This window comes from Ranitomeya imitator, chromosome 2, assembly GCF_032444005.1.
Source record: "Ranitomeya imitator isolate aRanImi1 chromosome 2, aRanImi1.pri, whole genome shotgun sequence".
NCBI classification, from domain to species: domain Eukaryota; kingdom Metazoa; phylum Chordata; class Amphibia; order Anura; family Dendrobatidae; genus Ranitomeya; species Ranitomeya imitator.
In genome coordinates, this window is record NC_091283.1 from 341,163,987 (window position 1) to 341,236,075 (window position 72,089).

At 45.0% G+C, this 72,089-nt stretch overlaps 2 protein-coding genes across 3 annotated transcripts in view; one reads left to right on the forward strand and one right to left on the reverse strand.

The window, feature by feature from the left end:
• The first annotated feature begins 19,158 nt into the window (after positions 1-19,158).
• Positions 19,159-53,267, forward strand: LOC138663670 (zinc finger protein 271-like). 2 transcript variants are annotated; one of them, XM_069749957.1, is made up of 8 exons: positions 19,159-19,226; positions 20,709-20,867; positions 40,064-40,213; positions 40,343-40,522; positions 40,606-40,729; positions 40,813-40,910; positions 41,309-41,399; positions 49,570-53,267. In XM_069749957.1, exons 3-8 carry the CDS (start codon positions 40,136-40,138, stop codon positions 51,177-51,179), a joined length of 2,181 nt encoding a protein of 726 aa, XP_069606058.1. In that variant the 5' UTR covers positions 19,159-19,226; positions 20,709-20,867; positions 40,064-40,135; the 3' UTR covers positions 51,180-53,267. The 2 variants fall into 2 exon arrangements, with proteins under 2 accessions (XP_069606058.1, XP_069606059.1); XM_069749958.1 differs by lacking the exon at positions 20,709-20,867 and having other exon boundaries at positions 19,164-19,226; positions 49,570-51,482.
• Positions 53,268-65,093: 11,826 nt separating this feature from the next.
• LOC138663679 (oocyte zinc finger protein XlCOF22-like) overlaps positions 65,094-72,089 on the reverse strand; it is a 9,396-nt gene continuing 2,400 nt past the window's right edge. Inside the window, exon 6 of the mRNA XM_069749973.1 lies at positions 65,094-66,820. Coding sequence (XP_069606074.1) covers positions 65,805-66,820 — 1,016 coding nt within the window. The 3' untranslated portion in view covers positions 65,094-65,804. The remainder of the gene's footprint in view (positions 66,821-72,089) is intronic.

Consider the following 72,089-nt stretch of genomic DNA (forward strand, 5'->3'; position numbering starts at 1 on the left):
TTAATATACTAGTAGTAGGGATGGACCTATTAGGTTCATCTCTATATACAATCCTGAATGGGAACATATGCACCAAACATTGGGCGATACTTGGGGCTGAACCCTCCTTGGGCACCGCTTTGGGACACTTTCCCTTAATGACCTCTAGAAGGTCTAAGAATTTAAAAGATTTGTTAGTCCCGCGCCACTACACCCTGGCTCCTTTAAATCCGTTTGGGTCCAGAGGCCCTGTCCCTGGATCTATACCTTGTGGTCACTGCGCTGTCTGCGCAAATGTCCTGCGCTGCCCTACTTTCAAATCTTCCGATGGAGTAAAACAATTTAACATTCAACATCAGATCTCTTGTGGCAGCACTAACATTATATATTATGCCACATATGGATTTTCCAAAGTATACATTGGTCTCACCTCTAGAGAATTGAGGGTATGAGTACGTGAACATGCGCAGGACATTTGCGCAGCCAAGGCAGTGACTGATCCCTCAGACCTCAAGACTATTCCTCGCCATTTTTGGCAATATCATAATTGTGATGTTAAGACCTTTGCGGTCAGAAGGATTGATTTACTACATATGGGTATCAGGGATGGGGAATAATAAGAAAACCCTGGCCCAAATGGAGACAAAATGGATAGTGACTTTGGACACCATGACCCTTAGGGGGCCTTAATAAGACTCTGACATTTTCCCCCTTTTTTATGAGAGGGATTACATTTTGATTGCTTGTTCTGTGATTTCTTCTGCTTCTCCATTGCATCTTAATCCGGGTGTATTGTTATATGTTTTTGGTTTTAACCTTATGTTTTTCATTATGTTTTGTTTTTAATTAGTGTGACCATCTGACTTACTATGTTCATTGGACCCTATTACCTTACATTCCCTGTAATGGCATCATCTCCATATGTATATCTGGATGGATTCTTGAATTATGGATACTCCATCTCTCTGCTGCAATTGGTGCCCCCTTTACCTCAAGAGAGATCTTCTAACAATCTGTGATTATTATTTATTTAACTTGTTGTATCGCTTTAACCCCTTTACCCCCAAGGGTGGTTTGCACGTTATGGACCGGGCCAATTTTTACAATTCTGACCACTGTCCCTTTATGAGGTTATAACTCTGGAACGCTTCAACGGATCCTGGTGATTCTGACATTGTTTTCTAGTGACATATTGTACTTCATGATAGTGGTAAAATTTCTTTGATATTAACTGCGTTTATTTGTGAAAAAAACGGAAATATGGCGAAAATTTTGAAAATTTCGCAATTTTCCAACTTTGAATTTTTATGCAATTAAATCACATGTCACACAAAGTACTTAATAAGTAACATTTCCCACATGTCTACTTTACATCAGCACAATTTTGGAACCAAAATTTTTTTTTGTTAGGGAGTTATAAGGGTTAAAAGTTGACCAGCAATTTCTCATTTTTACACCATTTTATTTTAGGGACCACATCTCATTTGAAGTCATTTTGAGGGGTCTATATGATAGAAAATACCCAAGTGTGACACCATTCTAAAAACTGCACCCCTCAAGGTTCTCAAAACCACATTCAAGAAGTTTATTAACCCTTCAGGTGTTTCACAGGAATTTTTGGAATGTTTAAATAAAAATTAACATTTAACTTTTTTTCACAAAAAATTTACTTCAGCTCCAATTTGTTTTATTTTACCAAGGGTTACAGGAGAAAATGGACCCCAAACCTTGTTGTACAATTTGTCCTGAGTACGCCGATACCCCATAAGTGGAGGTAAACCACTGTTTGGGTGCATGACAGAGCTTGGAAGCGAAGGAGCGCCATTTGACTTTTCAATGCAAAATTGACTGGAATTGAGATGGGACGCCATGTTGCGTTTGGAGAGCCACTGATGTGCCTAAACATTGAAACCCCCCCACAAGTGACACCATTTTGGAAAGTAGACCCCCTAAGGAACTTATCTAGAGGTGTGGTGAGCACTTTGACCCACCAAGTGCTTCACAGAAGTTTATAATGCAAAACCGTAAAAATAAAAAATCATTTTTTTTTCACAAAAATTATCTTTTCGCCCCCAATTTTTTATTTTCCCAATGGTAAGAGAAGAAATTGGAACCAAAAAGTTGTTGCACAATTTGTCCTGAGTACTCTGATACCCCATATGTGGGGGGGAACCACTGTTTGGGCTCATGGGAGAGCTCGGAAGGGAAGGAGCGCCGTTTGACCTTTCAATGCAAAATTGACAGGAATTGAGATGAGACGCCATGTTGCGTTTGAAGAGCCACTGATGTGCCTAAACATTGAAACCCCCCACAAGTGACACCATTTTGGAAAGTAGACCCCCTAAGGAACTTATCTAGAGTTGTGGTGAGCACTTTGACCCACCAAGTGCTTCACAGAAGTTTATAATGCAGAGCCGTAAAAATAAAACAAAATTTTTTTCCCACAAAAATTATATTTTAGCCCCCAGTTTTGTATTTTCCCAAGGGAAACAGGAGAAATTGGACCCCAAAAGTTGTTGTGCAATTTGTCCTGAGTGCGCTGATACCCCATATGTGGGGGGGAACCACCGTTTGGGCGCATGGGAGGGCTCGGAAGGGAAGGAGCGCCATTTGGAATGCAGACTTAGATGGAATGGTCTGCAGGCGTCACATTGCGTTTGCAGAGCCCCTAATGTACCTAAACAGTAGAAACCCCCCACAAGTGACCCCATATTGGAAACTAGACCCCCCAAGGAACTTATCTAGATGTGTTGTGAGAACTTTGAGCCCCCAAGTGTTTCACTACAGTTTATAACGCAGAGCCGTGAAAATAAAAAATCTTTTTTTTCCCCACAAAAATTATTTTTTTGCCCCCAGTTTTGTATTTTCCCAAGGGTAACAGGAGAAATTGGACCCCAAAAGTTGTTGTCCAATTTGTCCTGAGTACGCTGATACCCCATATGTTGGGGTAAACTCTTGTTTGGGCACACAGGAGAGCTCGGAAGGGAAGGAGCACTGTTTTACTTTTTCAACGCAGAATTGGCTGGAATTGAGATCGGACGTCATGTCGCGTTTGGAGAGCCCCTGATGTGTCTAAACAGTGGAAACCCCCCAATTATAACTGAAACCCTAATCCAAACACACCCCTAACACTAATTCCAACGGTAACCCTAACCACACCTCTAACCCAGACACACCCCTAACCCTAATCCCAACCCTATTCCCAACCGCAAATGTAATCCAAACCCTAACCCTAACTTTAGCCCCAACCCTAACTGTAGCCTTAACCCTAACTGTAGCCTTAACCCTAGCCCTAACCATAACCCTAGCCCTAACCCTAGCCCTAATGGGAAAATGGAAATAAATACATTTTTTTATTTTTTTTATTTTTCCCTAACTAAGGGGGTGATGAAGGGGGGGTTTGATTTACTTTTATAGCGGGTTTTTTAGCGGATTTTTATGATTGGCAGCCGTCACACAGTGAAAGACGCTTTTTATTGCAAAAAATATTTTTTTGCGTTACCACATTTTGAGAGATATAATTTTTCCATATTTGGGTCCACAGAGTCATGTGAGGTCTTGTTTTTTGCGGGACGAGTTGACGTTTTTATTGGTAACATTTTCAGGCACGTGACATTTTTTGATCGCTTTTTATTCCGATTTTTTTGAGGCAGAATTACCAAAAACCAGCTATTCATGAATTTCTTTTGGGGGAGGCGTTTATACCGTTCCGCGTTTGGTAAAATTGATAACGCAGTTTTATTCTTCGGGTCAGTACGATTACAGCGACACCTCATTTATATCATTTTTTTTTATGTTTTGGCGCTTTTATACGATAAAAACTATTTTATAGAAAAAATAATTATTTTTGCATGGCTTTATTCTGAGGACTATAACTTTTTATATCCGTCTTTTTGATCGCGTGTTATTCCACTTTTTGTTCGGCAGTATGATAATAAAGCGTTGTTTTTTGTCTCGTTTTTTTTTTTTCTTACGGTGTTTACTGAAGGGGTTAACTAGTGGGACAGTTTTATAGGTCGGGTCGTTACGGACGCGGCAATACTAAATATGTGCACTTTTATTGTTTTTTTTTTTTTATTTAGATAAAGAAATGTATTTATGGGAATGATATATATATATATATATATATATATATATATATATATTTTTTTTTTTTTTTTTTTTTTTACACACTTGTAAATTTTTTTTTAACTTTTTTACTTTGTCCCAGGGGGGGACAATACAGATCGGTGATCTGCCAGTTTGCACAGCACTCTGACAGATCACCGATCTGTCAAAGAGCGCTGCAGCGTTACCAAGTGCCTGCTCTGAGCAGGCACTTGGTAAGGCACCTCCCTCCCTGCAGGACCCAGATCCGCGGCCATCTTGGATCCGGGACTTGCTGCAGGGAGGAAGGTAGGAGACCCCCAGAGCAACGCGATCACATCGCGTTGCTGCGGGGGTCTCAGGGAAGCCCACAGGGAGCCCCCTCCCTGCGCGATGCTTCCCTGCATGTTTGATCGCGGTGTGCCGGGGGTTAATGTGCCGGGGGCGGTCCGTGACCGCTCCTGGCACATAGTGCCGGATGTCAGGTGCGATAAGCAGCTGACACCTGGCTGCGATCGGCCGCGCTCCCCCCGTGAGCGCGGCCGATCGCCTATGACGTACTATTCCGTCCTTGGGAAGTAGGGCCCACCCCACATGGACGGAATAGTACGTCTAATGGCAGAAAGGGGTTAAATATTGATGTTATGTGGCCCTTTTGTGGCATGTGCGCTGTTGCCCCCAGCGACCGACATGCGGACGGGCATCCTTCTGCCTCCTGCGCTCCATCGGGGACATCCCCACGCGTGCGCAGTGATGCTGGATGCCTGTGTTGTAGCTGCCGGGACCTGGTGGGCACACTGCGCATGCACCGAAGACGCCATCATGATTGGTCGTTTTTGACCATGTCACCTTCCATCCGGGGCTTAAGAAAGTCCTGTTTGTTCTATGTCGTGCATCCCCTTGAGAAAGCAGTGCAGTACACATGCGAAATGCGCGTCGGGGTATTTCACCCAGACTGGGGCCTTACTCATTTCTCCTTGGTAAGAATCTGCCCAATATGGGCTTTATAACTACTTCCCCTTGTTGGGTACTATTTAATTTTGGTGGCTGTCTTGCCTTGTATTAATAATTAGCACAGCAGCACTTTTTTTGCATCATTGATATGGTTGCGCGGGGCTTGTGCAATTATGTTACATTTATGAGTTTTAACCCTGGTGCCTTTGTCTACTTCTCAAAGTCATTATGTCACAGTTATATTTCACATTTTATATTGTATTTTAATAAAAATACAAGTGGCAGGTGGCACTATAGAGTTAAGTCCTCTTTTTCTCTGAATTAGCATATTATATTTCCCAGAGGAGCATTGCACGGCGAATAAGCCTCCTTACCTTGACAAGCCAGAGCTGGTATGTCACTCTCCATAAGGAGAAATGTTACCCCTTAGACCCCAGTGCAGAGCCTCTCACCTAGCCAAATTAGTTCTCATGCTTCGCACTGACGAGGGTCGACAGCCCGAAACACTCTGTCTGCGAATTGAGATACTGATCTGGCTTTTATCCTAAGTCATATTGCACGACTCGTTAAAGGGTTGATTGTGACTTGTAGGATCGCTACTCCCTATAGGTGGCGCTATAGAGTTTAAGGGTATGTGCACACGTAGAAGTGGTCCACTGTGGATTTTTCTGCAGCGGATTTGATAAATCTGCAGTGCAAAAACCCTGCGTTTTTTTTATTTTTTTTATTCAAATAAATTTTTATTAAGAATAACAAGATAAATGACGTTACATTCTTATATTCAATACAAAGCTTTCCCCCCCCCTTCAAACATTCCCCTTCAATCCCACCACCCCCCAACCCCACCCAACAAAGCAGCTCACCTTGCTTAGCACTTCCATCATTAGACCAATATACTATCTAATCCCTCGGCCAATAATATAAGCCACATTTAACATTACCATTAATTAGGAACCTTAATTAACTCTCCCTCTATAATACCCCTATACCATAGCAATCCACGGAGACCACATTTTATTGAACATTTCGATTTTCCCTCTTTTTTTTATAAAACCCCTTTTCCAGTATTGGCCCTGCTTCACATACTGGAGGAACTCTCCTCGTGACGGCGGTTCTTCCCTAATCCAATTTCGAGCTATTACCTTCCTAGCCATGTATAACAATCTGGCAATAGCTATCTTTAGGTTGTTATCCACTCCAATCTCATCCACACATCCCAACAAGCACACTATAGGATCCCTTGGCACCTTACAGCCATACGCACCTTCCATACGACTCAAAACTACCACCCAAAAAGCAGCCAGTCTCAAACACGTCCACATCATATGGAGTATATCAGTATCTGCAGTTTTACACCTCGGGCATGCATTCAGAATCATCACGCAAACCAGCCTTATATAGCACCATCGGTGACTTATAAACCCTGTGTATCACATAGAGCTGTGACAGTCTATACGGTTCGCTCAGTGACAATCGTGGGACCCATTCTAGCACCGACTCCCAAGTCTCATTCTCCATTGGACCCAGATCCCTCTCCCACTTAGCTCTCGCCATTATTGGAAACCCCAATAGGAAAGTGTGCAACAGATCTTTATACAAAGTAGATATGACTCCCCCAGTAGTCCCTTCATTACACACATACTCCAGTACTATATCCCTCTGAATCCTAATACCTCTGTTTCTACTCTGAGCTCCAAAAGCATGCCTCATCCGCAAATACTGAAATTCCCCCACAGTCCCAAGACCAAATTCCGCCTGTAATTGGGAAAATGATTTCAATTCACCTCGCTCAATTATTTGATACACGTATTGAATCCCTTTGACTTGCCATTCTGTCAGTACCCCCAGTGCCTCAAACTCCTGTAAGTTGCTGTTATGCCATAGTGGTGAGAATCTAGTCAAATCCGTGACCCCCCGTATATGTCTCAGCCTACCCCACAGCCTGCATATCAACAACACAGTCGGGTATAATTTCCCCAGAGCCCCCAGGGATCCATCCTCCAAACATTGTACCACTGGCCTTCTTTTTGTCACTACTTCCATCAGCCGCTGTACCGCCCCAGATGACCCTTCATGCGCCCAGCCTTTTAAATGCTGAATCTGGGCTGCAAGAAAATATATTTCAGGGTTAGGCAATGCCAATCCCCCATCTTCCTTGGGTCGCTGAAGTGTCTCCAGTTTGATACGCGGATGCTGTCTCCCCCATATCAAATTCCTGAACAGAGAGTTAATCTGTCTAAATCTCCCACGTGGTATCCAAACTGGCGCATTATGAAGAATATACAGTATTTTTGGCATCAAAATCATTTTAATAAGATTCACCCTACCTACCACAGATAAATGCAGTTTAAGCCAAGCATCCGCTTTCGCTTTAAGAACACCTAAGATTGGAGTCAGATTTCAATGTATATAGTCAGTAACAGGCATAGATACCCATATTCCAAGGTACTTAAATTGGCTAGTCACCTCCAGTCGCCCATCCTCCAGTGGCTCCCCACCATCATCATCCACCTTAAACAAGACAGACTTACTCCAGTTTATCCTAAGTCCCGACACCGATCCGAAACGCTTAATAATCCCAATGGCTCCCTCCAAGGACGTACCCGGGTCAGCCAGAAATAGCAGAATGTCATCCGCATACAACGCCACCCTTTCTTCAATCATCCCATATTTAAACCCAGTCACCTCATCAGACCGTCGAAGCTTAGCAGCCAGTGGTTCCACAGCCAGAGCAAACAAAAGAGGAGAGAGCGGACATCCCTGTCTCGTCCCTCTAGCCAGTTGTATGGTCCGTGATAACTCCCCATTTACCCTAACCCTAGCCATCGAGTACATCAGTCGAATCCAGGATATGAACTGCGGTCCAAACCCCATACTCCGGAGCACCTGCCAGAGATATCCCCACTCCACACTATCGAACGCCTTATGAGCGTCTAAAGATGCAATAACTCTCTGGCCACAGTTGTCGGATCTGAGTTGCAAATTCATATACAGCTTTCGTAAGTTGATCGCAGTGGACCGATCAGGCATAAAGCCGGACTGGTCTGAGTGCACCAGGCTGGAAATAACACTTGTCAACCTCATTGCCAACACCTTAGCCAGAAGTTTAACGTCTGTAGTAAGCAAGGAGATTGGCCGATATGAGTCCGGCTGTGTCGGGTCCTTCCCCTCCTTAGGAATCACCACTATTATGGCCTCCCGCATAGATGCCGGTAGACGACCGCCACTCCTAGCCTCCTCCAGAAGTACCCTTAATTTAGGGATCAGCACTTCCCCAAAGTTTTTATAAATTTTAGCAGGAAATCCATCTACGCCAGGTGCCTTCCCATTAGCCATAGACTGCAGTGCCCGACCCAACTCCTCCTCCGTGATGGGAGCTTCCAAATCTTCTCTATCTATGTCACTCAGCCTTGGGAGCTCCAATTCCTCAAGGAACGCTACCGTGTCCTCCACCGACCCATCTACCTGAGAGGAATATAGGTCTGCATAAAAATCCGCAAAAATGTCCAAAATCTCTGAAGTCTCAGAGACAGCCACACCGCTCCCCGATACCAAAGAATGAACAAAGGAAGTGTTTCTCTGGGCAGAAGCCACCATCGATAGCAAATGACCAACAGATTCGCCCTCCTGGTAAAAAGCCATATTCATGAATTCCCTCTTCCTTTCAGCCTTACCGAGCAATACCTCCTCCAACTGACTCTGAGCTGCCTTTAGCCTCCTCCCAGCTTCCGGAGTACCCACTATTACCATCTCATCCTCGGCTATCCTCAGCCCTTCAACCGCCAACCTCTCTGTCTCTCTCGATTTCCTCTTACACCTGCTAATATCCCTGAACAGCAGTCCCCTCAAGTACGCTTTCATGGCTTCCCACACAGTAAGAACATCTACACTTCCCTCGTTGATCTCAAAAAATTCCACCAACTCCTTCTTTATCTTTTCCAAGTCCATACTGTATAGCCAATTAGGGTGAATCTTCCACTCCTTCCTGCTCCCGATCCGTGTCCCCACCGGCCGAAATTCCACCTCAACTGGACTATGGTCTGAAAGAGCCCTAGGCAAATATCTCACCTCCCCTACCATCGTGTCCAGTAAACAGTTACCCAGCGCCAAGTCAATCCTAGACAAAGTACCATGAGCTGGCGAGTAGCATGAGTACGTCCTTTCCCCAATATGTCTAACTCTCCATAAATCAATCATACCTACTTCCCGGACATAGGTCCCAAACGTAGTGATATGTCCCCCTGTTCTATTCTGGGGATTTTTGTTTTTGTCCCAAAAGTCATCACAGATATTATTAAGATCGCCAATAATTAGAGATGGTAACGGTCCCCAACGCTCTACCCTCTCCAGCACCTCTCTTATCTTCTTACTTGAGTATGGGGGCGGAATATACATTGCCGCTATACACATCAACACTCCATTTATTTTACATTTCACCACCACATACTGACCATCCACATCCTCTTTTACCTTTACCTCCTCATACTGCACCCCCGCAGGTATTAACACAGACACACCCCTAGAGTACGTCGAGAAAGTAGAATGATACGCCCTCTGTATCCAGCGCCTATTCAATACATCCACCCTCTCCCGCACTAAATGTGTCTCCAGCAGACATATCATTGAGACCTTCTGTTCTCGGACATACTGCAGACTTGCCGCCCGCCGTGTTTTATCCGCCAGACCTCTCACATTCCAACTCAATATTTTAATACAATCTCCCATCATGTGGCTCATCATTTCTTAAAGTATCCAATTTCCCAAGTATGAGCTGCCCCAACCCTCCCACCCCCCCTGCCCCCTCCCAACTTGCCCCCCTAACCCCCCCAATATAACGCATTCTTCCTCTCATCAAGAGTGGGGCTCCACTGCCCACTGCGAACACTCTCCCTTACTTAACCCTCTCCATTCGCGTCCCGCTGCCATAGCAATCACAATTTCCCCCCCAACTTTCACTTTATTGTATCTTAACATTTCAACTTATATTAACATATAGAAAAAGTACCAAACCAGTTCACAGTACCCAGCATAACCCTCCTCCCCCGTACTTAGTAGTTGGTACTGTCCCCTCCGGCCATTCCTTCAATATGGCCCAGCAAAACCCCCAACAGTTGCTCAACTCTTTAACCATTGCTAACGAGCACAGAACTCTCCTCTATCGACAGAGAAAACAAATCCCAACTGGATCTCGCCGAAATGTCAGTCGCCCATTCCCTTAAGTTTTTTCTCATGAGTATCAAGCCACTGGGTAGCGTCCTCCGGTGTCAAGAAAAAGTGGGTCTTATTAAAAGCCACCAGTCTCAACTTGGCAGGAAACATCACTGAGTACTGCACTCCCAGCTCCCTCAGTCGTCGCTTGACTCCAGTAAACTTCATCCGCTGTTTCTGAACCGCAGCGGAATAATCCGGATAAATGGCGATTTTTTGACCTCCAGCTGTCAGATCCTCCATCTTTCTAGCCTTTCTGAGGATAATGTCTCTGTCCCTGTAGTTCAGTATTTTAGCAAGCATGGTACGGGGATTTGCTCCTGGGGCAGGGGGCTGCGGCGGGACCCTATGAGCACATTCAACAGCAAAAACGTTTGTCAACACTGTGCTCCCAATCTTCTCCAGCAGCCAGTTCTCAACAAATTCTGTGGGATTTCTCCCCTCAGTCTTTTCAGGCAGCCCCACTATATGTATATTATTTCTTCTGGATCTATTTTACAGATCCTCATTTTTAGCAGCGAGCTCGGCTATTGCTTGGGCGAACTTCTTTTCAGCTTTTTGTAGCTTAACTATGTGATCTTCTGCCGTGCTCACCCTCTCCTCCACCACTCCTATACGTTTGTCCATTTTCTGCAGAGCCGCATTAATCTGTGCCGTGTCCCCTTTAACTTCCTGCATCTGCTGGGCCAAGGAGTTCAGGGATTGCTGACATGAAGAGATCAGTGTGATAACATCTCTAAGAGTCGGCTCCTCTCCCTGTGATATGGCTTCAGGTCCCCCACTAGCCCCAGCCATGCTGCCTCTCTCCTTCCCCCTCTGTACCTCATGCTGCTCAGCCTTGCTTGCTTCCTCCTCCTCCTGGTCAGCTCCAGCTCCTGGTTCTGCCTCCTCAGCAGCCTCCACTCTGGCATACTGCTGCAGCTTTGCGGCCACCTCCATGCGCCGCTGACATGCGGCGTTCTCCTTCTCGGCGTCCTCCCTAGCATCGGCACCATCTTGGCCGGCTCCTGCATCGCTGGTGCCAGCGTCTTTCTGCCGCCTCCTGGTCATCGCTGCCGACTCTGCACCCGTTGCTCCGCACCACTGCACTCTCCGGACCTTCAGCCAGCCGGATTTAGGTGAATTTACCCGAAAATCGGGGTTAAAGCAGGATTTTTGTCCTTCTGGCAGCAGGAGCACTCTTCCCTGCTTCCACTCACATGGCCAGCTAGGACACGCCCCAACCCTGCGTTTTTACGGCTCATTTTGTGCGGTTTCCACTGCGGTTTTACACCTGCGATTTTCTATTATGGAGCAGGTGTAAAACCACTGCAGATTCTGCACTAAAAATTGACATGCTGCGGAATGTAAACCGCTGCGTTTCCGCGCGTTTTTTTCCGCAGCATGTGCACTGTGGATTGTGTTTCTCATAGGTTTATATTGTAATGTAAACTTATGGGAAACTGTTGCGGACCCGCAGCTGCGGAAACGCTGCGGATCCACAGCAAAATCCGCAGCGTGTGCACATAGCCTAAGTCTTCTTTTTCTCTGAAGAGTCAATTTGCATAATAAAAATGTAATATTTTATTCACCGGTGTACTCCTTATTCTCCTAAGGGTATGTGCACATGTTCAGGTTACGTCAGGATTTCTTGCAGAAATTTCCTGACAAATACCGGACATTTCTGCCAGAAATCCGCATGCGTTTTTTTCGCATTTTTATGCATTTTCGATGCATTTTTGATGCATTTTTTTTTTGCGTTTTCCCAATGCATAGAATAGCGGGAAAAACGCAAAAAAAAAGAGCAAAATTAATGAACATTCTGCTTTTTTTATCGCAATGTTTTTTTGCGGAAAAAAACGCATCACGTGCACAAAAATTGCAGAATGCATTCTAAATGATAGGATGCATATGTCTGCATTTTTAATGCGTTTTTATAGCATTTTTATCGTGAAAAAAACGCGAAAAAACCTGAACGTGTGCACATACCCTTAAGGCTGTGTGCACACGTTGCAGATTTTTTGCGTTTTTTTCATGTTTTTTCGCTATCAAAACGCGAAAAAAAATGCATACATTATGCATCCCATCATTTAGAATGCATTCCGCAATTTTTGTGCACATGATGCATTTTTTTTCACGAAAAAGACGCTTCGCGGTAAAATACGCAGCATGTTCATTAATTTTGAAGACACAAAAGAGCACAGTGAGGTCAAAAATACTCTGTTGTAAAAAAAAATCTCAGTAATAAGCAAGTGCTAGTCAAAAGATGGAAAAAACTGGGTATTTAGTTGATACTTTTTTTTGCAAAAAAATGTATACTAAGCTGCTCCACCAATCGTCAAGGTATACCCATATAGAGTAGTCCTAACTAATGTATATAATCCCTAGCTGATGTATTTAAAAACCTGATCATCTGTATAGTACCTGTATAAGCAGAGTTCAGAGAGGGAATTTTCATGTGGACATGCTAGATGGAACAGCTTTGATGCAAATGACCCATAAGGAGTGGTGGACTCCCTAGTCTTGTAGAAACAAGAGAACAATGACAGAACCAGAAACACATGGGCTACTTGCACAATGAACAAGTCTGTAGGAACCTGTTCACACACCACCAAGAAACTTGAAGACACAAAAGAGCACAGTGAGGTTTGTGCTCATTAATTTTGGGGATGTTTTGTGGATTTCCCACTATATTATTGCATTGTGAATTTCTGGAAAAATCCGCAAAATAACGCACAAAAAATGCATCAAAAACGCGGTAAAAACGCGGTAACAACGCGTAAAAACGCATGCGGATTTCTTGCAGAAAATGTCCTGTTTTGCTCAGGAAATTTATGCAAGAAATCCTGAACATGTGCACATAGCTAAATCTTCTGTTAACAAGGAATATCAGCCGATAAAATGAACCCAGGAATGAAATTTCCTGAATGGGAAAAAAAAAAAATCTGAATTCTAGTAAACAATTCTCCCCCAATCTTTGTAATACTACACGGACATGTTCCTGGTGAGAATCCAAATCAGGAGAGAAAATTACAGATCATCAAGGGAAATCTCCCAATGTAATCAGAGAAATATCATTCAGAAAGTTGTGAGAATCTGTTGGTGCATTGGAGACTCCGAATGGCCGGACGAGATTTCCGAATAATCCTCAGATTGCAAAAATTATGTTTTCCACTGATCACACACAGCTCCGCTTTGTACATTTCGTACACACTCGGCTCCTCTCCGCATGCCCCGTATACATGCAGCTCTGCTCCGTACACCCTGTACACATACAGCTCCGCTCCGTACACCTCGTACACACACAGCTCCGCTCCGTACACCTCGTACACACACGGCTCTGCTCTGTACACCTCATACACACACGGCTCTGCTCTGTACACCTCGTACACACATGGCTCTGCTCCATACACCTCATACACACACGGCTCCGCTCCGTACACCTCGTACACACACGGCTCCACTCCGTACACTCTGTTCACAAACGGCTCCGCTCCGTACACCCTGTGCACACATGGCTCCGCTCCGTACACCTTGTACACACACAGCTCTGCTCTGTACACCTCATACACACATGGCTCTGCTCTGTACACCTCATACATACACACACGGCTCTGCTCCGTACACCTCGTACAGACACGGCTCTGTTCCATACACTTTGTACACACACAGATTCACTCCGTACACCTTGTACAGACACAGCTCTGCTCCATACACCTCGTACAGACACGGCTCTGCTCCGTACACCTTGTACACACACGGCTCCACTCCGCACGCCTCGTACACACCCAGCTCCGCTCTGTACATCTCATACACACACAGCTCCGCTCCGCACACCTTGTACACACCCGGCTCCGCTCTGTACACCTCGCACACACACACGGCTACGATCCACACGCCTCGTCAGGGCCGGACTGGCCATCGGGCAGTTCTGGCAAATGCCAAAAGGGCCGGTGCCAGTAGTGGGCCGCTGCACGCCGACTCACCCTTCCCTCCCCCAGCGCCGCTGCCGCCGCATTCAACTATACCGGCGTCTATGATGCCGGTACAGTTGAATGCAATGATGGAGGAGAGAGCGTCACCTGACGCTCCATCTCCCATCATTCCCCGCTCTGCCTCTGACACTGCATGTGCACGCGCACTCACTGTGTCCCAGGCAGTGCAGCGGCAGCCGCCGACACAGGAGCAGGAGGCAGCGCGGGCACAAGGAAAGTTGAGGAGCTTGTCTTTTGTTTTTTACTGGACTGTGGGGCCATTCTAAGGGGGAGGAGAGATGTGGGCTCTGCTGTATACTACTGTGTGGGCTCTGCTGTATACTACTATGTGGGCTCTGCTTTATACTACTATGTGGGCTCTGCTGTATACTACTATGTGGGCAGTGCTGTATATTACTATGTGGGCTCTGCTGTATACTACTATGTGGGCTCTGCTGTATACTACTATGTAGGCAGTGCTGTATACTACTATGTGGGCTCTGCTGTATACTACTATGTGGGCAGTGCTGTATACTATTATGTGGGCTCTGCTGTATACTACTATGTGGGCAGTGCTGTATACTACTATGGGCTCTGCTGTATACTACTATGTGGGCTGTGCTGTATACTACTATGTGAGTTCTGCTGTATACTATATGTGGGAAGTGCTGTATACAACTATGTGGGCTCTGCTGTATACTACTATGTGGGCTCTGCTGTATACTACTATGTGGGCTCTGCTGTATACTACTATGTGGGCTGTGCTGTATACTACTATGTGGCCTGTGATATATACTACTGTGTGGGCTGTGCTATATACTACTGTGTGGGCTCTGCTGTATACTACTATGTGGGCTCTGCTGTATACTACTGTGTGGGCTCTGCTGTATACTACTATGCAGGCAGTGCCGTATACTACTGTGTGGGCTGTGCTGTATACTACTGTGTGGGTTGTGCTATATACTACTGTGTGGGCAGTGCTGTATACTACTGTGTGGGCTGTGCTATATACTACTGTGCGGAAAGTGCTGTATAATACTGTGTGGGCTGTGCTGTATACTACTGTGTGAGCTGTGCTGTATACTACTATGTGGGCTGTGCTGTATAGTACTGTGTGGGCAGTGCTGTATACTACTGTGTGGGCTGTGCTGTATACTGCTAAGTGGACTGTGCTGTATACTGCTACGTGGGCTGTTATCTGCTATGCGGGTTGTGCTATATACAGGGCCGGTTTTAAGCAAAGTGGGGCCCTAGGCAAAGTTTAAAATGGGGCCCCAAATGCTAACATATTGCACATCACACAGAAGCATTTCGGTTGTACTTACATGCACTGATCTCAGGCCGCTAAACGAGTGTGATCGACAATACTGAAGTCGTTGGACGCTTGTTTCCCGGCCTCTTTCCACCGTCTGAGAAAGAATGATGGGGAAAGAACCATCACTAATAGATCACTAACAGATCACCATACAGTATCATGTTATCAGCAGTACATCTACTGTTTACACCGGCGATGTGCTGCTGAGAACAAGGATTTTTATTCCGGCATAAACAATCCAATCACCCAATGAATATGCTGCATTTTGCTTGTTTGGAAAAATACACCCCATACTCCTCCATATATTATAATGTGCACCACAGTCCTCCATATTGTAAAATGTATAATACACTCCTCATAATCCTCCATATAGTACTATACACTTCCCATAGTCCTCCATATAGTATAATACACTCCTCATAGTCCTCCATATAGTATAATACACTCCCCATAGTCCTCCATATAGTATAATACACTCCTCATAGTCCTCCATATATTAAAATATACTCCTCAGTCCTCCATATAGCATAATACACTCCTCACAGTGCTCCATAAAGTATAATGCACCGCCATAGTCATCCATGTAGTACAATTCACTTCCCATAGTATAATGCACCCCATAGTTCTTCATATAGTATAACGTATTCCCCATAGTCCTCGATACAGTATAATGCAGCCCACATATAGTATAATGCAGCCACCACCCCACAGAGTATAATGCAGCCACCCCACAGAGTATAATGCAGCCCCCCCAACAGAGTATAATGTAACCTCCCTATAGACTATAATGCAGCCCATCCATATAGTATAATGTAGCCCCCTCATAGAGTATGATGCAATCACCCCTTATAGAATATAAATATAATACAGCCCCCCATAGAATATAATGTAGCCCCGAACAGGATATAATACAGCCCACCTCCCTATAGAATATAATGTAGCCCCATCAAAGGGTATGATGCAATCATCCCTCATAAAATCTAATAAAGCCCCACACAGAATATAATGCAGCCCCTCCATAGAATATAATGTACCCCCCAAATATATAACACAGCCACATAGTATATAACACAGCCTCCCCCATAGACTATAATATACCCCCATAGTATATAGCACAGTCCACATAGTAGTATATAGCACAGCCCACACAGTAGTATATAGCACAGCCCACAGTAGTATACAGCACTGCCCACAGTAGTATACAGCACTGCCCACAGTAGTATACAGCACTGCCGACAGTAATATACAGCACTGCCCACAGTAGTATACAGCAGAGCCCACAGTAGTATACAGCACTGCCCACAGTAGTATATAACACAGCCCACAGTAGTATACAGTAGAGCCCACAGTAGTATACAGCACTGCCCACAGTAGTATACAGCAGAGCCCACAGTAGTATACAGCATAGCCCACAGTAGTATACAGCAGAGCCCACAGTAGTATACAGCACTGCCCACAGTAGTATACAGCACTGCCCACAGTAGTATACAGCAGAGCCCACAGTAGTATACAGCAGAGCCCACAGTAGTATACAGCAGAGCCCAGTAGTATACAGCAGAGCCCACAGTAGTATACAGCACTGCCCACAGTAGTATATAGCACAGTCCACAGTAGTATACAGCAGAGCCCACAGTAGTATACAGCAGAGCACACAGTATACAGCATAGCTCACATCCCCCCTTCCCTCCCCGCCTCTCTTCTCCCGAGAAAGGCCGCACAGTCCAGTAAAAAAAAACAAAAAAAAACCACAAGCTCCTTACCTCTCCCCGAGCCCGCGATGCTCCCTGCTCCTGTGTCGGCGGCTGCCGCTGTACTGCCTGGGTCACAGTGAGTGCGCGCGCACCCGCTGTGTCAGAGGCAGAGCGGCGGGGAATGATGGGAGAGGGAGCGTCAGGTGATGCTCTCTCCTCCATCATTGCTTTGAACTGTACCGGCAGACGCCGGTATAGTTCAATGCGGCGGGGGAATTGGCGCTGCCTCACAGGGGCCCCATAGCGGCTGCGTGACTTGCCGCTAGCTGGGGGCCCCTGGGGGAGTGGGGGCCCCAGGCAACTGCCTGGTCTGCCTGCCCCTAACGCCGGCCCTGGCTATATACTATGGGGGTATATTATATTCTATGGGGGAGGCCGTGTTATATACTATGTGGCTGTAGTATACTATTGTGGGGGTATATTATATTCTATGGGGGCTGCATTATATATTATGGGGAGGTGGGCTGTATTATATTCTATGGGGTGGCTGCATTATACTCGGGTGGCTGCATTATACTATGGGGTGGATGCATTATATTCTGTAAGGTGATGGCTGCATTGTACTATATGTGGGCTGCATTATACTGTATCGAAGACTATGGGGAATGCATTATACTATATGAAGAACTATGAGGTGCATTATACTATGTGAATTATACTACATGGATGACTACGGCGGTGCATTATACTATGTGGAGCACTATGAGGAGTGTATTATGCTATATGGAGAACTGAGCAGTGTATTTTAATATATTGAGAACTATAGTGAGTGTATTATACTATGTTGAGGACTTTTTTTTGTTTTTTGCTGGAATATTCATTGTTCTCAGCAGCACATCGCCGGTGTAAACAGTAGATGTGCTGCAGATAACATGATCCTGTATGGTGATCTATTAGTGATCATTCTATCCCATCATTATGCCTCAGCTGGTGGAAAGAGGCCGGGAAACAAGCGTTGAGCAACTTCAATATTGTCGACCAAACTCATTTAGCGGCCTGAACTCAATGCTAGTAAATACAACCGAAATGCTTCTGTGTGATGTGCAATATGTTAGCATTTGGGGCCCCATTTTAAACTTTGCCTAAAACTGGCCCTGCCTACAAGTGTACAAAGATATTATACAGTCACCATGTGACAAGTGGGCCTGTGTAACTTCAAATGCCAGGGATGAATTTTAGTCCCAGTCCGGCCCTGCGCCTCGTACACACACAGCACCGCTCCGTACACCTCGTACCCACACGGCTCCGCTCCGTACACCTCGTACCCACACGGCTCCGCTCCGTACACCTCGTACCCACACGGCTCCGCTCCGTACACCTCGTACCCACACGGCACCGCTCCGTACACCTCGTACCCACACGGCTCCGCTCCGTACACCTCGTACCCACACGGCACCGCTCCGTACACCTCGTACCCACACAGCACCGCTCCGTACACCTCGTACACACACGGCTCCGCTCCATACATCTCGTACCCATACGGCTCCGCTCCGTACACCTCGTACACACACGGCTCCGCTCCATACATCTCGTACCCACACGGTTCCGCTCCGTACACCTCGTACACACACGGCTCTGCTCCGTACACCTCGTACACACACGGCTCTGCTCCGTACACCTCGTACCCACACGGCTCCGCTCCGTACACCTCGTACACACACAGCTCTGCTCCGTACACCTCGTACCCACACGGCTCCGCTCCATACACCTTGTACACACACGGCTCCGCTCCGTACACCTCGTACCCACACGGCACCGCTCCGTACACCCCGTACACACACGACTCTGCTACATCCACAGTGTAAACCCCTCCTGACCCCACATATAAACCACAGCAGAGTCCTGCATACACTGAGGCCCCTGATCATGTGACTGCTGACTCCTCCCCTCCTGTGACCTCATCACAGGTCCTGTGCACAGAGCAGCCATATATGTTGCAGACACTCCCTGGATCTTCTGCTTTCTGGGCCAGTTCCTCCTGTGAGTCCTATTAACCCCTTAATGACTGCCAATGCGTCTTTTTACTGACCTGAGATATAAGAGAATAGCCTCCCCATACAGGTGACAACCCAGCAGCTGTCGGCTGTACACTATAGCTGACAACTTGTTGTATCAGCCACGATCAGTGTTGGCAACGTCCATATCTGTTTAACCCTTTAGATCAGGGGTCCCCAACCTGTGGCTCGCGTGCCGTGATGTGTGGCTCGCGGCTGCCTGTCAGCTTGGTGCATTAGCACCAGGAGTAGTAAACAGTTAATAAGATCAGATCTCTAGTTGGTGACTTTTGTGTGTAGCCCTGCACAGAAGAGCAAATCTGAGTGGGGGTGAGATAGGAAACCGTGGCATACTGGCTTGGAGTGATTTCAGTGGAAAAGCTTTGGTTGTCATTATACTGTCACTACTGTGAGTGGGGAAGGAGCTGGTTGTGGCTCGCGACCCTCTTTCATAGCTGAATGTGGCTCTCAAGGTTAGAAAGGTTGGGGACCTCTGCCTTAGATGCTGCTGTCAATAGTGACTATATATATAATTGTCTAAGGGTTTTCCCGTCTGTCTGTCTGTCCTGGAAATCCCGCGTCTCTGACCAATCAGGCCTCGACCAATCAGCAACGGGCACAGCGACGATGATGTCATAAAGGACGTCGAAATCCCACGTTTCTGATTCAGCGACGGGCACAGTATCGACATAGATGTCATAATGGTTGCCATGGCGACGATGATGTCATAAAGGTTGCCTCGACCAATCAGCGACGGGCACAGTCTGCCGCGAATTCTGGAATCATCATTGTCCATATACTACGGGGACATGCATATTCTAGAATACCCGATGTGTTAGAATCGGGCCACAATCTAGTATCATATAAATAGTTAACAGGGTGTGGGGGCTTCCTCTTTAACCCCATCGTCACCCTGAGATCATGATCATGTGGTCCTGATGGTTGTCATGGCAATTCATGACCAAATAACAGCTATAAAGTCTTCCAGTTAGGCCTCTTTCACACATCCTTGTCTCCGGTACATGTGGTGACAGTTTTCACATGTACCGGAGAGACGAACACACGTAGACCCATTCAAATGAATGGGTCTGTGCACATGTCAGTTTGTTTCCACGGACCATGAGTCTGTGTGCCCCACACGTAGACATATCCATTTTTTACCGTCAGCACGAGTGGCAAACCGTCCTGCACACATGCACACGAAGAACACACATGGATGTCACCGTGTGACACGCATCGGCACCAGGGAAGAAGAGCCAAAGTGAGTGCTGTTCCCCGGTGCCGGGTGCGGAAGACAGCTCTCATCATTCTCCCCTGCATTGTCAGCGATCGGCGTGAGCAGAGGAGAATGATGAGAGTTATGTTAAAGTCAGAATGATGACAGCAGGTGGGGGCTTTTGGGACTATTACTCCCATCATCCGACACCTGCTGCTGCTAATAACAGTGACATTATTCTTTATTATGTAGTCCAGAGACGGACTACACCTCAACAAACCTGGGAAACACACATTCGCCAGAAGACTCGCTACACTCATCAGGAGGGCGTTAAACTAGAAGAAGAGGGGACGGGAAGAAAAACATTAGACTCGAACAAAGACGACCCAGGAAAACATACTCAGAAGGGAGGTAAGAACATTTCTAAAACAATCCACAGTGAGGAGATTGGAACAAAACAAAATCCTCTAAACTGCATGTTCGCAAACGCCAGAAGCCTGACAAACAAGATGGAAGAACTAGAAGCAGAAATATCTACAGGTAACTTTGACATAGTGGGAATAACCGAGACATGGTTAGATGAAAGCTATGACTGGGCAGTTAACTTACAGGGTTACAGTTGTAATGACCAGAGGTCCGAATAAGATCCAGTGAGTCACAAACCAAGACCAAGGCAGAAATCTCCAACGGTATTTACTCAAAGGCAAAATAATCAAGGTAATATGGAGAATATTAAGACAGATGCACCCCAAAGATACACTAATTCAGCAGCAGCTGAAATCACTGTGCCACTCCAAGGTCTCCTGAGAACTGTATCCTACAACAGACTAGTAAGAAATTTACCTAACAGGCAACTAAAAACAGGAACAAGTGTAAATTGAATGTAGTGTTATTAAGGGAGCCCCTGGAATGGCACATTGAGTATAACTTACACAACTCTAATATAAGATACACCTCTAAAGTAACAATCTAACACTCTGAGCAGAGATACCCGGGTATCTATAACTATGGTACCGTATCCTGAGATGGATTTCCTCTCAGGCAGGAATCCGCACAGGCTGCAGCCATTTCATATCTTCAGCGCCAATAAGTTACAGCAAACTCCTCTTGTCTTGTCGGCCGATGCCGAGCCCAAACGCCGGGGACTTAGTTAGTGGTCTCACGATGTTGTCTCTGCTTCTGTAGCTCCTAGGAATGCTTCCACGACAATCCGTCCGTCTCTGTATCAGCAGTCTGTCCAGACTTGGTTCTCCACTCAATGCACAGGGAATCCACAGACTTCCAAATACGTACTGGGTTCTTAGTAAAGTCTCAGTCTTTTGTTAAATAAAGGGTTAACTCCTCTCCAGGAAACGTTAGCCTCACAAGTCTCTCACAGAGTTAAACAAAAGGTTAGTTCTTCTCCAGGGGAACGTTAGCAACAAAAAGTCTCTCAAAAGCTTCTTTTCCTCCAAAAACACTTGCAGTAAATCCACACACAGTCTCTCTTTAAGATATCACAGCAGCTTCTGCCTTTGCTTCCCGCCTTTTTCTCTCTCAGCTCTCACTTCCTAGTTTCACTTTACACCCGAGACACCAGACCCCACCCAGCAGCACACACTGTCTCTGGGAGTTTTGCATGGTCTGTTCTCTTCTGCAATAGGCAAAAACCACAGGGTCCTAGTGCCCTCTCAGTGGGACTACAGTTCACCCTCTTACATGCCACCCCACTAGAGGTTGGCGTCCTCGACATACCTTCCCACTCAAATTCATCTTGAGCATATCGCTGAGGCGGTATTCCTGCCGTAGATCGTGTAGTTCTCCTGAGTCCTACATCAACAGGTGCGACCTTAGAGGGAGCTAGAGTCTCTTCCATGGTCGTGTTAGTGGGCGTAAGTGGAGTTGTCTCCTCCTGCGGCTCGATGTCCTGTGATACAGCGTCAGGACCAAGCAGTTGACCTGATGCACTCTCCTCAACAACATCCTCCATATCCCCAACATTCTCATCACCCGAGGCCAGATCGGTCACAGGGGGCAAATAAGCAGGCGCAGGAGTAAGCACACCATCAAACTCAAGATCATTCAGAGCTTCCGCCCCTTGAAACATGGCCTCTGGCTCTAGGGGGGTAGGCGCCGAATCTTCAAACCAGCACCGCTGTAACATGTTACGATGCAAATTACGGGTTGGCCCCCCTGTCCCCACCGGTTCGACCTCGTACACTGGAATCTCAGGGTTCACCTGTTTTTTTATCAGATACGGTATCGCCTCCCATCGGTCACTCAGCTTTCCTGACCGTCGTTTTGTCCTCACCAACACTCTGTCTCCCGGAGAGAACAGCTCTGTTTGTACAGGTCGCGTGTCCTTATGGACCACCTGGCGAAGGCGGTCACCCACCACCTGATGCACCACCCTCAACCGCCGCCGATGCTCTCGTACCCACTCGGATGCAGTCCGAAGGGGGGCGGAGGAGGGATCTGGCATGCTCAAATCCTCAATGTCTCGGCCAGGTCTACCAAACATCAACATGTGTGGTGAGTAACCAGTAGTACTGTGCACCCTGTTATTGTAAGCCCACATCAATTCGGGGAGATACTCAGGCCAGCATGTCTGTTGCTGACTCTCTAAGGACCTCAACATTTGCAACAGGGTCCGATTAAAACGCTCACACGCCCCGTTACCCTGAGGGTGGTAAGGCGTTGTTCTCGACTGCTCGATACCATAGAGCTGGTGCAACTCTTTCATCAGCGTTCCCTGAAAGCAGGCCCCTTGATCTGAATGTATTCTCTGCGGACACCCGAACACTTGGAAGAAATGTCGGCACACTGCCTCAGCCGCCGACTTGGCCGTCTGATCTCTTGTCGGCACCGCTACAGCATACTTGGTAAAGTGATCTGTCATCACCAGGCAGTAGGAGTACCCTGATGTAGAGTACCCTATCAACACGTAGTCAATCATGAGTAGTTCCAGTGGAGCTGAAGTCTTAATAGACTGTGTGGGAGCCCGCTGCTCAGGGCTTTTGTTGAGCCCACAAATTCGGCACTGCCGACACGCGTCGGCCACCATCCCTCCCAACTCAGGGCAGTAGAGGACTCGCTGCAACCACTGAAGTGTCTTTTCACTTCCAAAATGGGCCCCCTTCTCATGCGCCTCACGAGCGACCACCGGCCCCATCCCCACAGGAATTATCAGTTGGTACCGATGCTGCAGCTCCGATGGCAGGTACACCTTACGATACAAAAGACCTTGTTCCACACACAATTTATCCCATTGTCGAAGGAGTTTCATTCCTTCCATGGACAACTGAGCCTTGTCCTCTGCACTGGGCCAGGCCTTGTTTTGTACCCAACGGCGCACAAGTGCAACGTCCGGACACTCATCCTGGACTCTTGTCCAATCTGAGGGTGTTTTACCCAGGACACAGGGCATCCCGGTGGCCACCCCACTTGAGTGTACCACACTTTGGAAGATAGGTATTTGCCCCAAAGCTGGAGTTTCAGTATCCTCAAGTTGTTCATCAACATCTTCCCCGGATGACCCAAGGGGCACTCTTGACAATGCATCTGCATTGCCGTTCTCTCGACCAGAGCGAAATTTAATGCGGTAATTGAACTTGGCCAGTCTGGCGACCCACCGCTGCTCCAACGCCCCCAGTTTTGCATTCTCTAAGTGAGCTAGCGGGTTGTTATCTGTCATGACTAGCACCTCAGCTCCTGTTAGATACTCGGCGAAGCGTTCTGTCATTGCCCACACCAGGGCCAGCAATTCCAGCCGGAATGAGCTGTAGTTAGCCGGATTTCGCTCGGAGTCTCTTAAAGATCTGCTGCCATAAGAAATCACTCGCTCTCGGCCGTCCTGCACCTGTGCTAGTACTGCCCCCAACCCATGAAGACTACCATCGGTATACAACAAAAAAGGGGTGTCAAACCGGGCGTAGGCCAGCAATGGGGCACTCGTTAGGGCGGTTTTCACTCCATCAAATGCCTTTTTCTGTAGGGGCCCCCATGGAATGGGGCGATTTCGAGGACCCAGCGCTGTCCCTCTCAAAAGTTCATTCAAGGGACTCACCACTTGTGAGAATTTAGGCACAAACCGCCGATAGTATCCTGCTAGGCCCAGGAAGGCCCGCACTTCTCGCAGGTCACAAGGAGGTGGCCACTCTTGTACCGCCTTAATCTTACTGGCTAAAGGTAGTACCCCGTCCGGGGTCACCAGATGCCCCAAATATTCAATCTGGTTTCGTAACAGCTGACATTTTTTTGGCTTTATTTTCAGGCCGTAGCTCTTGAGCCGCCGGAGAACTTGACGCAGCTTCTCCAGATGATCTTCAAATGAGGTTCCGAACACCACAATGTCGTCCAAATATATCAGGACTGATTCAAAATTTAGATCGCCCAAGCAATGTTCCATCAGGCGTTGGAAGGTTCCCGGGGCGGTAGCGAGGCCAAAGGGCATCCGGTTGAACTCAAAGAGCCCCATTGGCAATACAAACGCCGTCTTGGCCCGATCTTTTTCAGCCATTGGGACCTGCCAGTACCCGCTTGCCAAATCCAACGTTGAGAAATACTTGGCCCGACCCAGGGCCGACAGGGATTCTTCAATACGGGGTAAAGGATATGCGTCCCGTACGGTGTGGGCATTCAATTTCCGATAGTCCACACAAAATCGGAGTGTCCCATCCTTCTTGCGGACCAAGACTACAGGGGCCGCCCAGGGACTCCGGCTCTCTCGGATCACTTGGTTGTCCAGCATACTGGCCACCATGCTCTTCACCTCTTGATAGAGCGCCGGAGGAATTTGGCGATATCTTTCTCTAATGGGTGGAGTATCCCCCGTTGGAATCTCATGCTCAATCGTCTGGGTACACCCGAAGTCCTCTCCATGTCGGGAAAAGGTCTCTTGATGTTCCCACAAAACTCTCTCCAACTGCTCCAACTGCACGGGGGTCAGCTTCTCCCGATCCACTCCCATCTGCTCCATGATCACATGAACATTCCATTCCTCCGTAGGAGGTTCAGTCCGGCCTACCTCGACCGCGAATGTCCAGGATGACTGTTGGTCTGGTCGCAATTCGAACCCTGCATTTTCCGGCACCTTCTCTGCCGGTACGAACAGTTCAGCCAGTATGGTCCCAGCGGGAATTGCAACAGCTTCATCTAAAACATTGATGCATCGGACCGGTACTCGTCCATTCTTCACAATCGCCAAAGAACGGGCCACATGTACCTTGGCAAATGAGGAACCCTCTCGGGCGGGCTCAAGTAGCACTTCAAGCCCATTCAATCTCTGTGCAGCTCCCACAGGCAGCATTAAGAGTTCCTCTTGTCTGGGTCCCAGCAGGATCGGGGCCCTCGAAGTCACTCGGACCCGGCCCACCCGGCCACCTGGGACCGCACTTTTCAGCAAGTCGCAACTCAGCACTAGACGGTGTAGAATTCTCTGTGTGGGTCGGTGTCTTGTCGCACGGGCCCAGTATCGGGGTCCTTCACTGGCATACATCTGGTGATTCAAATCTCGCAGCACGTTCATTCCGAGCGTCACTTCCATCCCTCTTCTAGGGGGGTGATCCACCAGTACTACCCCTTTCTGCCCCAGCTCTTGACCAAACATTTTTAGTTGCATCCACACGATCCCTTTTACTGACAATTGACCATTATTTGCGGCGGTCAGTCGTATCACTCGGCCATCCTCTGGAATCACTAGTCGACTGAAGTATCTCTCATATACTTCTAGAGGCATTATAGTACATTCGGATCCCGTGTCAACCAAGCACCTCATCTTCCGCCCTTCAAACTCTGCTTCTATCACTGGACTACATGCAAACAAATCTTGTTCATTCCGTCGAGGGCTTTGTGTGGGTGGGGCCGCTGCTGCTTGCCCTCTCATGGCAGCGGCCGGAAGTTTAAAGCCGGCGACGGGGTTTCTGGGGCTGTAAGCGCCCGGCAGTAACGCGAGATGTGTCCCTGGCGGCCACACTTCCAGCAGGTGATTGTTCCTCGTGGGCGAGGGCTTGACTCATTCTGATAGGACGACCTGGCCATTTGCGGGGTCACCGTTCCAGGGGGTGAGGCAGGAGGTTCCCGCGAGGGGGTAGAGGCGGGATCAACTGTCAGTTGAGACAATTTCAGCTTCAACTCCTTCACCTCAGCACGCAGAGCTTGTACCACGCTTACCAGCCCCTCTCCCCCCGACCCTGATGAACCACCTTCCTCCAGCTGGGCACTGTTCACTGACCCCTCGGGAACATAGGCCGATTTCTCTTCCCTTTCCACTGCAGCTCGGTAAATCTGCCAGAAAGATAACTCTGGTGCAACCCGGGCCATTTCCAACAGTTTGTCCCGGAGAAGTCTATTGGCTACACCGGTGATGAATTGGTCCCGGAGCAAGCGGTCTACCTCCCGGAATGCCCCCATGGCCCCCGGGTCTAGTCGCTGCATCTCATTCAACATCTCTTGCAAAATATTAGAGTACTGCATCAGGGACTCACACTCTCTCTGGGGACGATTAAAGAATAGGGACCGAAGCTGGGCCACGCGCGCTCGGCCCCCCAAACTCCCCTCTAACAGTTCCAAAATCTTTTCTAATGTATCCCTCTCTGATTCTGGGCGCACCATCACCATACGCCTAATATCACCCTCCAGTGCATTTAATGCCAGCTCAGCGCGTAACGCGGGGGTCAAATTACACATGCGCAGAATACTCCGGATTCTCTCAGCCCAATCTTGCAACGCCATATTGCGCCCATCGTATTTCGGCATGTGCTGAAGTAAAGCTCCTACAGGCACATACCCTCCCGAAGTCGCCGCGGCTGCCAGGGGAGCCCCAACCCCCGAGGAGGATGCGGATACAGCGGGGTCATTTCCACCCTCGCCCCCGTCCATGACAAACACTGGATCCTGCCGACTACGCCAAAAATGTAATGACCAGAGGTCCGAATAAGATCCAGTGAGTCACAAACCAAGACCAAGGCAGAAATCTCCAACGGTATTTACTCAAAGGCAAAATAATCAAGGTAATATGGAGAATATTAAGACAGATGCACCCCAAAGATACACTAATTCAGCAGCAGCTGAAATCACTGTGCCACTCCAAGGTCTCCTGAGAACTGTATCCTACAACAGACTAGTAAGAAATTTACCTAACAGGCAACTAAAAACAGGAACAAGTGTAAATTGAATGTAGTGTTATTAAGGGAGCCCCTGGAATGGCACATTGAGTATAACTTACACAACTCTAATATAAGATACACCTCTAAAGTAACAATCTAACACTCTGAGCAGAGATACCCGGGTATCTATAACTATGGTACCGTATCCTGAGATGGATTTCCTCTCAGGCAGGAATCCGCACAGGCTGCAGCCATTTCATATCTTCAGCGCCAATAAGTTACAGCAAACTCCTCCTGTCTTGTCGGCCGATGCCGAGCCCAAACGCCGGGGACTTAGTTAGTGGTCTCACGATGTTGTCTCTGCTTCTGTAGCTCCTAGGAATGCTTCCACGACAATCCGTCCGTCTCTGTATCAGCAGTCTGTCCAGACTTGGTTCTCCACTCAATGCACAGGGAATCCACAGACTTCCAAATACGTACTGGGTTCTTAGTAAAGTCTCAGTCTTTTGTTAAATAAAGGGTTAACTCCTCTCCAGGAAACGTTAGCCTCACAAGTCTCTCACAGAGTTAAACAAAAGGTTAGTTCTTCTCCAGGGGAACGTTAGCAACAAAAAGTCTCTCAAAATCTTCTTTTCCTCCAAAAACACTTGCAGTAAATCCACACACAGTCTCTCTTTAAGATATCACAGCAGCTTCTGCCTTTGCTTCCCGCCTTTTTCTCTCTCAGCTCTCACTTCCTAGTTTCACTTTACACCCGAGACACCAGACCCCACCCAGCAGCACACACTGTCTCTGGGAGTTTTGCACGGTCTGTTCTCTTCTGCAATAGGCAAAAACCACAGGGTCCTAGTGCCCTCTCAGTGGGACTACAGTTCACCCTCTTACACAGTCTGTTTAGAAAGGATCGTAAAAATCGGAGAGGAGGAGGGGTTTGTCTCTATGTAAAGTCTTGTCTAAAGTCCACTTTAAGGGAGGATATTAGCGAAGGGAATGAGGATGTCGAGTCCATATGGGTTGAAATTCATGGAGGGAAAAATGGTAACAAAATTCTCATTGGGGTCTGTTACAAACCCCCAAATATAACAGAAAGCATGGAAAGTCTACTTCTAAAGCAGATAGATGAAGCTGCAACCCATAATGAGGTCCTGGTTATGGGGGACTTTAACTACCCGGATATTAACTGGGAAACAGAAACCTGTGAAACCCATAAAGGCAACAGGTTTCTGCTAATAACCAAGAAAAATTATCTTTCACAATTGGTGCAGAATCCAACCAGAGGAGCAGCACTTTTAGACCTAATACTATCTAATAGACCTGACAGAATAACAAATCTGCAGGTGGTTGGGCATTTAGGAAATAGCGACCACAATATTGTGCAGTTTCACCTGTCTTTCACTAGGGGGACTTGTCAGGGAGTCACAAAAACATTGAACTTTAGGAAGGCAAAGTTTGAACAGCTTAGAGATGCCCTTAATCTGGTAGACTGGGACAATATCCTCAGAAATGAGAATACAGATAATAAATGGGAAATGTTTAAGAACATCCTAAATAGGCAGTGTAAGCGGTTTATACCTTGTGGGAATAAAAGGACTAGAAATAGGAAAAACCCAATGTGGCTAAACAAAGAAGTAAGACAGGCAATTAACAGTAAAAAGAAAGCATTTGCACTACTAAAGCAGGATGGCACCATTGAAGCTCTAAAAAACTATAGGGAGAAAAATACTTTATCTAAAAAACTAATTAAAGCTGCCAAAAAGGAAACAGAGAAGCACATTGCTAAGGAGAGTAAAACTAATCCCAAACTGTTCTTCAACTATATCAATAGTAAAAGAATAAAAACTGAAAATGTAGGCCCCTTAAAAAATAGTGAGGAAAGAATGGTTGTAGATGACGAGGAAAAAGCTAACATATTAAACACCTTCTTCTCCACGGTATTCACGGTGCAAAATGAAATGCTAGGTGAAATCCCAAGAAACAATGAAAACCCTATATTAAGGGTCACCAATCTAACCCAAGAAGAGGTGCGAAACCGGCTAAATAAGATTAAAATAGATAAATCTCCGGGTCCGGATGGCATACACCCACGAGTACTAAGAGAACTAAGTAATGTAATAGATAAACCATTATTTCTTATTTTTAGTGACTCTATAGCGACAGGGTCTGTTCCGCAGGACTGGCGCATAGCAAATGTGGTGCCAATATTCAAAAAGGGCTCTAAAAGTGAACCTGGAAATTATAGGCCAGTAAGTCTAACCTCTATTGTTGGTAAAATATTTGAAGGGTTTCTGAGGGATGTTATTCTGGATTATCTCAATGAGAATAACTGTTTAACTCCATATCAGCATGGGTTTATGAGAAATCGCTCCTGTCAAACCAATCTAATCAGTTTTTATGAAGAGGTAAGCTATAGACTGGACCACGGTGAGTCATTGGACGTGGTATATCTCGATTTTTCCAAAGCGTTTGATACCGTGCCGCACAAGAGGTTGGTACACAAAATGAGAATGCTTGGTCTGGGGGAAAATGTGTGTAAATGGGTTAGTAACTGGCTTAGTGATAGAAAGCAGAGGGTGGTTATAAATGGTATAGTCTCTAACTGGGTCGCTGTGACCAGTGGGGTACCGCAGGGGTCAGTATTGGGACCTGTTCTCTTCAACATATTCATTAATGATCTGGTAGAAGGTTTACACAGTAAAATATCGATATTTGCAGATGATACAAAACTATGTAAAGCAGTTAATACAAGAGAAGATAGTATTCTGCTACAGATGGATCTGGATAAGTTGGAAACTTGGGCTGAAAGGTGGCAGATGAGGTTTAACAATGATAAATGTAAGGTTATACACATGGGAAGAGGGAATCAATATCACCATTACACACTGAACGGGAAACCACTGGGTAAATCTGGCAGGGAGAAGGACTTGGGGATCCTAGTTAATGATAAACTTACCTGGAGCAGCCAGTGCCAGGCAGCAGCTGCCAACGCAAACAGGATCATGGGGTGCATTAAAAGAGGTCTGGATACACATGATGAGAGCATTATACTGCCTCTGTACAAATCCCTAGTTAGACCGCACATGGAGTACTGTGTCCAGTTTTGGGCACCGGTGCTCAGGAAGGATATAATGGAACTAGAGAGAGTACAAAGGAGGGCAACAAAATTAATAAAGGGGATGGGAGAACTACAATACCCAGATAGATTAGCGAAATTAGGATTATTTAGTCTAGAAAAAAGACGACTGAGGGGCGATCTAATAACCATGTATAAGTATATAAGGGGACAATACAAATATCTCGCTGAGGATCTGTTTATACCAAGGAAGGTGACGGGCACAAGGGGGCATTCTTTGCGTCTGGAGGAGAGAAGGTTTTTCCACCAACATAGAAGAGGATTCTTTACTGTTAGGGCAGTGAGAATCTGGAATTGCTTGCCTGAGGAGGTGGTGATGGCGAACTCAGTCGAGGGGTTCAAGAGAGGCCTGGATGTCTTCCTGGAGCAGAACAATATTGTATCATACAATTATTAGGTTCTGTAGAAGGACGTAGATCTGGGTATTTATTATGATGGAATATAGGCTGAACTGGATGGACAAATGTCTTTTTTCGGCCTTACTAACTATGTTACTATGTTACTATATTATTCGGGCTGTGTCTTTATTTACATATAACTATAGGATTATTAATGGATAGGTGTCGTGGGCTTAATGTTACCTGACAATACAAAGGTGACATTAACCCCACAAATATTAACCCCACATGCCACCGCTACAGGGCAAGTGGGAAGAGCCGGGCAAAGCGCCAGAAAAGGCTCATCTAATAGATGTCCATTTTCTGGGCAGCTGCGAGCTGCTATTTTTAGGCTGGGGGTGTCAATATCCATGACTCCTTACCAGCCTGAGAATACCAGCCCCCAGCTGTGACCTTTAGCAAGGCTGGTTGTCAAAAATAGGGGGGACTCCATGCCATTTTTTAAAAATTATTTAAATAAAAAATCAGCATGGGCATCCCCAGGGCCGTATTTAGAGTTTATGCTGCCCTAGGCACTTTTCGTGCTGCCTCCCCCATAGGTCAGTATGACTAATGCAGAGACTGTCGGCAGTGACTTACGCTACTTTCACATCAGCGATTTTTGCCATTTGCGGCAGATCCGGCAGTTTTTCCGCATCTGCCGCATAACGGATCACTTACGGTAACACTGCGTTCGGCCTCATTCATTCCCTATGGGACTTGCAGACATGTGCGGCACTTGCGGTTTTGCTGTGATCCTGCAAATGCGGTACTTGCAGCAATGGAAAAAAAACGCTGCTAGCGGTATTTTTTTGTCTCACCACAAGTGCAAAACCGCAAGTGCTGCATATGTCCGCAAGTCCCATAGGGAATGAATGAGGCCAAATCTATGTATATGCCCATGTAGCTCTATATTTTTATTTTTTTTAGTGCTGACAGTGGTCATTTAACTAGAGCTTCCGTCACACAGCCATAAATACTTGCAGCGCTGACCCCCGTCACATGATCGGGGGTCAGCGCTGCGTTGCCATAACAACCTGAGGTATCCTCGAGACCTCTATGGTTGTTGATGCTGGATTGCTATAAGTGCCACCGTGTGGTCGGCGCTCATAGCATGCTGTAATTCTACTACATAGAGGCGATCTATGCATCACCTCTATGTAGCAGAGCCGATCAGACTATGCCAGCTTCTAGACTCCCATGGAGGCTACTGAAGCATGTCAAAAGTTAAAAAAAAACCAAAAAAAAAACCATAAAAGTTTAAATCACCCCCTTTCACCCAAATCAAAATAAAAATCAAACTTACACATGGACTCCTCGCCAGAGACGGACTACACCTCAACAAACCTGGGAAACACACATTCGCCAGGAGACTCGCTACACTCATCAGGAGGGCGTTAAACTAGAAGAAGAGGGGACGGGAAGAAAAACATTAGACTCGAACAAAGACGACCCAGGAAAACATACTCAGAAGGGAGGTAAGAACATTTCTAAAACAATCCACAGTGAGGAGATAGGAACAAAACAAAATCCTCTAAACTGCATGCTCGCAAACGCCAGAAGCCTGACAAACAAGATGGAAGAACTAGAAGCAGAAATATCTACAGGTAACTTTGACATAGTGGGAATAACCGAGACATGGTTAGATGAAAGCTATGACTGGGCAGTTAACTTACAGGGTTACAGTCTGTTTAGAAAGGATCGTAAAAATCGGAGAGGAGGAGGGGTTTGTCTCTATGTAAAGTCTTGTCTAAAGTCCACTTTAAGGGAGGATATTAGCGAAGGGAATGAGGATGTCGAGTCCATATGGGTTGAAATTCATGGAGGGAAAAATGGTAACAAAATTCTCATTGGGGTCTGTTACAAACCCCCAAATATAACAGAAAGCATGGAAAGTCTACTTCTAAAGCAGATAGATGAAGCTGCAACCCATAATGAGGTCCTAGTTATGGGGGACTTTAACTACCCGGATATTAACTGGGAAACAGAAACCTGTGAAACCCATAAAGGCAACAGGTTTCTGCTAATAACCAAGAAAAATTATCTTTCACAATTGGTGCAGAATCCAACCAGAGGAGCAGCACTTTTAGACCTAATACTATCTAATAGACCTGACAGAATAACAAATCTGCAGGTGGTTGGGCATTTAGGAAATAGCGACCACAATATTGTGCAGTTTCACCTGTCTTTCACTAGCGGGACTTGTCAGGGAGTCACAAAAACATTGAACTTTAGGAAGGCAAAGTTTGACCAGCTTAGAGATGCCCTTAATCTGGTAGACTGGGACAATATCCTCAGAAATGAGAATACAGATAATAAATGGGAAATGTTTAAGAACATCTTAAATAGGCAGTGTAAGCGGTTTATACCTTGTGGGAATAAAAGGACTAGAAATAGGAAAAACCCAATGTGGCTAAACAAAGAAGTAAGACAGGCAATTAACAGGAAAAAGAAAGCATTTGCACTACTAAAGCAGGATGGCACCATTGAAGCTCTAAAAAACTATAGGGAGAAAAATACTTTATCTAAAAAGCTAATTAAAGCTGCCAAAAAGGAAACAGAGAAGCACATTGCTAAGGAGAGTAAAACTAATCCCAAACTGTTCTTCAACTATATCAATAGTAAAAGAATAAAAACTGAAAATGTAGGCCCCTTAAAAAATAGTGAGGAAAGAACGGTTGTAGATGACGAGGAAAAAGCTAACATATTAAACACCTTCTTCTCCACGGTATTCACGGTGGAAAATGAAATGCTAGGTGAAATCCCAAGAAACAATGAAAACCCTATATTAAGGGTCACCAATCTAACCCAAGAAGAGGTGCGAAACCGGCTAAATAAGATCAAAATAGATAAATCTCCGGGTCCGGATGGCATACACCCACGAGTACTAAGAGAACTAAGTAATGTAATAGATAAACCATTATTTCTTATTTTTAGGGACTCTATAGCGACAGGATCTGTTCCGCAGGACTGGCGCATAGCAAATGTGGTGCCAATATTCAAAAAGGGCTCTAAAAGTGAACCTGGAAATTATAGGCCAGTAAGTCTAACCTCTATTGTTGGTAAAATATTTGAAGGGTTTCTGAGGGATGTTATTCTGGATTATCTCAATGAGAATAACTGTTTAACTCCATATCAGCATGGGTTTATGAGAAATCGCTCCTGTCAAACCAATCTAATCAGTTTTTATGAAGAGGTAAGCTACAGGCTGGACCACGGTGAGTCATTGGACGTGGTATATCTCGATTTTTCCAAAGCGTTTGATACCGTGCCGCACAAGAGGTTGGTACACAAAATGAGAATGCTTGGTCTGGGGGAAAATGTGTGTAAATGGGTTAGTAACTGGCTTAGTGATAGAAAGCAGAGGGTGGTTATAAATGGTATAGTCTCTAACTGGGTCGCTGTGACCAGTGGGGTACCGCAGGGGTCAGTATTGGGACCTGTTCTCTTCAACATATTCATTAATGATCTGGTAGAAGGTTTACACAGTAAAATATCGATATTTGCAGATGATACAAAACTATGTAAAGCAGTTAATACAAGAGAAGATAGTATTCTGCTACAGATGGATCTGGATAAGTTGGAAACTTGGGCTGAAAGGTGGCAGATGAGGTTTAACAATGATAAATGTAAGGTTATACACATGGGAAGAGGGAATCAATATCACCATTACACACTGAACGGGAAACCACTGGGTAAATCTGACAGGGAGAAGGACTTGGGGATCCTAGTTAATGATAAACTTACCTGGAGCAGCCAGTGCCAGGCAGCAGCTGCCAAGGCAAACAGGATCATGGGGTGCATTAAAAGAGGTCTGGATACACATGATGAGAGCATTATACTGCCTCTGTACAAATCCCTAGTTAGACCGCACATGGAGTACTGTGTCCAGTTTTGGGCACCGGTGCTCAGGAAGGATATAATGGAACTAGAGAGAGTACAAAGGAGGGCAACAAAATTAATAAAGGGGATGGGAGAACTACAATACCCAGATAGATTAGCGAAATTAGGATTATTTAGTCTAGAAAAAAGACGACTGAGGGGCGATCTAATAACCATGTATAAGTATATAAGGGGACAATACAAATATCTCGCTGAGGATCTGTTTATACCAAGGAAGGTGACGGGCACAAGGGGGCATTCTTTGCGTGTGGAGGAGAGAAGGTTTTTCCACCAACATAGAAGAGGATTCTTTACTGTTAGGGCAGTGAGAATCTGGAATTGCTTGCCTGAGGAGGTGGTGATGGCGAACTCAGTCGAGGGGTTCAAGAGAGGCCTGGATGTCTTCCTGGAGCAGAACAATATTGTATCATACAATTATTAGGTTCTGTAGAAGGACGTAGATCTGGGTATTTATTATGATGGAATATAGGCTGAACTGGATGGACAAATGTCTTTTTTCGGCCTTACTAACTATGTTACTATGTTACTATGTTACATATTTGGTAACGCTGTGTTCAGAATCACCCGATCTATCAATAAAAAAAAAAATGAATTAACCCGATCACTAAACAGCATAGCGGGGAAAAAAAAAAAATTAAAACACCAGAATTACTTTTTCTGGTTGCTGCGACATTGCATTAAAATGCAATAATGGGCGATAAAAAGATTGTATCTGCACAAAAGTGGTATCGCTAAAAACGTCAGCTCGGCACGCAAAAAATAAGCCCTCACCCTACCCCAGATCATGAAAATGGCGCAAATTTTTGGTGAGATTGCACTTTTGCAATTTCACTGCACATGGACTTTTCCCCCCCCCCATTTTCGAGTACACAATATGGTAAAACCAATGGTGTCTTTCAAATGTACAACTAGTCCCACAAAAAATAAGCCCTCACATGGCCATATTGACGGAAAGGTAAAAAGTTATCGCTTTGGGAAGAAGGGGAGTGGAAAACAAAAAAAGCTCCAGTCATGAAGGGGTTAATATAATCAAACAAGTCCCATTATGTTGATAAAGGAGATTCTTAGACTTGTAGTTCCACTAACTGCTGAGCCCCGTCCTCTTTTAGAGGGGGGAGATGGGACACATCAGAGGCGGATAGCTGCACGTAACTGTAAACCATCAGATGTAGCAGAGCTGGAGCGGTCATGCTGCCCTGTATGTGCTGTGTATTAGACCAGCAGCCCCCGGGGTTATGCCAGAACATCACAGAGGAACATGATGGGACATTAGCACAAAATGTAATGTGAGCAGAGGCGCCTGATGCCCAATAAATGTGGTATATAAGAAACCACAATAGTACGATTCCCCCAGATAACACACGACTCCCTCAGCTCTGCTACTTCCATACTGATGCCGCCTCTGCTCTGCTACGTCCATACTGATGCCGCCTCTGCTCTGCTACATCCATACTGATGCCGCCTCTGCTCTGCTACATCCATACTGATGCCGCCTCTGCTCTGCTACTTCCATACTGATGCCGCCTCTGCTCTGCTACGTCCATACTGATGCCGCCTCTGCTCTGCTACATCTATACTGATGCCGCCTCTGCTCTGCTACATCCATACTGATGCCGCCTCTGCTCTGCTACGTCCATACTGATGCCGCCTCTGCTCTGCTACATCCATACTGATGCCGCCTCTGCTCTGCTACATCCATACTGATGCCGCCTCTGCTCTGCTACATCCATACTGATGCCGCCTCTGCTCTGCTACATCCATACTGATGCCGCCTCTGCTCTGCTACATCCATACTGATGCCGCCTCTGCTCCGCTACATCCATAATGATGCCGCCTCTGCTCTGCTACTTCCATACTGATGCCGCCTCTGCTCTGCTACTTCCATACTGATGCCACTTCTGCTCTGCTACATCCATACTGATGCCGCCTCTACTCCGCTACATCCATACTGATGCCGCCTCTGCTCCGCTACATCCATACTGATGCCGCCTCTACGCCGCTACATCCATACTGATGCCGCCTCTGCTCCGCTACATCCATAATGATGCCGCCTCTGCTCTGCTACTTCCATACTGATGCCGCCTCTGCTCTGCTACTTCCATACTGATGCCACTTCTGCTCTGCTACATCCATACTGATGCCGCCTCTACTCCGCTACATCCATACTGATGCCGCCTCTGCTCCGCTACATCCATACTGATGCCGCCGCTGTCCGGTCTCCTAGTAACAATTTTGCACAAGTCTTGACACCTGGAGATGTCACATTGTGTAGTAATTCTGTGTTACATTTAGTAAGACTATAGGCTTCTCACTAGGTTTCTAATGCACGGAGCCATCCACTAAGCTGCGGCTCTGCAGTGTGTGCTGGGACCTGTAGTTCCACTCAGGCTGCACAGCTATATGCTAGTAAGTAACCCCTGCCACAGAGACTGGGGGCTGCATATCCCACTTGTAGCTTCTAAAACACCCAGCACAAAGTCTGCCTCCCATTCTAATAAGTAAAACAAGTTGTGCAGTCCGCCCCCCTTCCCCCACACCAGCTGCAGTGGACTGAGGAGTCAGACCAGACACACAGCACTGACCTGCTGGAGGTCACTCGGCAGAGCAGGGAGCCTGGCTGCATCTGCAGTGAACCAGAGCAGCTCCTGCTAGGTGTTGAGGAGAACTAGGAACCACGTGACACAGGCAGGTCACATGACTCGTCCCTGCAACATTTCTGCTCTGAAGACAGACTGACTGAGCAGAGGTGGGTGGGCGGGCTGACCCCAGACTAAGAACCCAAACTAAAATATAAAAAAAAACAAACACCTTGCTCGGGTACCGCCCCCCAGCATGCTGCCGCCCCAGGCACCTGCCCTTCAGTGCCTAATGGCATATACGGCCCTGGGCATCCCTCTATTCTTGATAACCAACCTTGCTGACAGTTGAGGGTTGCAGCCCCCAGCTGTGAGTTTTCCCTGGTTGGTTAAAGAAAATAGGGGGGAACCCACATCAGGTTTTTCATTCATTCATTTATTTAGTTATATCGCAGGTGGCGGCTGAGGAATTCCCTGATCATCCGCTCCTGCTGTCTCTGTTATTAGCGGCAGCAGGTGTCGGCTGATGGGAGTAATTGCCCCAAAAGCCCCCACCTGCTGTCATCGTCATGACTTTAATATAACTCTCATCATTCTCTTCTGCTTGTGCCGAACGCCGACAGAGCAGGAGAGAATGATGAGAGAGATGTGTTCAGCACCCGACGCCGGGGAACAGTGCTAACTGTAACACTTCTTCCCCGGAGGCCATCCGTGTGGTACTGATGCGGGACACAAGTGGCACATGGTTGCCACACGTGTACCGCAAGTATTACACACACAGACACGGATATCTCCGGTACTAGTTTTTCCGGTACTGGAAATAAATGGACAAGTGAAAGAGGCCTTATAGTGCAGCAACCAAAAGAGAAAGAAGCCGCTCATAAGAATGCACACCACAAGGCTAATAAATAATAATAGAACAATATAAGAACAAGAATTTTATTGACAAACCACAACTTCAATAAACATAAAACATAATTAAAAACAGTAATACCAGGTACACTTGGTCCACATATCAATATAACTTGTATAATACAAATATCGAATGCAATAAGTCCGCACACCTGATTTATAGTGGGAGACCAACCCTCTGGCTCATGGAGCTAAATGCATATAGGCGGGCCCTAATATAACTCCCTATGGCATATATGACCCCAAAAAAGACAAGGGGGACAACAGCCAGAGTAAGGGGAACCCCCCCCAAAGTGAAACAATATAAGGGAGAGAAAGAGCCACCCAAGCGTGGACCCTGACGAAGCCCTCCTCTGTAGGGCGATACGCGTTGGGTTGTATTACTTGGTCCACGCTGGTCTGCATCTGTCGTGATTGTCACATGACAACAAGATCCCAAATGTCAGAACCAATACACATACGTGACAAAAAGATAATAAATGACACAAGTAACAAGAACAAAGGGAAAGAAGCAACTACTACGCAACCATAGAGTGACAGGATTATAACCTACTAGTAATATACTCGCGGCTTGGCTCCCGAACAATGATATGCAAATTGTGGTTCCGCTAAGGATACACTTTCAGTTTCCCCTTGGCATTGATGCCTTCAGCATTTACAATTAGTTTTTTCATCTTTTTTGTTTGTCTGTTGTTAAAAGTTGTTTTTTTGTTACACATTTGTGGTAACACTGAGGAGACAAAAACAACGTTTTGAATGAATTTTTATTAAATATTAAATTTTACTCTCCTTTCACAAACACATAAATTAGGAGAGAGACCGCATAGTGCAACCCTTCACCCCTCCCCCAGTGTAACCAATCATTGGGTAATGGACAGAGGGGTCAGGCTGGTTACAGATACACCATCGTCTATTGGAGCTTTCTGGTAAACAGCATTTTCCGTTTCCCCTCATATATGGAGATTTTGGGGTCTCCGCCCTAGAACAAGCAGTGTTCCCCATGTGACATCTCCCCCAGATTCCTCGGCTCCTGTCAGTGATTGACCTTGTGCTTTGTTTCTGGTCATAGTAAATACAGTTTGGATTGGGAACTGCAGACTCCTATAATGGGGGACGTGTCGTTTGGTAATGAGGGGGGAGACGCGGGATGGAAACATTTCCCCTTAATGTCCCATAAGAATAGTGGTCCCGGTAACGCTGGGCTGAGACGCGGACACACGACATTGCGCCGTTACATAATTTGTGGTGAAGGTTCTTAAGTAACATTATCGGAGCTCTTATCCTTATAGTGAGCCTCTGCGGGGACATCCAGGAGACCCCACAGAATTCAAGAACTCTAATGGGAACATAACATGCTGTAGTAAACTTCCAGGTTCATATCACTGAAGAAAATGTAAAGTGCCATGGAATAAATGGCGCTATAAAAATGAATAATAATAAAAAATAACCTCAGTAAAACATATCTCCCCTCTAGCACATTACCAGTGACACTGTTACACTGTAAAGAAGAAAACTAAATACTGTAAAATAATAAATCTCATATGTTTCCCTTATTATCTCCAGTAATTGTGTTATTACACAGGATTTTTATGATGTTACATCGGCTCATCTTCTTCTTATTCAGGTCTCTACAATATCGGATCCTCTCAGTGAAGATCTTCCATAGAAAATAATTTTATTGATTTTCCTATCAAAGATGGATATGGACAGAGACAAGATGGCGGAGAGGATATTACACCTCACCCTAGAGATCCTCTTCCGGCTTACTGGAGAGGTGAGAGATTCTGATGACGTCACATTACATCATTCTTATCTATGGGAATAACAGATGGACAGAACTGGAGAGGTGAAAACTCTGGAAATGTCTGTAGTGAGATGTATTAATGTGTCTCTCCATAACCAGGATTACACAGTAGCGAAGAAGACTTCTAGTGAACGCCGTCTGGACCCTGTGTCTGAGGGATGGGGAAGACCTCTGAGTCCAATCATGAGGCCTCCACCTCACCCCCTGATACATGAGGACATCAATGACCAGAAGATCCTAGAACTCGCCTACAAGATGATTGAGCTGCTGACTGGAGAGGTGACACTGGTGGGAATGCTGGGACATTATACAGTAATGCTATGAAGGAATCAGGGGGATGACGGTATCATTGTGTGTGTCAGGTTCCTATAAGGTGTCAGGATGTCGCTGTCTATTTCTCCATGGAGGAGTGGGAGTATTTAAAAGGACACAAAGATCTCTACAAGTACGTCATGATGGAGGTTCCCCAGCCCCTCACATCACCAGGTAATAGACAGGACTAAATACACACGGCCTATAATTATCTGTATATGAAGAATGAATTCAGTCCCTGTATGTGTTTCCTCCAGATCTATCCAGTAAGAGGACACCACCAGAGACATGTCCCCGTCCTCTTCTTCCACAGGACTGCAAACAAGAAGATCCCAATGTTCCTCAGGATCATCAGGTAGATGGAGAGGTGTCATGAGATCTCCCTTATGATGTGTAGACCAGGGGTGTCAAACTGCATTCCTGGAGGGCTGCAAACAGGTCATGTTTTCAGGATTTCCTTGTACTGCACAGGTGATAATTTAATCACCTACACAAATAATGAGTTGGTGATTAAATTATCACCTGTGCAGTACAAGGAAATCCTGAAAACATGACCTGTTTGCAGCCCTCCAGGAATGCAGTTTGACACCCCTGGTGTAGACGGCTGTGAAGTTCTTGTGCTCAGTCTTGTTCTATCCACCAGTATTATATGATTTATACTTGAGTAATGAGAACGGTGGAGATGGCAGGATTAGAGCTGATCATAGATGCGACTTCTCCATCTGTCTGTGACTTTTACAATATTTGTTTCAGGGTGAAGATCTGACCCATATTAATACTACAGAGACATATGTGAGGGGTGATGAGTGGTGTAAAGAGGAGATTCCTACATATGACTACCCAGGTGAGTAGTAACCACTAAATGCAGAGGAGTCACAGATTCTTCTCAGTCAACAGCTGTGGCTGCTTTATCGGTCTTGTGATCCGGTCATATCACAATCGTGTGATCACCATTTTGCCTCTAGACCACAACATTCTCCTCCATCTAAAACTGGTCAAATATTTTTGTGCGCTGTGGAAACTCTTTGCTATAGAAGTTAGAACCTGGAAGATGCACCTACCCTCTGGGATAAGAAGATGCTGACCCTTACCTGCCCAGATCTGTAAACTACAAAGCCATATGACAGTGTACGTAGAATGTGCTGACAAGTTAGAACATCACTTGAAGAAAAATATTATGTTGGGCCTGTAAGAGAAAGTGGAGGGTAATGATGCTGTTGGCTTCCTAGATCCCTGATATCTTATTGGATGAATCTACCTTCTCTCCCTTCTGTGCTGCTGAATGTGCTAATATGGTCCCTATGAGACCAGGTCCAGTCTTTCTGGCCAAGCTTCAGTTTTATGATAGACAACATTTAATATGCAGTGATGGTAAAGTGTGAATTTCTTTAAAATAACAGCAAAGTTTCCCTTTATCCTGACTTTTCAGTTTCTTTTAAAACCGACTAACTTCAAACAGGATTGTGATAAACTACATAAAACCATTACACCTGTGCTATGATATATCTCTAAGGTGTGCATGGTTGATGGCTGTAATATAAATTAATTCACGCCTGTAGAAGAGGTGCTGACATGGCTTGAGCCCTGGTTTCATGGATTCACTCCACATCATAAATTACGTTTTCAGTCCTGAGGAATTCAGATTACTGCACAACCTCTCCTGAAATGAGGAGCACTAATACTTTCTCTACTCCTCTGGCCAGGACTTATAGCAGCTCCAATGGTTCACCATAAATGAGTAGTTTGATTGTGCTATGATAGGCCGCCCTGACGTATGTCTGTAACTCCCTGGTAGTCTTTAAAAAAGATCTCAATTTCCTCTGCCAAATGCCCAAGATCTAAATTTAAGACACCTCAGTTCTGCAATATTATACAAAGTTCTCTTTAAATGCATCATTTTTCTTCTTGAAACTCATTTGACAGAAAATATTGGCCTTTACGATAGTTTAGATTGTCAAGAGGCACTGAGCCACATACTCTAATTACTCCTGAGTTGTTTCATCAATAATTTCTCCTTTTTTTTTACTGAAGAAGACTTAAGTTTGATCATTTCAGTAGATGTCTTTTATATCTATCACCCTTTAACCCCTTCCGACATCTCCTCCATTACCAGAGCTGCCTGCAGAATAAATAATGCATATTTCATATATTTCACATTGACATGCTTTAGCATGATAGAGTGCAACCTTTTTTTTATATTGTATATGGAGGTAGCTCCTCCAGGTATGCACCTATTCACACTAGTCTGGATGTGCCAGTCAGTTTTTTGTTGTTTGTATCTTAGCTTACTGACTGAGCACTCCACTTTTCAGCTTGTGGTGATTTTAATCCCATAATGACCGCCGATACGTCTTTTCACGGCAGCAATAAAGGATACTTAAAAAGTGTATAGGGCCCCCAGAGTCAGAATTTCTCCATGGTCTTGGCTACCGGGGGTAGATGAGACCCCAGAGAAAATGATTCAGGACGGTATAACGGCAACTGCAAGAAAAAAGTCCTATTTTCCATTTAATTTCTCTCTCCTCTGATGTCATCGCACATCAGAGGAGAGAGAAATAGGGTCACCCGATCACCCCCCTGTACCTCTGGAATCCAGGAATCCCCCCCATGATATTCCTCAGTGTCTTCCGGGAGAAAATGGCGAGTGCATGCGTATTGCTCCTACCGAGATCTGCCTGCCAACACCCGGCAACAATAGGAAAATGTTCCTATTGGTTAATTTGATCACTGTGATAGACACTGACTTACTTGTCCCAAGGAAGTACCTATTAACGACTATTGCGACTTGCCTTCAGGACAGATGCTACATTATCACTAGTCACACATATAACCCTAGACATATGCCACTACACATATATATATATATATATATATATATATATATATATATATATATACACACACACACATATTTCACCACAGACACTATCACAGTGATTAAAATAAAAAAATCGTAAATAAAAACCTCTTTTATCACCCACTTAGGGAAAAATAATGAAATAAAATTAATGTATTCACATTAGGGTTTGAGTTGGGCTAAAGTGAGTTGGGTTAGGGCTAGGGTTAGGGCTAAGGTTATGGCTAGGATTAATGTTAGGGTTAGGATTAGGGGTGTGTTAGGGTTAGATTTTTGGTTAGGGTTATAGTTAGGGTTAAGGTTAGGGTTGTGTTGTGGTTAGGGGTGTGGTTAGGGTTGGGATTCGGATTAGGGGTGTGTTGGGGTTAGGGTTGTGGTTAGGGTTAGGATTAGGGTTAGGGGTGTGTTGGGTTTGGGGTTGGAGTTAAAATTGGGGGTTTTTCCACTGTTTAGGTACATCAGGGGGTCTCTAAACGCGACATGGCGCCATAATTAATTCCAGCCAATTTTGCGTTCAAAAAGTCAAATGGTGCTCCCTCCTTTCCAAGCCCTTCCATGCACACAAACAGTAGCTTTCCCCCACATATGGGGTATTGGCATACTCAGGAGAAATTGCACAAAAAATTTTGTGGTCCATTTTCTTCTGATACCCTTGTGAAAATTAAAAAAAAAATAGTTCCAAAGTAAATTTTCTGTGAAAAAAGTAAAATGTTCATTTTTTCCTTCCACATTGCATTAGTTCTCGTGAAGCACCTGTGGGTTAATAAACGTCTTGAATGTGGCTTTGCGCACCCTGAGGGGTGTAGTTTTTAGAATGGTGTCACTTTGGGGTATTTTCTGTTATGTTGACCCCCCAAACTCACTTCAAATGTGAGGTGGTCCCTAAAAAAATGGTTTTGTAAATTTTGTTGGAAAAATTAGAAATCGCTGGTCAACTTTTAACCCTCGTAATATCCTAACAAAATTAAAAAAAAAATGTTTCTAAAATTGTGCTGACATAAAGTAGACATGTGGGAAATGTTACTTATTAAGTGTTTTGTGTGACATATCTCTGTGATTTAACCCCTTCGCGAAATGTGCCGTACATTTTCCAGTCACGGCGCGGCATCGCGCGGTGATCGGGTTCCGATGGCTGCTGTCCCTGACAGCAGACCATCCCTGCACGTCGCCCCGGGGTGCTGCACCGCCGCCCTCCCCCCCCCCCCGCATCGGCGATCGCTGTGATTGGCCTTTTAATTCTGACCAGCCAATCACAGCAATGTGACAATAAAGGTAAAACAAACAAACATGGGCCATGCTGTCATCGGTGCTGTGTGACGTAGCACTAATCACTGCAGTCACAGTGGGTGGTGTTATCACCACGTCACCTCACCTGATTAACCCCTATGGCGCTGATTGGCTGAACATTAGCTTCTAGCCAATCAGCGCCAAAGAGGTTAATCTAAAATAGGGATCACCGCCCTGCACGCCATGATTACCTCAGATTTGGCATGCACAGCGGTTCTCCATGCCCCTCTGTTTACCGGAGAGAAAGAATCCATTTGTGGCAGTGTGATCTCCCTCGCGATCTCCTGCCTCCTTCAGCATCCTGCTCAAGAGTGATTCTTCTGTATCTACCTACTGTATACTGCTTGCTGTGTGACTCCTTTGATCAAAGCAGCAGCATCTCCCCGCCTCACTGTGCCCAGTCACCCATCCCTGTTCCAGTAACCCCCCTCCAACTCTCCAATTGAATTTTTAGCGCTTTTTTTCCTGTGTACGGCTTCCCACGCAGAGCATTTGTGCTCTTCCTGTGTCCGAAGCATTCTGATCTGTATGGCTGCTGATCAGAGACTGTGCCACAGGACTTTTATCTTTTTTTAGCTAGTTAGTGTAGCGGACATCGCAGTCTAAGCGATGTCCGTTTTTGTTTTTTTTTTAGAAAAAAAATAATAGTAGTTAGTACAGTGTAGTTTAGACATAGCAAGGTAGCGTAGCCAGCGTCAGTGTTTAGTGACGTCGCCCCATCCCTGTTCCAGTACCCCCCTCGAATTTTCAGCGCACTTTTTTTGCGCTTATTTTGTGTGTGCGGCGTCCTGTTCAGAGCTTTCGTGCTCTTCCTGTGTCCGCAGCGCTCTGATCAGTTTTGCTGCTGATCGGAGACTGCGCCACTGGAATTTTTCTTTTTTTAGCTACCATATATACTCGAGTATAAGCCGACCCGAGTATAAGCCGACCCCCCTAATTTTGCCACAAAAAACTGGGAAAACTTATTGACTCGAGTATAAGCCTAGGGTGGAAAATGCAGCAGCTACCGGTGAATTTCAAAAATAAAAATAGATGCTCCATACCGTTCATTATGGCCCCATAGCTGTGCCATATAGTGCTCTGCACCGTTCATTATTGCCCCATAGCTGTGCCATATAGTACTCTGCACCGTTCATTCTTGCCCCATAGCTGTGCCATATAGTGCTCTGCACCGTTCATTCTTGCCCCATAGCTCTGCCATATAGTGCTCTGCACCGTTCATTCTTGTCCCATAGCTGTGCCATATAGTGCTCTGCACCGTTCATTATTGCCCCATATCTGTGCCATATAGTGCCCTGCACCGTTCATTCTTGCCCCATATATGCTCCTTATAAAGCTGTGCACCGTTCATTGCCCCATATATGCTCCTTATAAAGCTGTGCACCGTTCATTCTTGCCCCATATATGCTCCTTATAAAGCTGTGCACCGTTCATTCTTGCCCCATATATGCTTATAAAGCTGTACACCGTTCATTCTTGCCCCATATATGCTCCTTATAAAGCTGTGCACCGTTCATTCTTGCCCCATATATGCTCCTTATAAAGCTCTGCCATTGCTGCTGCTGCAATAATAAAAAAAAAAAAAAAAAAAAAAGCCATACTACTCACCTCTCTTGATTGCAGCTCCCGGCGTCTCGTCCCGGCGTCTCTCTGCACTGACTGTACAGGCAGAGGGCACCGTGCACACTATATGCGTCATCGCGCCCTCTGACCTGCACAGTCAGAGCGCAGAGACGCCGGGAAGACAGAGCGGCGCCGGGAAGATGGAGCGACGCCCGGCATGTTGAACGTGGACAGGTGAATATAAAATACTCACCTAGTCCTGCCGCTCCTGATGCTGCCCCTGCCTGTCACACTGTCTCCGGGTGCCGCAGCTCTTCCTGTCAGCGGTCACTGGCACCGCTCAGAGGAATTAATATGTGGCTCCACCCCTAAGGGAGTGGAGTCCATATTAATTTCTCTAATGAGCGGTCCCACGTGACCGCTGAACAGGGGAAGAGCTGCGGCACCCGGAGACAGTGTGACAGGCAGGGGCAGCGTCAGGAGCGCCGGGACTAGGTGAGTATGCCTCAGCGCCCTCTCCCCCTCACCCGCCGACCCTGCCGCCCACGTGACTCGAGTATAAGCCGAGAGGGGCACTTTCAGCCCAAAAATTTGGGCTGAAAAATCTCGGCTTATACTCGAGTATATACGTTAGTTAGCGTAGTGGACGAAAAAAATAATAATAGTAGTTAGTACAGTGTAGTTTTAGACGTAGCAAAGTAGCGTAGTCGGCGTCAGTGTTTGGTGATGTCCCCTTTCCCAGTCCCCCCATCCCTGTTCCAGAACCCCCTCTCCCCCTCCAATTGAATTTTTATTGCATTTTTTTGCGCTTTTTTGTGTGCGCGGCGTCCTGCGCAGAGCTTTCGTGCTCTTCCTGTGTCCGCTGTGCTCTGCTCAGTATCGCTGCTGATCAGAGACTGCGCCACTGGAATTTTTCTTTTTTTAGCTAGTTAGCGTAGCGGACATCGTAGTCTAAATGACGTCCGATTTTTAGAAAAAAATAATAGTAGTTAGTACAGTGTAGTTTTAGACGTAGATTAGCTGGTGTCACAGCATTAGTGACAACCGGTCTTGTTTTTAGAGAAAAAAAAATTGTACAGAGTAGTTTAGTGGTAGCGAGGTAGCGTGTTAGTGTAGCCGGCGTCACAGCGTTAGTGATGACAGATAATCTTTTAGAAAAAAAATAGTACAGAGTAGTTTTATAGGTAGGGAGGTAGCGTCTTTTTTTTGCATAAAAAAATCTGCTATCGACGGAAAATATCTAGTGCATTAGGGGAGCGTACGTCACACTTTTGGTGACGTTCACTTTTCTTTTGTAAAAAGAATAATTAGTTGCATTGTCTAAGTTTTAGTGAGTGCACTAGGGGAGCATACGTCACATTGTTAGTGGCGTTCGTTTTTCTTTTGAAAAAAAAAAAGATTTAGTTGCGTAGGGTAAATTTACACTTTTTTTTATACAAACTTATTTTTTTGCTACTGATTTTTCTTTTCATTTTTTCGTTTCTTCTACATTTTTTCTCTCTACTTTTTTCTCTCTGTTTTTGTTATAATAAGTAGTACCCTATACACAAACCCCACACATTACACGTGTAAAAGCACCACTTACATACACATCCCCGGGGTTTTAAAAAATATAAAAAAAGTGGCCCATTCGTCAAGAAGGTGCTATTCACCAGAGGAGGCTTACACCTTCCTTGCATCCAACACGGATTCAGCCAGTCACAAAGACCCCAAATTCCTCTATCCCTCCTCCTCTAGTGAGGAAGGACCCCCCATCAAGGCGTCCTAGGACTCAGGCACCTCCTGCAGAAATCTATCCCATTGATTGCACCTCCAAAAAATTATTAGCCCATCATTCCGGATTTCAGCAGCAACCCAGTAATCCAGTTTGACACCACTGGCCTCACTGAAATTGACTTCTTCAATTTCTTTTTCAGTGATGAAATAATAAATCTTATGGTGGCCCAGACAAAACTGTATGCCCAACAATTTTTCACCCCAAATTCCACGTCGTCATATACCAGATAGGTAAATGCAGCAGAGATTATGACATTTTGGGGAATTGTGCTGCACATGGGCATATTCCGAAAGCTAAAGCTTCGGCAATACTGGAGTACTGATATTCTCTACAGTACACCGGTGCTCCTTCCCTCCTAAGCCCTGCCGTGCACACAAAGAGTGGTTTTCCCCCACATATGGGGCATCGATGTATTCAGAAGAAATTGCACAACAACTTTATTGGTCCATTTTCTCCTTTTACACATGTGAAAATAAAAAAAATTGTTGCTAAAAGATCATTTTTGGGGAAAAAAATGTGATTTTTTATTTTCACGCCTCTACGTTCTAAACTTCTGTGAAGCACTTCATATATTTCTCACATTGACTTGCTTTACCATGATAGAGTGCAACCTTTTTTTGTATATTGTATATAGAGGGAGCTCCTCCTGGTATGCACCTATTCACACTAGTCTATATGTATGTGCCAGTAAGTTTTTTGTCGTTTGCAGAATAAATAAGGTAGTGTTTAATGACAGATGCAGACGGTGCTGGATTGGATCCCAGAGAAAATGTGACACCATTTGCAGATGGCCTAACATAACAAAATGTCAGAAAACCAGAGCAGTAGAAATCCCCATGTAATATAACTCCATTTTGGAAATTCTAACTAATCTATAAGACTAGTGACTATTTTGATTCCACAGGCAATTTCCAGAAATTAGCATGCAGTGGATGCTGGTGAGTGAAAATCGCACATGTGCCATTTATTACCCAACGCATAGTGCCCATATAGTGCCCCAGGTGCGGTAAACACACCGTAAATTAAGTGGGTTGTTGTCGTTACAGTAGTGCTAAATATATGGATGCTACGTGTGGTTTGGGCAAACTGCTAGGCTCAGAAATGAGAGAAGTTCGACTTTTCAAGAGCAGATGTTGCTGGAATGGTTTATCTGAGCCATATTGCCTACCAAGAGCCTTTGAGCCACTAATAATGTGAAAACCTCTGTTTTTCCATTGACAGATGTAGGGCCTGAATGGGGACTTAATTTTTGTGAGATGAGTAGAAGTTTTTATTGGTATTATTTTTGCCTACATAATATTGTTTGGTGGCTTTTTATTCCACATATTTGGGAGGCATAATGAACAATCAGTTCAACAGCATTCCCCACTGCTATGAGGTTTTCTCTTAGACTGTGAACTGTTATTGTGTTGGTGAATAGTACAATATTATTACATAACTTTCTATTTTTACCGATAGTTTTAGTAAAAATGTTAGAAAGTATAAAAGGATATTATCTTAAAAAATAATAATTGGTTTTATTCTTGGCAGATGACTGTACCAGGAGATCAAAGGGACAGCTGACATCTTCAATTTGTAAATTAGATGATCTTGAGGTCCCACAGGATACAATTGAAGTGAATGCCATTACTCAAGATATACCATTATCCCTTCACAGCAAAGATCTGTCGTCTTCTCCTTTGAGACAGGTCCTGTCTTCTGATTCATTACCAAATACTAAGGATAATCAAAGTCACAAAATAAGCATTAAAAAACGAATTGCTCCTAAAGCAAAGAAGCCATTTTCAAGTTCAGAATATAGAAATAGTTTTCCCCTCAAAAAATCTTTTCTTAAACATCAAAAAATTCCCACAGCGGAGAATCGATTTTCTTGTTCCAAGAGTGGGGAATATTTTAACCAAAAATCAGATCTTGTTAGTCACAAGAGAACTCACACAGAGGAGAAGCCATTTTTATGTTCAGAATGTGGGAAATATTTTACACAGAAATCAAGTGTTGTTAAGCACCGGAGAACTCACACAGGGGAGAAACCTTTTTCCTGTTCAGAATGTGAGAAATGTTTTAATCAGAAATCAGATTTGGTTAACCACCAGAGAACCCACACAGGGGAGAAGCCTTTTTCCTGTTCAGAATGTGGGAAATATTTTACACAGAAATCAAGTTTGGTTAAACACCAAAGAATTCATACAGGGAAGAAGCCTTTTTCCTGTTCAAAATGTGGAAAATGTTTTAACCGGAAATGGAATTTTGATATACACCAAAGAACTCACACAGGTGAGAAGCCATTTTTATGTTCAGAATGTGGGAAATATTTTATACAGAAATCAAGTTTTGTTAAGCACCTGAGAACTCACACGGGGGAGAAGCCCTTTTCCTGTTCAGAATGTGAGAAATGTTTTAACCAGAAATCAGATTTGGTTAACCACCAGAGAACCCACACAGGGGAGAAACCTTTTTCCTGTCCAGAATGTGGGAAATGTTTTAACCAGAAATCAGATCTTGCTAGTCACAAGAGAATTCACACACAGGAGGAGCCATTTTTATGTTCAGAATGTGGGAAATATTTTACAAAGAAATCAAGTTTTGTTAAGCACCAGAGAATTCACACAGGGGAGAAGCCCTTTTCCTGTTCAGAATGTGAGAAATGTTTTAACCAGAAATCAGATTTGGTTAACCACCAGAGAATCCACACAGGGGAAAAGCCTTTTTCCTGTTCAGAATGTGGGAAATATTTTATACAGAAATCACATTTTGTTAAGCACCAAATAATTCATACAGGGAAGAAGCCTTTTTCCTGTTCAGAATGTGGAAAATGTTTTAGCTTGAAATGGAATCTTGTTATACACCAAAGAACTCACACAGGGGAGAAGCCATATTCATGTTCAGAATGTGGGAAATGTTTTAACCAGAAATCATCTTTGGTTAAGCACCAGAGAACCCACACAGGGGAAAAGCCATTTTCCTGTTTAGAATGTGGGAAATGTTTTAACCAGGGATCAGCTTTGGTTAAGCACCAGAGAACTCACACAGGAGAGAAGCCTTTTTCCTGTTCAGAATGTGGGAAATTTTTTAAACAGAAATGGAATCTTGTTACACACCAAAGTTTTCACATAGGGGAGAGGCCTTTTTCATGTTCATAATGTGTCAAATTTTTTAATGGTAAATCATATTTTATTAAGCACCAGAGAATTCATATTGGGGAGAAGTATTTTTTCTGTTTAGAATGTGGAAAATGTTTTGTGAAGAACTCATCTCTTCTTAGTCACCAAAAAAGTCACAAAGGGTAGTAGCCTTTTTCTTGCTCTTTATGTGGGAAATGTTTTACATGGAAATCAATGTTTAATAAACAGAGAAGTCACACAGGGGAGAAGCCTTTTTCATGTCAAGAATATTGAAATGTTTTAACCATTTTTTCCCTTCTTAAAGACGTTGTACGCTACTAGGACAACCCCTCGTCATTTCTCATATTTGGTCTCATTAAAATAAAAGCACTCATACCTTCCGTGCCAGCGCCGTTCTATCGGTGTTAGCACTTGCGTTCCCAGGGCTCACATGAGGTTGTTACATCACATGAACCCTGTGCCCAATCAGCGCTGGCTTCACTGTCCCCATCTTTGGACGTATTGTACAACAACAGGAAGTCAGGGCTGCGGCTGCACTTTGACTTTTTCGTGATGTTCGATTTGTCCGAAGCTGGGGACAGTGACGCCAGCGCTGATTGGGAGCATAGTTCACATCACGTAACAACCTCACATAAGCCCCAGGAGCACAAGTATTGACACCTCTGAAATAGCATTGGCATTGGAGGTTAGATTGTGTTTTCATTTTAACAGGACCAAACATGAGGAATGAGACGGGGTTGTCCAAGTAATGGACAACCCCTTAAAACATCAAAATTCCCACAAGCCATTATCATACATAGAGTATGAAAAATAAATTTCTGGAAAATCATGTTTTGTTGACCATCAAAAATAACTCATAGTGGGAGAAACTATATATGTTATTGACAAATTGTAAAGAAATGCAAAAGCACAATAGGATCTTATCCACGTTAAAAGGTTGATAATTAAAGGTAGAACCACTCGGCTTATGAGGTTGTGTGAGACGCAACGCTTATAAGCCTGAAAAAGGATGCAGCAGCATTCATGAGACAGTACATTTAAGAAGCAGGATTGGAAGTGTTGTTTAAAAGGTGTATGCACTAAAATTAATTGATAGTGAAAAAAGCCTATCTTATCTCGCTCTCTCTTAACTCCCGAAACGTGTCTCCCTCTGAGTAAGGTGCTCCATACGGAATTGGAGATGACGTAGGCAACTTGACCTGTATCCACCTCAGGTAATGAATCAGCTGCTTGATACAGGAAAAGTAATGAACATTTTATCCTTACAGGAATATAAATATTCAATATCCACGTGTAGCAATGTTCTATCAAATCCCAAAAATTAATAAAAACGAATCAAATCCGCCGGGTAGGCAAATTATATATGGTATAAATTGTCTGACAGCGAATTTGTCAGATAATCTGGACCATATTTTACAGAAATTTGTCCCAAAGCTTCCAACATATATTAAAGACACAAAGAATATATTACAAATTTTAAAGACCATCAGATGGGAACCACATTACATTTTAGGCACATTGGACATAACATCCCTTTACATTGTAATTGTTGTGGGAAAGGTTGTGAGGTAGTTATTTATGTTTTTTAAAAAAAGGAGAAGATGACCTGATACTCTTATAACAAATAAATGTTATTACTCAAGCGATATAGTTCATTTTAACACACAATTATTTCAAATATGATGATCAGTTTTATCTACAGACATGGGGTACTGCGATGGGGACAGATTCTCACTAGGTTTCACTAATCTATATGTTGGTAGGTGAGAGGATATTACCCTCTGGCCCTACCAGGAGCCCTTTGCAGGTCTTGTCCTATGGAAATGATTCATAGATGATGTCATTTTTATTTGGTCAGGGGGTCCTTGATCATTGAATATGTTTTTAAATTATATTAATAAAAATAATGTTAATCTACAGTTTACATCAACTATCAGTGACAAATCTATTAATTTTCTGGACATTACTATATTAATAGAAAAAGGCTACATACAGTGAGTACAGAAAGTATTCAGATCCCTTTAAATTTGTCACTCTTTGTTTCAGCCATTTGGTAAATTTAAAAAAGTTAATTTTTTTCTCATTAATGTACACTCTGCACCCCATCTTGACTGAAAAAAAGACATTTTTGCAAATGTATTAAAAAAGAAAAACTGAAATATCACATGGTCTTAGGTATTTAGACCCTTTGCTCAGACACTCATTGTAACGTCCACAGGGTGTGATGATGTATAGTGGATTCACTAGACCACTGATGGTGCAGTGGTAGCTGTATAGCCGATACTCAAGAGACAGGAGAATGAGCTTCATAAAACCAAAGATATTTATGAAAAGAAGTTTAACAAAAGGGAAAAGGTGCCTGAGGTGAGGACCCTCTGGATTACAACACTGTACTACGTAGTGGAGCACCGGGCAAGGTATACCCCTATACAGAGATTCCACGTCACAACACCAGGAGGCCTAAGTGCCGCGAATCCCGGAGCCAAGGTTCTACCCGTACAGACGAGACTGTGAAATACTGGCTCTGTCGGTGGAGAGAATCCCAGAAGTTCCGTGTAATCCTGGAAAGACTTATCCAGCCGATAGTGGTATCTGGATAGTGCCCAGAGGAATCCAGGATACGGAACTGCCAGCAGAGGATTCTGTGGAGACAGAGGAATTAGTATAATGCAGAGAAACAGTCTTTAAATAGTAGAGCACAGCAGAGTGTGGCCTGAGCAGCAGGCAACGATCCTACAGAATGAACACGTTGCCCAGGCACCTCCCTTAAGGGGAGGATGCATTTTATACACAGAGCATCACAACACAGACAGCCCTAATAGATTACAGGTGCCCTGCTGCTTTAAGCATGTGCAGGAAGCGGGGCAAGCATTTCCATGCCAAGGGGATGCAGGTTCCTAGCAGAGAAAATAGCCGCCGATTGTCTGGAGTAGTGATAAGCAAATATTTTAATGTTAGATTTGGATTACGTACGCCGAATTTGCAATATTAGCCTATTAATTTGTCGAATATTTGCGGAGATTATAGAATTAATTATATTATATTATAAAAAGTTGCAGCGGCGCTTAGTATAAAAGATCTCGTATTGCTGCAACCACCACTTTTTTGTCAGGAAAAAGATATAGTTCAAAATAAATTTGCGCACAACGAGATCAGAATTTTTATATTTAATAAAGAAACTTATATGGGACTAAAAAGAGGTAAACAAATATATATATATATATAGAAAATCTAAGTGGAAATTGCACTTTGCCCGTAAGATAGCCTAATAACTGTAATAGGTAATACCCGAAGGTATACAAATAAAACTCAGTAAGTTCAATACGGTGAAGGAGAGTGTACACAAATAAATGGTTTGCACAATATGACCCAATATGCCCAAAGCTACAGCCAACTAAAGCTATTTGATTTTGATTAAATACCTGTAATACCAATACCTGCAACATAAAATGATACGTGTCACCATACAGAAAAACAATGATGATAGTACTTAGGGTAAAAGTAACTCGGAAATCACAATCTGGATGAAACAAGTAGGTGATCCGTGTTTAGGTATAAATATTCCCACAGTCTGGTGGAGAACTCAAACTGTCCTTAGCCAAACATGCATGCAAAGAGAAAAAAGTTTCAAAAATAATAAAAGAAGAAGCAGCCCCCGGCCGGTGGCAAAGCTTCAATGGGGGAGGTAGTGCAGCGTGCTGCAGACAGATTAAGCCGGGTCGGAAATCTACTGCGTGTGCGCCACCTGTTACCTTAGTCAGAGCTCTGGTTGTGAGTAGAAGAATAATGCTCCTTCCTCGTTGTTACCACTGGTGTAGATGTCCGACGTCCTGTGTTGCTTGAAGAATCCCGGCTACTGGCTGTAGTCACTGCTTCCTCGCAACACCCTGGTGGAGTGGGAGTTAATGTTTAAAGAATTCTCAAAAAAGGCAGTGAGCTTTATTATCGAAAAAACGCGAAAACAGCTTATGGATAGTAAGCAAAGAATAGCTACTCTCTTTGACACTATAAAACCGTATAAGAACCACCCTGACATTATTAAAGGGAACCTGTCACCCCGTTTTTTCAGATTGAGATAAAAATACTGTTAAATAGGGCCTGCGCTGTGCATTACAATAGTGTATGTAGTGTACCCTGATTCCCCACCTATGCTGCGAAATACATTACCAAAGTCGCCGTTTTCGCCTGTCAATCAGGCTGGTCAGGTCGGGTGGGCGTGGTGACATCGCTCTTTTCTTCCCCAGCTTTCCGTTGGTGGCGTAGTGGTGTGCGCATGTCCAAGTGACGAATCCACTGTGCGCACGTGAAGAAACAGTGCGCGATCTGCGCTATTACCCGTCATCGGTGGGGGCGGCCATCTTCCTGGGGCCGCGCGTGCGCAGATGGAGTGCTCTGCTGCACGGGGCTTCAGGAAAATGGCCGCGGGATACCGCGCGTGCGCAGATGGAGATCGCGGCGGCCATTTTCCCAAAGCCGAGTTTGCATCTCGGCTTCAGGAAAATGGCCGCCGCGATCTCCATCTGCGCACGCGCGGCATCCCGCGGCCATTTTCCTGAAGCCCCGTGCAGCAGAGCACTCCATCTGTCGCTCTTATTCATTCTCGACTGGACTACTGCAACTCTCTTCTGATCGGTCTCCCTCTTTCCAAACTTTCTCCTCTCCAATCCATCTTGAATGCTGCAGCCAGAGTCATATTTCTGTCCAGCCGCTTCACCGATGCCTCCATCTTGTGCCAGTCATTACACTGGCTACCCATTCTCTACATGGTCCAGTATAAACTCATCTCTCTCACCCACAAAGCTCTCCATAGTTCTGCACCGCCTTATATCTCCTCTCTCATCTCCGTCTATCGCCCTACATGTGCCCTCCGTTCTACAAATGACCTAAGACTAACATCCCCCGTAATCTGAGCCACGCACCTCCGTCTCCAAGCATTCAAATGAACGTTACAGTAAGAGGAGGTGGGTGAGGGATCGATGTAGGGCCCCTTTACTGGGAGCAAAAGTAGAGGTTTGTCCTGCAAGTCTTGGGGATTCCAAGACTTGTGGAGCAGCTCCTGTCCCCACAGCCACCAGAGTCACCCATTGCCCAGTCAGGGAGTTGTGACACCCTTGGCTGTTGTGAATTCTGCTTTTGGGCTCCCTCCGGTGGTTGTAGGTGGTAATGCAGTTGTCCCAGGGCTGCAGTCATGGTCAGGTGTTTCTGCTGATTGCAATTCTGACTGGGGTATTTAGGTTTGCAGGATTCATTAGTCCTTGCCAGTTGTCAATGGTTCTTGGGAGGTGTTGGACCTCTGTCTGGTTTCTCCTGCTTAGCTGCCAATTCAGCAAAGATAAGTGTCTGTTTTTTTTCTATGGCACACATGCTATGTGCTGGATTTTTGATTGTATTTCTGCTCTGTGTGTAGGATTCTCTGGAGTTGCAGATATACGTTCCACGTCTTTAGTTAGATGGAGGAATTTTTTGTATAATCTGCTGTGGATATTTTTGGAAGGGTTTTATTACTGACCGCACAGAACTCTGTCCTATCCTTTCCTATTTTAGCTAGAGTGGCCTCTTTTGCTAAATCCTGTTTTCTGCCTACGTGTGTCTTTCCTCTCCTACTCACAGTCAATATTCGTGGGGGGCTGCCTATCCTTTGGGGTTCTGCTCTGAGGCAAGATAGTATTCCTATTTCCATCTATAGGGGTATTTAGTTCTCCGGCTGTGACGCGGTGTCTAGGGTTTGTTAGGCACACCCCAAGGCTACTTCTAGTTGCGGTGTCAGATCAGGATTTGCGGTCAGTACAGTTACCACCTACTCCAGTGAAAGTTATTCATGCGGCTCCAAGGTCACCGGATCATAACACTTGGCCATGCTTACTCATTCAAGTGGTCTGTGGTGAAATGCATCCTAGCAGACAGTGATTTTGTCAAGGAATGGGTGATGTCTGCTACATGCTGGTGTAGCGCAGGCACAGCTTTCTTAGAAAAGTAATGGTGAGTGAGTAATTGATACTGGGGGACTGCAATGGCCATGAGCTTTCGGAAACCATTGGTATCCATCAGGTGAACAAGGCAGCATTTCCATGGCCAACAAATTGGAGATGGTGGAGTTAAACCTCTTAGCTTTGTCATGCATAGGAGGAAACAATCTTGTACGTGATCACATCTGCGGAACTGTGGGCTGGCTGCAGTGCTGTGAGAGGGCTGAGTATGGTGAACTGGACAAACTACTGGACCATGAGAGAGGTGCAGGTGGAAATGCTACTGTTGATTGAGAAACTTGTGGTGTGATCTTTCTCTGAGATTGGTCAAAAAGAGCAGGCAGGTCCACTTGCGTTACAGCTGAAGGCAGCCTCTCAGTCAGCATGACTCGAGCGGGTAAAGAACCCGAGGTTCTGCGGTCAAAGACCTTCATCTCAATAGTTGACACGGTAACAAAGGAGGAGAAAGAAGCAGCAGATGTGATTGATGGGGCGGAAGATGGTGGTTGATGCCCGCTGGTCCACATTTTTGCGCAGTGGGATTCCCACACTAAAGCATGTTGATTGCGCATGTGAAGGTTCATTCATGTAGTAGTCAAATTATTGCACTTTTTACATCGACTCAGTTTTTTTTTGCAAAGTTGGCAGATTACGTGAGTTGGTTCACCCTTTGCAGTGTAAAAACAAAGGCCCAGGCTAGGCAACCCTTGCCAGAACCACGGACAATGCTGGTCAGAGGCACAATTGTGGTTGTGGATGCATCGCTCGTCGTGGCTGCATCACTGTGTCTGCGACGGATGGTGCAAAGTAAACTCCTCATGCTGTACAGTCCAAAAATAACTATGTGACTCAGTACTACACCGAGTCACATAGTTATTTTTGGACTCTACAGTCTTGGACTGTACAGCACTTGTTTGAACCCGTGACATACCCTTATTATAGGGATTAATGGACTATCTGATTATCAAATGTGCTGCTAACGATATATAAAATTATTTTTTCATTGGATTTGGGAATATTTATTGTTTTAGAGCACAGATTATACTATCTCTCTTTTTGTCCATTGTTCTTGCTCCTTTCTTTAACTAGCTATATGTGTGTCTAGTGACCCTGATATATCAATAGCTACCCCTCTTCTTATTTTGGCAGCATCTACATATTTCCTTATAGAGAGAGGAACAGATTACAATCATCTGCTTGTTAGACAGTTCTTTTTTCTTTCCCTGGGAAATATATGTCTGCAGATCCATCAGCTAGAGGCAGAGCTAGTTACACAGCAATAGTTTTTTCATTTAGTATAGAACAATTCATCTAGATTTTCTTCAACTGTATAAACCACAAATAGTGAATACAGCCTAAATCTTCTTAACCCTATCTTTTCACCCTCTGTGCATTCTTTTCACTCCCCTGTCATTGACAGAGGCATTTAGGGCAGACAGGGTGAGCCGCCGATGAGTGGGGGCACCAGTGCGCACGGTATAGGGTGCCAACCTCCGCTGTCAGGCAGAGTGAGAGAGGCTGTATACAGGGTCAGGCATCTCTCCCCAGGTGTTTTTCACTTTTACTTTGTGTATTGGTGTTGGTGTTATAATCACTTTTCTGTAATTACATTTTAAAATATCTAATAAAAATTTGACATTTTAATATTTTATTATTAGAGTTTTGTGGTGACTTTATACAAAAAATACTTCTAATAGTTCATCCTGTTGTAGACTGTGAGAAATTATAAGATTACAAGATTACTACAAACGACGGACCTGGCCCCCTAATCCTGTCTACAAATTGTTTGCACCTTTTCTAGGCTTTAGAGATGTTCATCTGAACTTCCCTCCAAAGAGTTCTCAAACGCTGTACCATGCATTCGGCTCCAGGACAATCTGAATCCATGAGGGAAAATTCCCCAAAACATGGGTCAAATCCATAGCTGACCTGAAAGGGAAACTTTGCAGTGGACTGACTCACATGAGAGTTGAACACAAGTTCTGCCATGGGCAATACCTCAAACAAGTCCTCCTATCTGGAAGAGGCCAGGCATCTTAAAATTTGCTTCAAGGATTGGTTCATGCATTCAGTCTGTCCATTAGACTCCAGGTGATAGGCAGAGGAGAAAGACAGCGTAATCCCCAGCTTCTTACAAAAAGCCCTCCAAAACCTGGCCACAAACTGCACACGTCTGTCCTACATCACATTCACAGGCACTCCATTCAACCAAACAACATGCTGTATAAAAAAGCGGGCCAAGGTTTCAGCAGACGGTAATGCGGGTAGAGGTACAAAGTGGGCTTGTTCGGAGAACCTATCCACGACCACCCATACCCCTGAGTTGCCCCTGGAAGGAGGAAGATTTGTGATAAAGTCCATGGACAAATGTGTCCATGGCCTATCCGGAATTGGCAAAGGCACCAATTCCCCGGCCAGGTATGAGAACATTTGAAATGGGTGCACACCCCACATGCAGTCACAAACTCTTTAACATCTGATACCATAGAGGGCCACCAGAAAAATCTAGCAACAAATCCCACGCGTAGCTGCAATCCCAGGATGGACACTTAACACAGAATCGTGAAACTCCTGCTGGAGTCTGAGACGAAACCATTCCGGTACAAACAATTAACCTGGAGGTTTATTACCAGGAGCCCGGGTTTGGGCCTCCAAAATCTCTTTCTGCAAATCGGATGAGATTTCAGCCACCACTACTCCTGGCTGAAAAATGAAGGAGGGAGGTTCTGAGGAGACACAGAATCAAAGCTTCTGGATAAAGCGTCAGCCTTAATATTTTTAGATCCTGGGCAGAATGTGATGGTAAATTAAAATGGAGAAAAAAAAGTACCCACCGAGCCTGTCTGGGGGTCAACCTCTTGGCAGACTCGATATTGGCCAAATTTTTATGATCAGTGATAACTGTAATGATATGGATGGCCCCCTCCAAGAAATGCCTCCATTCTCCAAAAGCCAACTTAACCGCCAACAATTCCCTATTGCCGACTTCATAATTTCTCTCAGCTGGAGAGAATTTTTTAGAAAAGAAGACGCACGGCTTCAGATTAGTGAGTGTGGAAGGACCCTGAGACAAAACTGCCCCCACATCAGAAGCGTCAACCTCCACAACAAAGGGTCTTGACGGATCGGGTTGTACCAACACAGGAGATGAAATAAAACATGTTTTTTAGTGTCATGAAAGAATTTTTTGCAGCTACGGACCAATTTTTCACATCAGCCCCCTTGAGGGTGAGTTCGTTCAAAGGCTTTACCACCTGTGAAAAACCCTTAATGAACTTCCTATAAAAGTTAGCAAAGCCTAAAAATCACTGCAACCCCTTCAAGTCATGAGGCTGCACTGAACCATTAATGGCCTGGACCTTTTTAGGATCCATGCAAAATCGCTGCCCTGACAAAATTGAAACCAGAAAAGACAGTTCTTGCACAAAAAATGAACATTTTTCCAGTTTTTTCATATAAATGATTCTCCAGGAGTCTCTTAAGAACCATGTGCAGATGGTGCAAGTGGGTTTGACTGTCCACTAAGTACACTAAAGTGTCATCCAGGTAGATGACCACATAACGCCCAATTCGGTATGAGAAAATAACATTAATGAAATTTTGAAAAACAGCAGGAGTTTTAGTGGGACCAAAGGGCATAACTAAGTTTTCACACAGCCCTTCAGTCGTCTGGAACTCCATTTTCCATTCATCCACTTCCCGGACCCTTAAGGTTATAAGCCCCTCGTAAATCGAACTTAGAGAACCATTTGGCCCCTGTGAGTTGGTTACATAAATCGGGGATCGGGGGAAGAGGGTACGTGTTTTTTTTTTTTACCATAATCTTGTTCAGTTCCCGAAAGTCGAGGCACGGCCTCAAAAAACCATCTTTTTTTATTTTACAAAAAAGAACCCCGCTGCCACGGGTGAAACAGAAGGCCAAATATGCCCCTTGCTGAGACTTTCTGCTATGTACTCCTTCATGACTTGATGCTCAGGCCTGGACAAATTAAACAGGCGAGCGTTGGGTAACTTGGCTCCCGGGACTAAATCAATGGCACAATCGAAAGGTCTGTGTGGTGGAAGCTCCTCAGCCTAGCTTTCAGAAAACAACTCTTCAAAGTCCTTCAGGTATTCTGGAATACCCTCCAGACCAACAGAGATACAGATTTTAAAGGGGTGACAAGAGGTACAAGGTTACAACATATATTGTTAGCCTTACAACCCCACTGAGTGATCTCCCCCATCACCCAATCAATGATAGGATTATGGCGTTGAAGCCAAGGCATTCCTAGTACCAGTCCAGCAGGCAAATTATCTAGAACAAAACAACTTAATTTTTCCACGAGTAGAACCCACTTTCAGAGAAAAATCTTCAGCCATGAAACAAATTCCGTCCCATGTGAGAGGAGATGAGTCAATAGCCACAATTTTAACAGGATCCTTAAGCTTGACTGTCCTTATCTTATTAAGAGTCACCACCCGGGCATCGATCAGGTTAATGGTAGAATCCCAGTCAACAAAGGCGGTGGTCATGACAGGACTGCCAGCACGTTCCAATTCCATCTGAAGCTACATTTTAGCAAGTGAGGAAAAATTTACCTGGTAGTCTGGGTAACCTCCTCGATCATTACCCAAAGTTAGGTGTTTCCCAATGGCTTAGCAGAAGAAGGACAAGAGGGACAGTCCCTTTTCCAATTTCCAGAGGCTCCACAGTAAAAGCATAGTTGGTTTCCCTGCTGTGTCTTCTCTCTCTTTCCATCATCAAAATAGCCCTAACCTCCATAGGCTCAGGGACGGATGCAGTGTCACACAGGTTGAAGTATAATGAGATCTCCTGCTGCATCACTCCTCTAGCACGGAGCCTCCGGTCCATACAGACTGCCTGCATCATGGCGTCTTCCAGGGTATCAGGGGGAGAGTGTAATGCCAGAGTGTCCTGTAAATGGTCGGACAGGCCCCTGCGGGACAACCCCCTCGGGGCAATGTCGTTCCAGGATTATTCAGCGGCCCAGCATTTAAACTCTGAGCAGAACCATTCGGCTGAGTGCCTCTCCTGTGTCACACTCATCACTTTATCCTCTGCCAGACGCACTCTATCAGGCTCTTCATAAATGTGCCCCAAAGAACAGATTCACCGACATATGTTCAGAAGCAGAGGGAGAACGAGAAAGCCCATGCTTGTAGAGCCCCCCTTAACAAGGACATAACGACCCCCACCCTCTGCCTTTCATTACCAGAAGCTCGGGGATGTAACTAAACAAACAACTTGCATCCCTCTTTAAAAACCCTAAAAAATTTTTTTATCCCCGGAAAAATGGTCGGGTAACTTTACCGGTGGTTCGGGTCCACTAGGGATACATCAGTGGGGCCCCCATCCTGAGTCCCCAGCAAAACAGGAACCTGTAAAGTGCCAGCCACATCTCTCTGCACCTGTTGGTGCTAGTGAACCAGGGTTTGCTGCTCCATGGACATCTTCTGCATAAGTTGGGAGAGCTCATTAACCTGCTCCGTGAGAGCCCATACCGGATCCATAATAAACTCCCACCTAACCACCTGAAAGAGACTGTATGGTCAGTTATAATGTCAAGGCTCCCGGGTGTAACTACTGCCAGGATGCTACTCGCTGCAGTATGGGAGTCCAGAGCAGAACAGCGGAGAACTCACCGGGTAACAAGCAGGACCTGAAACATGTGACCGAGGGGGGGGGGGGTGGCCAGGGGTGGGGCCAGGTGCCGGGGTGCAAAGGAGGCAAACGCCGCCAGAGTGTAATCAAACGTGCCGAGGTCAATAACCAGGGGATAAGCGAGGTACCAGAGGGTGAGACAAAAGGATAGTCAGGTGGAAGCCAGAGGTCAGAAAGCCGAGTAAGCAAATAGATAGAAACACAAAGCAGGGAAGCCGAGAGGATCAAACAGACCAGATAAAGCACGGAAAGCAAACAAACAACACAGTATGCACATGCACACCAAGGGGTCAGGCACACAGACAAAGCGAAAGTATAACTGACAGAGAATCCAAGTCCAGCGTGGGTTTAAATATCCCTCCCAGAGCCAAAAGGAGGCCACAATTAACCCCGAGGGGGCAGGACCTTAACGCTGTCCAAACCATGACACTTACTAACTGAATTCAAGGCGCAGAGAGACAAACCACACAGTAGCTGAATGTACGTCTGGCAGGGGTATGGGACTTACAGTTAAGCCACTGTACCATATTGGATGACATAGCATTCAGTAACTACATATCAGACACACAGAGGAGGAAACATGACATCAGGATGGTCCTTCAGCTGCTCAGTCAGGACATGCAGCCTCTGTGCAGGTCCTGATACCTTCCTCCTGATCAGCATCAATCAGTTAGATCAGTGTGGGGCTGAAGCAGAGATAGCAGTTCTCTAACTGATCAGGAAGGACAGTTTCAGAGTTCTCCTCCGTCACAGGAAGCAGCCTCCAGTCTATAAGACGCAATCACGTATTATCAAGATCTTTCTTGCTAAAAGTGTGTCATTTAGTACCGTCACACTAAGTGACGCTGCAGCGATACCGACAACGATGTCGATCGCAGCAGCGTCGGTTTGGTCGCTGGAGAGCTGTCACACAGACAGCTCTCCAGCGACCAACGATCCCGAGGTCCCCGGTAAACAGGGTAAACATCGGGTTACTAAGCGCAGGGCCGCGCTTAGTAACCCGATGTTTACCCTGGATACCAGCGTAAACGTTAAAAAAACAAACACTACATACTTACCTTCAGCTGTCTGTCCCCGGCGCTCTGCTTTCCTCTGCACTGTCAGCGCCGGTCAGCCGGAAAGCAGAGCAGTGACGTCACCGCTGTGCTTTCCGGCTGGCTGGCGCTGACACAGGATGCAGGAGGAGTGCAGAGAAGCAGAGCGCCGGGGACAGACAGCTGAAGGTAAGTATGTAGTGTTTGTTTTTTTAACGTTTACGCTGGTAACCAGGGTAAACATCGGGTTACTAAGCGCGGCCCTGCGCTTAGTAACCCGATGTTTACCCTGGTTACCAGTGAAGACATCGCTGGATCGGTGTCACCCACGCCGATCCAGCGATGTCAGCGGGAAGTCCAGCGACAAAATAAAGTTCTGGACTTTCCTCAGCGACCAACGATCTCCCAGCAGGGGCCTGATCGTTGGTCGCTGTCACACATAACGATTTCCTTAACGATATCGTTGCTACATCAACAAAAAGCAACGATATCGTTAACGATATCGTTATGTGTGACGGTACCTTTATTGTTAGGGCTCGAGTTCCCACCTCTGCACAGGGGGAATCTCGAGCCATCTCTGCTGCGGTCTCCCATTCTTCTCCAGCCGCAGTGGAGCCTGGTCAGCGGAGACGTCGGTCCCAGTGCCTAGCTCAGGCAGATACTTTGCGTCTGGCTACTGCTGTTCTTCCAGGCTGTGCCATTATAGCTAGTACTGGTCAGCGGCGAGGACTCGCTTCTTCTCCCTTCTGAGCATGCCCAAAGGAAGACCTCTCAGTGGAGGGCAGGGGTCGCACGCTCAGGTCCTGAAGCAACTCCCATTGGTCCTCAAGGAAGGTCCTGAAATTGCTGCAACTATAAAAGGTTTGCATGGCCGCATGGCCATGCATTAGTATCAATCTTTGTTATGAGCTTTGCACCAGTGTGGTCATGTATGCTTGTGGTCAGGGCTCGGCTGAAATAAGCCACTAGAATACCGGCACCTCCGGTGAGGAATTGTTTATGTGCTTCTCTGACTGCTATCAGCTCAGCAGTTAGCTGTGTACTCCTGTGAGCTTAACAGGACACAGTGCTTTTCTATTACGGTGACTCTGTGAAGTAACAGAGCTCGCTTATACCGCCATATAGTGCCATTTGCTAGCAGCAGGTTCTCCTCCTGCACGGTGGACCCCAGGCTGCGAACGCACCAATAATAACATCTATATTTACTCGTTGGGTTCTGCCAGCCCTAACACTTATAGTCCAAAAAAACACAGTAAGTTCTAAAGTAATTTCAATTTCTCATTTAATTACACGACTGTGTTAATTTATTTTTCAATTTGTCAATAACATATATAGTTGCTCCCAGTCTAAGTTATTTTTGATGGTCAACAAAAAACAATTTTTCACAGTATGATAATGACTTCTCTCTGTGTGGGATTTTTGATGTTTAAAAGGTTGTATGCTACTTGGACAACCCCTTCTTATTCATGTTTGGTTCTGTTAAAATTAAAACACATACTCATCTCCCTTGCCGGCGCCATTTCAGTGGTGTAAGCACATTCGTTGCCGGGGATCATGTGAGGTTGTTATGTTATGTGAGCCCAATGACAAATCAAACATTGAGAGGAAGTCAGAGAGCAGCCAAAGCCCTGCTTTGATGTTGATGTTCATTACTTCCGAAGGTGAGGACAGTGAAACCAGCACTGATTGGGCCCAAGGCTCGTGTAATCAAACAATCTCACATAAGCCCGGGGAAAGGGATTGCCAATGCCACTGGAATGGCCCTACTGCAGGAGGTAATAGTCTTTTTATTTTATCTAGGCCAAATATGAGTAAGACAAAAGTTTGTCCTAGTAGTGTACAACCCCTTTAAAAGATACAATTTTCTTTTGAAATATTTCCAACATTCTGAACATGAAAATGACTTCTTCCTTATGAGGTTTCTCTGATGTTTATTTGCTATTGATTTTCATGTAAAATGTTTCCCACATTAAGAACATTAAAAAGGCTCCTTTGTTGTGTGAATTCTTTGGTGACTAAGAATATATGATTTCTTCACAAAACATTTTCCACATTCGGAAAATGAAAAAGGCTTCTCCCCTGTGTGAGTTCTTTTGCGCTTACCAAAATGTGATTTCTGATTAAAACATTTCCCACATTCTGAACAGGTTAAAGGCTTCTTCTCTGTGTGACTGATCTGGTGCCTAACTAAATCGGATTTCTGGATAAAACATTTCCCACATTCTGAACATGAAAAGGTTTTTTTTCCTGTGTGAATTCTCTGGTGCTTAACTAAATCTGATTTCTGAATAAAACATTTCCCACATTCAGAACATGAAAAAGGCTTTTCCCCTGTATGAATTCTCTGGTGCTTAACTAAATCTGATTTCTGAATAAAACATTTCCCACATTCTGAACATGAAAAAGGCTTTTCCCCTGTGTGAGTTTTTTTATGTGTAGCAAGACTTGATTTCTCTGTAAAACATTTTCCACATTCCGAACAGGAAAATGGCTTCTCCCCTGTGTGACTTTTGCGGTGTCTAACAAGATATGATTTCCATAAAAAACATTTTCCACATTCTGAACATGAAAATGGCTTCTCCCCTGTGTGATTTCTCTGGTGACTATCAAGGTCTGATTTATGGTTAAAATATTTTCCACACTTGGAGCAATAAAATTGGTTCTCTTCTGGGTAAATGTTTTGATGTTTAAGAAAAGACTTTTCCAGGGGAAAACCATTTCCATTTTTTGAACGTGAAAATGGTTTCTTTGCTTTGGGAGCAGTTGGTTTTTTGATTCTTATTTTGTGACTTTGATTTTCCTTAGTAGTCGGTAATGAATCAGGAGACTGGACCTGTTTCATAGGATCAGATGACAGATCCTTGCTGCTGTGAAGTGATGATGGTATATCTGAAGTAATGGCATTCACTTCAATTGCATCCTGTGGGATCTCAAGATCATCTGATTTAAAAATTGAAGATGTCAGCTGTCCCTCTGATCTCCTGGTACAGTAATCTGCCAAGAATAAAACCAATTATTGTTTTTGAATAAAACATCCTTGAGATTTATATTTTTGAGCATTTCTACTTAGACTGTCCATAAAAATTGCAAGTTATGTAAAAATATTGAATTATTCATCAAAACAATGACCGGTCACAATCTAACAGAAAACCTCATATGATGAACCAGTGGAGCGTGGTGTTCAACTGTTTATTCATTCTGCCTCACAAATATTGAATAAAAAGCCACCAAACAATGTTATGTAGGTGAAAATAATACCAATAAAAACTTCTACATATCGCACAAAAAACAAGTCCCTACTCACGTCCATCATCTGTCAATGGAAAAACAGAGGTTTCCACATTATTAGTTGGTCAAAGGCTCTTGTAAAGCAACATGGCTTCTACAAATCACTGCAGCAAGATCCGTACTCTCAAAGTCAAATCTCCCCCTCACTTCTGAGCCTTGCAGTGTGCCCAAACCACATTTAGCCTACATGTATTTGGCCTTACTATAGTGAGAAGAACCCACTTAATTTACGGTACTCCTGGAGCACAATCTGGGCACTATGTGTTGGGCAATAAAATTGTATATTTGTAATTGTCACTCTCCAGCAGCCACTGCACGCTAATTTCTGGAAAATGCCTGTGGAGTCAAAATTGTCACTACTTGAAAATAATAATTCATTGAGGGTTATAATTTCCAAAATGGAGTCGCTTTATGGGGATTTGCTCTAGTTTTCTGCCATTTTGTCATATTAGGGCTTCTGTAAATTGTGTGTCTCTTCTTATCTTGGATCTGCTCTTGCAACATCTGCTTCTGTCACCAGGAGCCACCTTATTCCTTCTGCAGTTCTGCATGTTCTTTTTCCTTTCATACAAGTTGTTCTCAATAATTATTATGTACATATGTATGTATGTATTACTGTAAGTCTCATTGTAAATTTTACACTAAACTGGTGTTGCACTCACTGGAGCTACTATGAGTCTTGACCAGAAGAGTAGAGACAGTACTAGTGCTCCCAATTTCAGAAGAGATTGTGCAGTATTCTGAATTCCTTAGGATTGAAAACAATGTACCGTATATACTCAAGTATAAGCCGAGATTTTCAGCCCAAAAAAATGGGCTGAAAGTGCCCCTCTCGGCTTATACTGGAGTCATGGAAGGCGGGGGGGGGGAGCGATGCCTGTCAAATACTCACCTGCTCCCGGCGCTCCTGACGCGGTCCCCGCATGTCCCACGGTCTTCGGGCGCTGCAGCTTCTTCCCCTGTTCAGCGGCCACTGGTACCGCTCATTAAAGTAATGAATATGGACTCCACTCCCATAGGGGTGGAGCCACATATTCATTACTGTAATGAGCGGTACCATGTGACTGCTCACTACAGGAAGAAGCTGCCACTCCTGAAGACCGTGGGACATGCAGGGACCGCGCCAGGAGCGCCGGGAACAGGTATGTATGTCATATTCACCTTTCCGCGTTCCACCGCTGTCTCGTCTTCCGCGTCCTCTGCAGTGACTGTTCAGGTCAGAGGGCGCGATGACGTATTAGTGTGCGTGCCGCCTTCTGCCTGAACAGTCACTGCGGAGAGACGGGATGCTGAGGAGCAGCGGGCAGCGACGAGAGGGGATTATGTTATTTTTTTTTTTACTGCAGCAGCAGCATTACATGTGGCACAATGCTATATGGAGCGTCTCTGGGGCCATAAAGAACTGCATAGAGCATTATATGGAGCATCTATGGGGCCATAACTGCATGGAGCATTACATGGGGCATTATATGGGGCATCTATGGGGCCATAAAGAACTGCATGGAGCATTATATGGGGCATCTATGGGGCCATAATGAACTGCATGGAGCATTATATGGAGCATTTATGGGGCCATAAATAACTGCATGGAGCATTATATGGGGCATAAAGAACTGCATGGAGCATTATATGGAGCATTTATGGGGCCATAAATAACTGCATGGAGCATTATATGGGGCATTTATGGGGCCATAAAGAATTGCATGGAGCATTATATGGGGCATCTATGGGACCATAAGGAACTGAATGGAGCATTATATGGGGCATCTTATGGGGCCATAAAGAACTGCATAGAGCATTATATGGTGCATATTTGTATATGGAGCATCTTATGGGGCCATAATGAACTGTATGGAGCATTATATGGGGCAAATTTTGTATGGAGCATCTTATGGGGCCATAATGAATTGTATGGAGGATTATATAAGGGCTCTTGATTCAATATGGATATTCAAAAACACTTAACCTACTGATGTCTCAATTAATTTTTCTTTTATTGGTATCTATTTTTATTTTTGACATTTACCGGTAGCTGCTGCATTTTCCACCCTAGGCTTATACTCGAGTCAATAAGTTTTCCCAGTTTTTTGTTGCAAAATTAGGGGGGTTGGCTTATACTCGGGTCGGCTTATACTTGAGTATATATGGGTAATTTATCTCGTTGAGTGAATCCATGAAACCAGGGCTCAAGCCATGCCAACACATCTCCAGCAGGCGTGAATAAATGTATATCACACACAGCTTAGAGTTATATTGTGGCATAGGTGTAATGTTTTTGAATAGTTTTTCACAATCCTGTTTGAAGTTTGTCCGTTTTAAAAGAAATTGAAAAGTCAGGATAAAGGGAAACACTGTTCTTATTGGACAGAAATTCACAACTGGCCCTCACTGCACATTTAATGTTGTGTATCTTAAAAGTGAGGTTTGGCCAGGAAGACTTTACCTGGTCTTGTAGGGACCATATGAACACATTCAGCAGCACAAAATGGAAAAAAGGTAGATTCATCCAATAAAATATCAGGATTTTAGGAAGTCAACAGCATCATTATCGTCCTCATTCTCTTACAGGCCCAATATAATATTTTTTTTCAAGTGATTTTTAGTGATGAGTGAGTATACTCGTTGGTTGGGTTTTCCCGAGCACACTCGGGTGATCTCCGAGTATTTGTTAGTGCTGCATGATTTACGGCTGCTGGACAGCCTGATTTCATGTGAGAATTCCCTTACAAACAGGCATTTCTCACATGTATTCAACCTGTCTAGCAGCCGTAAATCATGCAGCTGCGGCAACGAAAACTAAATCTCTGAGCACTAAGAAATACTCAGAGACCACCTGAGCGTGCTCGGGAAAACCCGAGCAACGAGTATACTCGCTTATCACTAGTGATTTTCTAACTTGTCAGCACATTCTGCGTACGTACACTGTCATTTGGCTTTGTAGTTTACAGGTCTGGTGTCACACACAGTGTGGGAAGACCAAGTGCAACCCGAAGGGATGAGGGGAAGGAAGCCCAGACACTAGGGAGATGGTGAGTGGAGACCCCTAGGCAGATCTGATAACACTCTACCTACCTTACCATCCCTAAATTGGCTCATCACCAATCGCCGAGCAGGAACCTAAGCCCTGTATCTCCCTAGAGCTAGGTCCTGGATAGGGAGGGGATAGGCACTGCTCAATCCCCACTAAACTAAAGGCATAAAGGTAGAAAGACAAGGGGAATGAACTTACCTATCTGAGTCTGCTCATGCTAACAACAAACGTACTCAAACAGCTCCAGAGAGAACGTTAGCGGACTGCTAGAGCTCCAAGCCTTCACAAGGAAAAAACATTAATATTATCGGCAATACTCTGCAGCAGACCGGGGATATATAAACGCCCAGGTCCAGGTGTGTCAACTAGAGCCAGAGGGGGTTGCCGTTGGATCTAAGATTTATAAGGATTAAGGAGGTTTATCTAATGCCAAACGCAAAGACCTTCTGCAGTCAGATGCAGAGCGACAGTCTGTTGCATCTGAGACATCCGTGGCAGTACCCTCCTTTCTACGAGTGGCATCTGGACATGCTGGACCAGGTGTCTCAGAAAAAGAGGTGTGGAATGAGAAACAGCCTGGTGGCACATTCACCTCTGATGCTGAAACTCACATCCTTTCCTCTGGCCCATAACCCTTCCAGTGCACGAAGTACTGTAGAAAACAACATTGCATAAAATAAACCTACAATCCTCAAAATCTGAAACTCCAGATTACCATCAACCATTATTGGGGCAGCGGTAGGGGTGAGGACTCAAAAGGTTCCATATATTTCTTGAGCAGAGACCCGTGAAAGACACTGTGGATCTTTAGGGCCTGCGGTAGCTCAAAACGAAACGCTGATCAGTTAATGACGGCGGCTAATTTATAGGGACCAAATAATCTAGGTCCCAACTTCCAGGAAGGAACCTTCAACTTGATATTCCTGGTAGACAACCACACAAAGTCCTTCACATTCAGGTCTGGACCTGGCAAGTGCTTTCTGTCAGCCATACGTTTGCACCTATCTCCCATTATCTTCAAATTACTCAGAACCCCATATCACACTAAGGAGAGCAACGAAGCAAAACGTTCCTCTTCAGGATCTCCTGAATCCCCTCCTTCACTAAAAGTACTGTTGATGGCAACCACATGCACCAAAAAACGGTGACCTGCCGGTAGACTCTTGAAGATAATTATTTATAGCAAATTCTGCCAACGCTAAGTAAGATGCCCAATCCTCCTGATTCTCGGAGACAAAACACCTGAGGTAAGTCTCCAAATTTTGATTAACGCGCTCGGTCTGTCCATTTGACTGGGGATGGAAGGCAGAGGTAAAGGACAGCTGCACTCCCAGTCGAGAATAGAACGCTCTCCAGAACTTGGAAACTGGGTCCCAGGAAATGACACCACATCGGAGGGAATACCGTGAAGCTTCATAATCTCCAATCTCATTTATAAACACCTGAGCAAGAGTCTTGGCATTTGGAAGTGTCGGTAATGCGACGAAGTGAACAATTTTACTGAACCTATCTACAACCACCAAAACCACAGTCATGCCTGCAGACATGGGTAGGTCAGCAATAAAATCCTTGGATAAGTGTGTCCATAACCTGCCAGGAATAGGTAGCAAAAGAAGAGTACCAGACAAACAGGTATGTGATACTTTAGAATGCACGCAGATACTACAAGTGGATATGTGTTCAACCAGATCCTGATGCAACCTCGGCCACCAAAAACAACAAGAAATGAGGTCCACCTTTGTCTTACCACCTGGATGACCAGCAAGCACAGAGCTGTGATGTTCCTCAATTACTTTGCAGCGCAGATGAGATGGTACAAATTAGCCTTCCTGAAGGGCAGGAGCATCCCCCCTGGGCCTCCAACATCTCACCCTCCAGCTCAGGGTACAATGCCAAAATGACTACCCCCTTCTGCAAAATCGGGGCAGGGTTCTCATGGACACC

Bases quoted from the DNA above. Each gene is read 5' to 3' on its own strand.
- LOC138663670 (XM_069749957.1), top strand. From the start codon at position 40,136: ATGGATATGGACAGAGACAAGATGGCGGAGAGGATATTACACCTCACC. The intron at 40,730-40,812 runs GTAATAGACAGG...TGTTTCCTCCAG, and splicing joins CCAGCCCCTCACATCACCAG to ATCTATCCAGTAAGAGGACA. The intron at 41,400-49,569 runs GTGAGTAGTAAC...TATTCTTGGCAG, and splicing joins TCCTACATATGACTACCCAG to ATGACTGTACCAGGAGATCA.